The following is a 72,089-nucleotide window of genomic DNA, read 5'->3' as shown; positions in this document are numbered from 1 at the left end:
CTCTGTCTCTCTCTCAAAAATAAATAAACATTAAAAAAAAGTGTAAAAAAAAAAGTAAAAATAAAAACACATGAATTATCATCTCTGTATTTCTCAATTATTTGATGGTGTCACTGATTGCTGCAGTTACCTCAGGGATGTATTGTGTATGGTTTACTATCTTGGAAAGGGCTGAGGCAGTTCCAAAGGCTTCCATTCTGCCCTGCCCACACAAATAGCCCATACTTCAAAGGCCAGGGAACTAAGGCAGAGATTCTAACAGTTATTAAATATATCTATTCCCACTCTACATTCTGCAATCAGGGGATAACCATAGATAGAGTGGGTCTCTCTGGTCCCATTTGGACCCACGGGGTGATCTACATGGGCCAAGACTCCATTTATCTCTTGACCTTGTTAAGATTCCACTCTGCTGGTGAATCACAGGGGTATATTGGATCTCTGGAGAATAGGGTCACTTCAGAGCCAGTATCTACTAACTCCAGAAGATCTGGTGTTTCACCTTCCCCAGTGTCCAGCTTAACTGGCTGTCGGCATCTCTGGGAAAACCTTGAAGGATGATTTATGAATAGACATCTGTGACTGTATTGCAGGATCCTCTCCCAAAGTTCTTGCTCAATCAGAGAGTTCTGGATCTGTGAACTTATTTAGGTGTGGGAACTAGTTAAGAGACTGTGAACCCCTTACTGCAGCAATTTGAGTTAGGTGTCTGCCTAGCAAACCTGGAATTTTTCCACATGTAAATGCCAAGTGGCATCCTTTGTAGACTTTATTTCTGGAGATTTCGTGATCAGTTAGATGATCTTACAGAGTCCTGTGAGTCTAAACCTTGTGATAACAACTTGGTCCTTATGGCTGATTGCAATTGTGCCCACCTTGTTCTTGCTGGTGAGGACTACCACCTGTGCTCTCTGTTCGCCGATCTCATCATTTCCACTGAAACCAGGGGGTGTAGTTCTCTTGCTGCATCTCCCCTGTTGGTAGAGGACAGCCATCACAGAGCTTTTCCAAGATGTTGGTTATCACTCTTCCTCACAAATAAATATCTTCCCTTCTCATGTATAAATATCTTAATTTCTTAATGTCTTAGTGGAGGGAGTATCCTCAGTTCCTTCTAGAGGGTAAGATTAAGTTAGGGGTGGCTGAGTAGGTGGGTTAAAATAGATCTGGTCCAACATTTCCATCTCATTGAAATTTTGGATTCCTTCTTCTATAGCAAGCCAGAGAATTTGGGGGATTTTAACCTTATCGACTGCTTGTCACTGTTGAGTCTAGGCTTCAATTAACCACTCCAGTAGGGTGTTAACACCATTCCTGGGTGCTGAAGCCAATTCATTTAATTCTAATTCCTGCACAAGTGTACCCATGTCAATAAATCGGTCCAATCAAGCTTTATGTTTCAGTTTCTCTGGTATCACACTCTTCAAATCACTTGCATGTGTGCTTTTCAGAATCCTGAGATAGACATTTCACTCCTTTGGCTTGGCTCTATTAGTATTGAACTCCCATCATGAACTTGGAGGCAAGAAAATGTTAATGGGCTGGATCCCATTAACCTTGGAGAATAAGCATCCATTAAAAATTTTTTTTTAAATATTTTATTTATTTTTGAGAGAGAGAGGGAGAGAGAGAATGAGTGGGGGAGGGGTAGAAAGAGAGGGAGACAGAATCCGAGGCAGGCCTCAGGCCCTGTGCTGTCAGCCAGAGCTCGACATGGGGCTCCATCTCATGAATCATGAGATCATGACCTGGGCCAAAGTCATACACTCAACTGACTGAGCCACCCAGGTGCCCCTATAAGCACCCATTTTTAAAGCACGTGTTCCAGATACAGTCACTGAAAACTTTTTCTCTCTTAGAAGGTTGCATCCTGCAAATGGAAAGTGGGGGAGGCATTGGCTTTACTGTTAAGGAAGGTTCAGAAAGATCTGGGGTTCAAAGCTTTCAGCCTCATTTCTGACTGCTCAAACCACCCCTTCCCATATCTCAGGTCCTCACTTCTTTACCACCAGCCAATACCCCTGTGTTGGTGAAGAGATATGGTGGAGCTGATCATTTAGTAAGTTTTATAACTTACACCTCCTAAAATTAGGCCTGCTCTTGGTCCTCAGCCACATCTTCTATATGACTGTAAGATAAAGGACTCCTCAAATTCTGCCGTAGAATCTTCCCGATTTTCCACTGGTGTTTTGAGTTGGACAGTCACAAACTCCAATTTCTTGTTTTCTGTATATATGTTCTCCAGGGCCACCAGGATCCAGCTGGCCCTCCAGTCTTTATAACCCCCCTCCTCCAAATTTGATAAGCACTTATTATTGTCATAGCAGTGATATGTCCTAGAATTAGTTTTTTCTCAGTAACTTGCCTGTAGTACCTCCCATGCCTTGTGATAATTTGAGTAATTGTGTTGTCAACCATGCCAGGGATTACTTGAATCCCATTTTGTCTTAAAAGAAAAGTTATCTGTGAACTTTTCAGATCACAGAATTCCATTCTAAAGTCTTTTTCCTAGGTCCACTCCAGGCACCAATTACTACATCAGTTGGGGTCCTGTCAGAAAACAAATGGTATGCTCAAAGTAGTTATTTTGAAGAGGATTTGATAAGGGACTGTTTATAAAAGTGTAGGTGAGGTTTAAGGAAACCATAGAGGATAAAGTGGTACTGTGGATTAGTAATTGTGGGGAGCCAATACCACTCTGGTCTGAGGAGGCAAGGGGCAGAAGTGGTTACTGGGACTGGAGAAAGAAGCTCTGTGGAGAAAGCTTCCAGATAGAGGCTTTGACGTTTGGGAGGAGGAGGCAGGCAAGTCAAAGCAAACTGGAAGGGAGGGAAATGAGGGGGAAGGGAGAGAATAAATCCCTCAAGTTCTTTCCTTCTCGCCTCAGATCTCTCCTCGGTGTCTTCCATTGGCCAGATGCAACTGGAAGCCAGCGAGCAAAGGACCCCATTGATGTAGCGTCTTCAGTAAACCTCCTTCTGGTAAACAATGCTGGGAGAAAGGTTGACAGTACATATAAGAAGGCAAATAGCAGGCATTCAGCATAGGCATTAACTGTAACATAGTCTAAATACTGGCCTGCCTAGCAGGAATCAGCCTAGTTTCTCTCAGATCTGTGATACGTACATGCTATTCTGTATTATCTGGTTTAATGAATGTGTATAAACTTTACGAAGAATTTTCTATTTAAGTTGATGTATGTCTCTTGAAGAAAGCCCTATTAGAAAGTAGGGGTCCCATTTCTTAAGAGTTCCATAAAGCCTCATTTATTCCTCTTAATATAGAAATAATTTCCAATGTAAAAATAATCTTTTACTCTTCGAAATATTAAAAAAATCACAATGAAGGGGCGCCTGGGTGGCTCAGTCGGTTGAGCGTCCGACTTCAGCTCAGGTCACGATCTCGCAGTCCGTGAGTTCGAGCCCCGCGTCAGGCTCTGGGCTGATGGCTCAGAGCCTGGAGCCTGTTTCCGATTCTGTGTCTCCCTCTCTCTCTGCCCCTCCCCCATTTATGCTCTGTCTCTCTCTGTCTCAAAAATAAATAAACGTCAAAAAAATTTTTTTTTAAAAAATCACAATGAAAAGGAATTTTACTTCAATTTTATAACCCAGGGGCTTCTTAGCATTCAATAACAAAAATTCAACTGAACAAATTTTAAAGATCTAATTGGATTTTCTTAATTGATTCATGAATTGGGCAGTATTCCATCTGGCAAGTAGAAGAGAGCTCCAAAGGGCTACAGAGAAGGAAAGATTTTTAAAGGTAGAGAGGAAGTAATCAGTAATCAGGCGATGGGGATAGAGAGAAGGGACAAGTTTTAAAGATATTAAAATGCTTTGATCGTTAGGCCTTTAGGACTGGACTGAGGGAAGCGAGCTGGAATGGTGCCCAGCTTCTCCCTTGGGAGAGCAGTTGTATGGTGGTAGTTTAACCAAGAGAGGGATTGCTGCAGGTGTTGGAGGACTGGGTTGAGAGATACTCAGTTCTGTGTAAACTGAGTTTAGAGGTACTTCTGAGACACTCAGGTAGTGATGTAGAGACAGGCTTTGGAACATGGTGGGGAGGACTTTGGGAATTCAGGAGTAAGTTCCAACCTGAAGATGCAGATTTGGGTTTGGGGTTGTTCCCATGACGTGGATAGAGGTGGTGATAATTCTAATTTTCTTTAGAAACGTTCTAGCAATAAGACAAACCAGAAAAATCATGCATCTCAGGAGAGGGGAGATAATGTTCTACTTCTGCTGAGGAGACAAAAGGGGTTGGAAGAGTAGACTTTGGTAGGTTCCGAGGGGCATGGTCAACTGGCTCACAGTTTTTGTCTTGGGCTGGCTCAGATGGCTGGTTCCTGAATAAATGAAGTCTCAGGGGGCACTGAGCTGCCCCCCACCGGGTTCAGTGTGACTCATTCTCTGTGACAGCTGGGTATTGAGGAAGTGCTGGCCACCTGCCTCCCTCAAGGGCTGTAATTAGCTCAGGCTTTTCTGCCTTTTGTCATGTTAAATGGTGCCTGCCTCTGCTTAACTTTCAGGAGGTTTGCACTTAATCCGTGAGAGAAAAGAGTGACTCACTCCCCCTTTCCAGGCTGCTCTTAGAGAACTCAAGCTTTCTTCAGTAGACCCCAAGGGAACCTCTCCAGGATCAGTAGGAAATTTATCTTTATTCCTTTCAAACTAGTTCCCATTTCCTGGTGAGAAGCAGCCCTCTGCCTGCTTAATGCTTGATTTGGAGGGGTCCTGTATGGATTTCTCCTGTTAGCTAGGGCTCTTCCTTCCCCGTGTAGTATACAGGTCTCTCAGATCTTGGTAAGTAGCTGAGTTTCACATCTTTCAAACTCACCGATTGTTTGATAGCCTGTTTATATCCATCCACCCTCCAAATGCTCCCACGGTAATGGCCATGGAGGAATGGAATGAGAAGAGAATCTGTCTGCAGAACAAACGTCCATTTCAGTGACCACTCAAGGTCACCAGAAGGTTCGATTCCCAAGGGCTTTGGGACTTCTCTTTCCATGGATGTACACTTTGGTCTCTGAGTTGATTTACTAGAAAAGCCTTCACCAGATGTGATGCTGAAAGGCCATCTGCTCTAAGGTTTAACATGCTCTATGCCTTCCGGGAACAGAATTTGTGATCTGTAACAATACTCTGTTTGAGGTCACCTTCAGCTACCCTCGTTGTCGTTACAGAGCAGCAGAACAGTGAAAACAATAACTTTGTCCCTTAGGAGGTGATCTAAAATAGTTCTAAAGGACATTTACAGTTAAAAAGTTTTAACCTGGACAGCTTTCCTAAGGAGCTTTTTAAGATGCCATGGAAAGAAATGAGTGGGGAATCCAGAACTTTCCTTTTTTTAGCTTCTTGGACCAAGAAGATGGGGATCTACCCTTCAGGCCTTTCATTGTTTCCCTGTAGCTCAGAAGGGCTGGCATTTCTGCTAGTGGAGTGTTGCTATGATAGAACTTTCCAGAGGAAGCTCCTGTTGTATCTTTACATGCAAGAAGTAGAATTTCCTATGTTTTCTTACACCCAAAATTCCTCAATATTTTCTCTGAAATGACTGCCAGCACCAGCAGATGTGATAGAAGTGGATTTTCCTTTGTGGTCAGAGGCTCTGGTTCATGATTCATCCCTATGTTTTTGGATATTAAAAGCAGACTTGAGTTTAATAAAATATCTTAAATAACCATGGAAATTTACCAAAGATGTAAATTAGGGGTGTGATTATATCTTAAATTATAGGTCTCTGTTTAAAAAAAAAAAGTTTCTCTTGTGAGACTGTTGCAGGATTTTTTATCTCAATACCTGGGATTCGCTGTCTCGCTGCTTCGAAGAATGAAGAGGTGGACACAGAATGCGCAGCAGGCAAAAGTTTATTAGAGTACCAGATCAGAAAGTAAGAACAGTATGAAAACTCTCTTTACAGAGAAGGGACATTCGAAAGTAAATAGGCAAGAGTCCTTGTTTTATAAGGTTCTGGTCAGCACCCTCTTCTGTTCCCCCTTGTTCCCTCTCAGGTTCTCCCCTTATTGGCCGGATAATTCTAGGTGCTGGGTTGTCCATTCCTGATTGGTTCGACTCCCCTGTTTGAGGAGTCAGACTGGTCATACTATCTTATATATAATGTAAGTTTTAGGGTTTACTTGTTTTAGTTAGGTATTTTGATTTCCAAATTCCTGAGGGGAATGTGAGGGCAAGTAGGCAGTGTCTGTTACATTCTTAAGAGGGACCTTACCCCTGAGGGTCAAATGCTCCTCCCAGCATTGTTTCAAAATATGTGTTTTTTTTCCACCCAGGACCTCAGATCCTAACCTTTCCCTCTCTGCCTATTTTATCCTATTTTTCCCTATTATAAGACCCCCTAATAGGGCTTAATTATTTGAAATTTGATTTGCACACATTCAGATATATCTAACATACAAAGAGTTACTTTAGTTTTGATACATATCTTGTTAAAAGATCAAGTATGTACTTTTAAGCCAAAAAAAACAAAAACAAAAAAAAAGAAAGAAAAAAGAGAAAGAAAGAAAGAAAGGAAGAAAGAAAGAAAGAAAGAAAGAGAGAGAAAAGTGGTCCAACTATTTGTTGATTCTAAGGGCATCGATTATCCAAATATTAACTTCATTGTTTTATGCCCAATCCTTTGATATCTAAGACGCATTTTATGCTAACCAACTTGTTAGCTAACAAGTTCTAAATGAAATTACTTTTCCAATAAAAGTTAAAACTATGGTGTTTTTTTTGGTAAGCAGTCTTAAAGATCCAACTTACCGTGTCGGGTTGACTTAACAGGAGGCAGCTGAAGCAAAGCACTAGGTGTATTCGCCGTGCTCTGCACTGGGTGAGGGCGAATGCCTGGCAGGGTCCCACCAATATCTGTGTGTCAGTCACACACATGGAAAGAACTGAGTTACAGGAAGGCACCTGGCAGAACAAAGATCGTGGTTGCCTTTCCCATCTCATGACAGTCACTTCTCTGTAACTAAATGGAGAATAAGGAAAGTGTTGAGTTTGTGGCTTGATCTGCTGTTTGGTAAGAGTTGGTGGAAGATTGCTCTGTGTGTTTTGGCTCTCTCCACATGGTTGTGTGATTTGATATGCAGGTTTGTTGCTCTCAGGAGCTATCAGAGTATATTCCACATTTTTCCTTTTCCTGCCTCACAGGGCAAGCTTTCATGTGAAGACTTCCTTCTAGCAGGTGTCCTTTAGATATGACTTCATCTCCCCATGGAGGGAGGCTTTATATTTGTCTTGGAGTTCCCATTCGAGTCCTAGAAAAACTCTGAAAGGAGTCTAAAGCTAATGGAAATCTCTTCTCTTGAGAAGTTTTGGTTATAAGAAGTCATCTAGGACAATAAGTGGAAGAGACATTGATTACATCGAAAAAATATAGTCTGATTAAAAAAATTTGTTTTGACATTTTATTTATTTTTGAGACAGAGAGAGACAGAGTATGAGTGGGGGAGGGGCAGAGAGAGAGAGAGGGAGACACAGAATACAAAGCAGGCTCCAGGCTCTGAGCTGTCAGCACAGACCCCCGTGCAGGTTTTGAACTCGTGAACCCTGAGATCATGACCTGGGCCAAAGTCAGACGCTTAACAGACTGAGCCACTCAGACACCCCTATAGTCTGATTTATTGATGAAGAAGAGAGAACTTGGACTTGAGTATTCGGCGAGGTTAAAAAAAAAAGCACTCAGTGTAGCCAGTATTGTAAAAAGAAATAGAATAAATAATATTTGATAAATTGGGCAATAAATTGGGCATGTTTATCAGGAGCTAAAATGTTGATTGGCACTGTGTAACTACATAGATGAAATTGTTGGTGGGATTTAAATATTTTGCAGCTGTGTGTATGTGTGACTGAGTGTGCAGGCACACGTGTCTGTGTGTGCATGGTGAATACGGTGGGTAGAATTGAGCATATAGGTTAAAAAAAAAAGCCATTGGGTTTTCTCCCTTAGAAACTGTGGATGTGATGAAGAACTGATTTATTTTTCACTTTTCAGTGGTGGTGCACACATTTTCTTCAAACATGATCCAGTTTCTACTTGCTATTCTTATAGAGAATTAAGGTTTAATTCCTAATCTTAGGTGGTGGGTAAGTGGGTCATCAACCCTGCTGTTTAATGGAGTCAGACTCACCAGCAGCCCCTTGACAGGTTTTCTCCCTTACAGCCCCTTTGATGTCCTGAACTGACAGTGTGCTGTGTGTGTTCAGGACTCACATTTTGCAATGTAGTGACACCTGATCATTTATTGAAGGTGAGAGTATTCTCATGAAGGTAGTGGTGTTTGAAAGTCTAAGGAAGCCGAGATCAGTCCTAGGAGCCCTCTGGAATTAGTGCCGCTCATTTATGGTGTGAATAGAATCCAGCTGCATGAAGGCACCGACTGTGGGCTGCAAAGTGAAGGGTGGTGATGGGACCAAAGACAACAGTCAGATCCAGCAATGCGCAGGAACCTAAGAGAGAAAAGCAGAGTTTTGAAAGAAATTGTTGACCTACTGAAAGCAAAAAGGAAAAGCCTCCACAAATGGTAGCTTCCTGGGACATGTGGGAGGTGAAACAATGAGCACAGCTCCCTGCTTTCTGCAGGGTCAAGGCTGTCCCTTGGCAGACTGGTGGTGGGGATGACGATGGACCAGGTCTGGGGCCACCTGCCTGTACGAGCCTCCTGCCTCTTTGGAGAACTTTGAATCCTTGGGGGTCTCAGGCTGCTTGTGGGGTGCCCAGGGTTCTGTTGATATGTACCAATATTGGGACAAGATTCATGCTCCAATATTTCCTCCTTCAAACGCAAAATTTACTAATCTAAAGACATCTCTGCTTTGAAAGTCTGCAAACTGCTCTAGGATGGGGCAACCAGTAAGTTAATTCTTCTAATATGTTAATTACCTCATCATTTACAGTCTTTCCACAAACACACTATCTCAGCACAGTCAAAAGGCATGCTTCATCTTATAAAGACTTGAGAATAACTTTTCTAGCAACATGGAGCTGGAGGAGATGTTGGAGATAGGTCAAATCCAATCCTCCCATTTTATAATCAAGGCAAGAGAGACTCTTGAATTGAAACCACCCTATAGAGTCATACAACCATTTACTGTCTGGGCAGAAACCAAATCCTGGCCTCTTGACTCTGCATCATATGTGGTGAGAATCAGAGCCACAATAGCATACAAGCAAGGGATTTTTGTGGTTTTTGTTAGCGTATGGGTACTTTCCAAATCACCGAGCCCCTGCTACGTGTAGGACGCTATGCTTGGAGCTGCTAATAAAAGAGGGGTAAGATCTTGGTCCCAATTTAGAGGAGAGACAGAATATACTTAAGAAATCATTCCCAATCCTAGGGAATAGATCTATTTTGATGTGTGGAGCAAAGAATTACCTCCTGAAAAACTGGGTCTCATACAACTCATATTTCCCTTAATTTTCGTTACCTCTGCATTTTACAAGTCAAATGTTATAAATTCAAGGGTCCACAAAGTGTGCTTGTTGCCTCTTTTTTTTTTCTCCCTGAGGGTGATAATAAACTAATTTAAATAATTCTAAACCCTGACACTCAGAAGAAAATTGAAGGGCCTGTACCTGGAATACAGGTATCTCTAAGATTCAGGTTGTCCCAAAACTTAAGGAGGAATAGAATTGGTAAAATCGGGTTTTAGGCTTGACTGCAGAATAGGAACACTTGAGAAGTAAAAGGAAAATGAAGAAAATGCCAATTGAGCTGGAGGGAGAAAAGAATTTCCTTGGGAGAAAGACTGAAATCTTAGAGATCAGGCAAGACAGATCTGAAATATGTGGGCTCTGTATTCCTTTTGGGACTGGACTTGGGAAGGGGGGATCTTATGATGATTAATAGATTGTTGAGTTGTTTGAGGAGCATGCCAGCTAAGTATGAAGAACACAAGGCTCAAATGGAAAGTGGACATTAAAAGTCTTTAAAATATGTGGAATGGACGCCGAGGGTGGGGAAAGAGAATTTCAGGTCATATCCTGAAATTGCATGTAGGGACCACCTTGCAAATTTCCCTATTTTGCTACATTGGAGGAGGTCGTTTGGAGGATGTGACCGTTGCTTGACCTTTGGGCTGGACCCAAGCAGCCAGAGGCTCCTCCCACCTCCTGGGCCCTTGGAAAGTACATTCTGCCCGCCACTCCCACCCACAGCTGTTTGCAAACAGCCCTCAGAGAGTAATGTGTTATTGAAATCACCTGGGCTCTACACGTGACTGAACCCAGTTAAGGCCTCTATGTAAACTCCTAAGAAGGCAGTAGGGGGTTGGGTGGAGATTTAGTCAGCTTGTGGCTGCCCAAGTGATCCTCACAGGTAAGTTCTCCCGTTTGTCACCTGCCACTTACCAATCTGGCATGTTCGGGCTCTTTCCTCAGTTTCTCCCTGCCTTCTGACGGAGGTGGGGGCGGGGGCAGTTTCACGTTTCGCCAGGGAAGCTCCTCAAGTTTTGAATCCACATGTTTGAAGACAGGAGTGTCTCCCACGTCCTTGCGGGGGGGCTACGGTGTGCACAGGTGAATTAGATTTCCGAGAAAGAGGACGTGGAATATCACGATTACTTTTGTGATGGCATATTTCTCCTGATGTGATTCTGGGTTGTTGTAAATACTGGGTTTTGAGAAGATGGTTCAGTTAGGAGTAACTATGGTAGGGGCTGGTCATTTGTGTTTTCTACATTTTTTTTGGTGCCTGGGGCTCTAAGGCTTGGCGTCGTTATTTTTTCCTGTTTACCCTGACTTTTTGGGCGAGTAGTTGAAGGGAGAGATCTGGGTTTTGTGAATTCAGCTTGGGAGGTGAGGAGGGAGCCCATTCTGTGAAAGTTAGGCTGTGGCTATGAAAGCAGGAGCCTGACTCTACCCCGGCCTGGCGGTGAGATTCTCTAAGACTAAGCGGAACAAGTTTGGGGATTAATTTTTTTCAGCTGCACTCTACAGGAGGCTTTTATTTCCAGAGTCCACTTTCTCTCTGGATATTTACTATTTGAAGGAGTTCTTATTGTCTAAATTTGGTGCCTGTTTATATTGCTGCTGAAGGATTTGGGGATCTAAGCATGTCCTCTGTGCACCTTGACCACTGTCTTGGGAAGCTGTGTTAGTGCGGCGGGGCATAATTTGAGATGAGAAATAGGTAGGGAATGAATTTTGGTTCAGGGTGCAGTTTGGCCTTGAAGTTAATGTAATATATGTTCAGTGTTGGCCATCTCGGAGCCTTTAGGTACGAAAATCTTGTCCGCATGGGCCCAAAGAAGATACATAAAGAGCAGTAATAGGTGTAGGCAGAGAGGTCTCGTGAAAGTGGAAGCAAAACTGTCCTGGGGCACCTGGGTGGCTCAGTTAAGCGTCAAACTTCGGCTCAGGTCCTGATCTCGCGGTTTGTGGGTTCATGCCCTGCGTCAGAGCCTGGAGCCTGCCTCAGATTCTGTGTCTCCCTCTCTGCCGCCACCCCCCCAATTCTCTCTCTCTCTCTCTCAAAAAAAAAAACAAAAAACATAAAACTGCCCTGATATCCTGTGGGTTTTCTTCCTTGAGAGAGCCAGGTATCTAATTCGTGTGGACTTGGCTGTTCAGTGATGAGGTTTTTGCGGGGATTGTGGGGTTCGTGGCATCCAGAGCCGACAGCAGAGAAAGAATTCTTGAAGACGTCTTCGGTGCAAAATGGCGATTTTATTAAAGCATGGGGACAGGACCCTTGGGCAGAAAGACCTGCCCTGGGACTATGGGGAGAGACTGGTTATATACTATGGACTTGGGGGAGGTAAGTTCCAAGGGAAGTTTCCAGGGGGATTTCCATATGCTAAAGAAGACTCCCAGGCTACTGGAGGCCTAGCTGTTGTCAAGCTAAGGTTGTTTTTCCCTCTAACAGAGCATTAGCATTAAGACAGCAGCGAGTTCCTGGAGAAACTTTTGCTCTGCCAGCCTCAAGTAGCTGTCAATGGGCTGCAGGTTATAAGGAAATTCAATTTTATCTGCCCTTTCCTTCTGCCTTTTTTTCCCCCACATCACCAGCTCTGAGGGAAGAGGTTAAAGGGTGTGTGTGTGTGTGTGTGACAGAGTGAGAGACAGAGTGAGAGACAGAGTGAGAGACAGAGTGAGAGACAGAGTGAGAGACAGAGTGAGAGACAGAGTGAGAGACAGAATATGGTGCTGCTAAGGAGGTGTTGGTGGTGAAGGGAAGGCTTCTTATTTTTGGATGTTGTGAAGGGAATTTCTCCCCCATGATTTCTGCTTTCAGGGAGGGGCTAATCTGTCTGCCTCTCTGTCAGGAGAGGGTTAAGTGTGTCAGAGGTCACTGTTCCTGCATGGCATGGTTTCTTGTCCCTTCTTAGAACACCTTCCCTTCAGGCACTGTGTTTCTCAGCTTCACAATTTTGGTTTCTCTGCTCTGGGTTTCACCTGATTCTTTTTAACTTCTTATTAAGTCAGTAGGTAATCTAGTCAGGTCAGGCCTCCTCTAGGGCCATCAAGGATTGTTCAGAGGTGATTATTAAAACTGGTAATTTGCGGGGCACCTGGGTGGGTCAGTTGGTTAAGCGTCTGACTTTGGCTCAGGTCACGATATCACAGTTTATGAGTTTGAGCCCTGCATCGGGCTCTGTGCTTGGAGCCTGGATCCCACTTCAGATTCTGTGTCTCCCTCTTTCTTCCCTTCCCCTGTTTGTGCATGCTCTCCCTCTCTAACAAACATTAACAAAATATGCCAAAAGAAAGGGCATATTCTCTGATCTTTGCCCAAGAAAGCCCCCACTGTTATGTTTTTAATTAAAATTTAAATTTTTTCTGTAGTAAAATTAATCTTTTCCTTAGGCCTTCTAGATTTTGTATTCTGTTAAGTGTTTTCCACCTTGACATATCTACAAGTGTTGGTGTGTGCATATGTATTGTATGTATATATACCTATATAGATATCCTACATATATTCTCTACATTCATTTTATTCTTCGGTCTACCTTATATTGTTGTCAGGAATATTCTGTTTGCTTCCTCAAATTTGCCTAGCTACATTGTCTCATGCACCAAAAAACTGCAAAAAATAAGAATTTGTAGAGTTGATTGGGCAGCAGTATGGAGAATGGATTGGAGGGATGCAGAAGGGACATGAATGGGGATTAAAAAATCAGGGCTGTAGTGATGTAGCAGCAACAGAAGAAAGGGGAGCTTGGAGGTATGTTCACGTGGTAACCTGGCCTGACTTAGTGACCGTTGGGTGTGAGCATGTGGGACAAGCAGCAGCAATGGTGGGTGGAGGTTGGCAAAACTGGAAGGCTTTGGATGGGCACCTATATGCTGAGACTTTGGGGGGTGGGACACTGGGAGTGAGGGAGGACACTGACCTTTGTACAATTCTACCCACAAGATCCACTATCCATCTGTTTCTATCCCCGTCTCAACAAGAAAGTCCAAGGAAAACCCACTTTAGTTTCAAGTAACTATTGTCTTGGAGGTAGAAGTTGTAATTAGCAGTGATTGAAGCTGGAGAAAAGCAAGTGGTCTAGTCTCTAATCACCCAAAGTACAGCATGCGGTGTGTCTCTGCAATTTCTGTGTTAGCCACTGGGTGGCGAGCTCGGTTCACAGAAACCCACATCAGCGCAACAGAAGTTTCTTGTTCTTTACCGTTGTTAACAAAAGACACTGTTGTAGCAGCCAGCATTGGCTGCTATAGAAATGAGAGGATAGAAACTTACAAAAAATTCTTTTTATTGAATAATCAATTTGAGCATTTACTGCTTTATGTGTGCCTTACAAAAGCTTATTGCTTTTTTTTTTTTTTATTCTCTGTTCCTCCAGGACACTTGATTTGAGAAAGCAATCAATAAAGATTAGTTTAGACAACCAGCTGCCACAATGACATAGTGATAAAATTCTGTTCCTTAATGAGACAAGATGCTTTTTATTCCAAGACCATACATATCTAATGTACCTCTTGGTCCTTGCTGTGGAACGTATTGTTTCTCCCCTATCCCCGTCAATGTAACTATATTTGGTGGTAGAGCTTTTAGGAAGTAATTAAGGTCATAAGGGTAGGGTCCCAATCCTATACTACTCTTGGTCTTAAGATAATTGAATGTTTCAGGATTTTTATAATCAGTAATATTAGGGAGTTGAAGTTTTAAGATAGAAGAATAGTATATTTTTCTCATTTTTTCCCCCAACAGTCTTAAACAAAACAACCCCCCCAAAACTTTTATATATATTTTACATATGTTTAATTTTCATTTAAGAAATGATTGGGTTCTCACTTGCATTAGAGAAAATTTGACAATCTATGGCAAAATTGGAGCCTTTCCCAATTTTCTCCTATGTTTGCTAAAATCACTTAACTGGGGAGAAGACCATTGAATCTGCAGTTTAGAATGAGACCCAAGAGTACATATTTCTGGAAAGTTAAAGTATTGCCTTAAATCCATCCCAAGGTGTCAAAGATGGTTTCTTTTATATGCACATCTTTCAGGAAAGCAGAGTCTAAGTGGTAGTAATAAAGAAAAGGCAAAAGGTGAGGAAAAGTGTAGAGGACGAAAGGGAGAAAATAAGACAAACTTTGCCCTTTGGAACTAACAAGGTTCAGACCTGATCGGTAGACTCTGGATTTTGTGTTAGCTCACTTACAAAAGGCATACCCTCAAACCGGGACCATCCACGTTTTAACCTTAGATCAGAATTTGAGGTCAAGTTCTACACTTAAGCTTTTGGACAAGGTGCTTGCTGATCCTTCTTCCTGATCTGTAAGACTAGCTAATGTCTACTCATGGAGTTGCCCGGAACCCTAAGTGCAAGGATGCCTACAAAGCCTCTAGGCTTGTGTGGTTGAGTTTGTGCTTGGGATTAGTTGGTGGGGGTTTGACATCCTAGGAGTGTAGCCTTTGGGAGGCAGACAGTCTGGCCTAAATCCAGCTTGGCTGCTGACGAGCTAGTCTGTTTGAACGATCTGCATTATAAATTTCTTCATTTGCAAGCTGAACATCATAATACTTGCTGTTGTGAGGATAAGACCTGCTCTTTGTGGTGAGGGCTGCTTAGTAGGGGTGCAAGCAGCAGCAGCTGAGAACTGTCCCCCATTATGCTTGGACCCTGTACTTGGGGGAAGAAACCCTGGATAGATGGTGCAGAAGCTCTCTTCTGCTCAGGCCTCTGCACTTGCTTTCATACTGTCCTCCTCTGACTTAGACCTGATCACGCATTCTTGTGTTCCTCTGTCTATATCTAATGCAACATCTCTCAATTTTTCAAGACCCAGGAGTCCTTTTGATAATTTTTTTTTTTTTCAAGGCAACCTTCTTATTTTCAGACTTTGATTTACTTCCCCTCTGTCCAATCCCTACTCCCATCGAGGCATTACCTTTCAGGGGAAAATTTCCCATCTGGGAGGCTTACCATTGCCCAATGCAGAACTTCCTAGTCCTGGGCCAGGGCACTTGGGGCCTCTGGTGGCCTGTAGGGGTGGCAAGAAAATGATTCCCCCCCCCCCCCCCCCCCCCCCCCCCCCCCCGAGCTGGGTAGGGAACAATCCATCCCCTTTATTTCCAGGTGAAGTCTCTTATTAATCCTACCAGTTCCCTTTCAAACATCCATTCTCTAGGGGCCCTTTGCCAACCATTGCCCTTGAGGTTGGCAGAATTCCAAGGTGACCTCCAGTGACCCGTACTCTTGTATAATCTACTCCTCGAGTGTGGGCAAACCTGTGACTATGATAAGGTATTGCTCCTGCAACCGCATTACATGGTACTTTTATACGGCAATGGGGTAGGGATTTTGCAAATGTAATTAAAGTCCCTAATTAGTTGATTTTTGAGTTAATCAAAAGGGAGATTATCTTGGGTGGGCCTGGCCTGATAAGGTAGCCTTTAAAAGTGACCAGTAGCAGGCATTCTCCTGCCAGCTTTGGAGAAGCCAACAACTGTGCTGTGAACTGCTGAAGCAGTGAAGAAATAGCCAGGATGGTGCAAGAAAATCTGGAGAGAGGAATGTGCAGCATTTTCAGGAGGAAGCAGCCAACTACTTCAGAGAAGTGAGTTGAGACCAGGGCTGAGAAACCCACATTTTATTACCTGGCAAGCAGGTGGTCAGGGTGTATTTGGTGGAACGACGTGGATAAAATCAGGTTGTGGGGATGTGAATAGTGAATGCAAGACCATGAGTAGATAGAGCAAGTGCAGGTGCATCTTCCAAGTAGCTCTGCTAGGAAAGGAGGAAGGGGGGCAGTAGTAGTGGGGGCCCTAGGATGACCACAACATGGTTTTCATAATGGGACATGCTGAGAAATGTCGATGCTACTGGGAAGGACAAAACCGTGAGAAAGAGGAGAGAAGGGCACTTCATGGCATGATGCTCCCAAGGAGGTAATCCCGAACAAAGACGGAGACATTTTCTGTGGGTAGGAGTGGGCTAGCTCTTCCCCTGTGCTTGGAAGGAAAGCTGTATTAGGTTTAGCGGCAGATGAGTTTGAAAGGGGGAGTGATTGGTTGGGTAGGATAGGAAGAAGCATTTTTACTGATGATCTCTACTTTTCCTGTGAAGTAGGAAGCAAAGTCCTCCACTCATGAGATGGTGACTGTTTGGTTTGTGGAGACCAGGGAATTAAAAATAAAAATCTTTAAAATTTCATTATAGGGGCGCCTGGGTGGCTCAGTCAGTTAAGCATACGATTTTGGCTCAGGTCATGATCTCATAGTCTGTAGGTTCGATCCCTGCCTTGGGCTCTGTGCTGATAGCTCAGAGCCTAGAGCCTGCTTCAGATTTCCCTTGCTCTCTGCCCATCTCTTCCCGCCCCCCCCCCCCCTCAAAAACAAACATAAAAAATTTTTTTTAAAAAATTTCATTATAACACATACAGAAAAGTGCATAAGTCATAACTATACTGACCAATAACTTATTAGAGTGTGAATTCAATGATGTAACCACCACCCATTTAATTTTTTTTTTTTTCAATGTTTTTTATTTTATTTTTGGGACAGAGACAGAGCATGAACAGGGGAGGGGCAGAGAGAGAGGGAGACACAGAATCGGAAACAGGCTCCAGGCTCCGAGCCATCAGCCCAGAGCCTGATGCGGGGCTCGAACTCACGGACCGCGAGATCGTGACCTGGCTGAAGTCGGACGCTTAACCGACTGCGCCACCCAGGCGCCCCACCACCACCCATTTAAAGACCTAGAGTATTACAGCAGCCCAGAAGCCCTTCCCGTGCCCCTACTAAGCAACAAATGCTTCCTTAAAGGAACTACCAATTGACATCTAACACCATAGATGAATTTTGCCTTTTTTTTTTTTTTTTTGGCATTTTATCTGACTGGAATTATATGGTATCTGTTGTTTGACACCTGATTTCTTGTACTCAACATTGTGTTTGTAAGATTCATCCATGTTGTTGGATACTGAAGTAATTAATTTGCATTGCCATCTAGTATTCCGTTTACAAATATATCACAATTTGTCTTTTCTAATGTTGATAGACATTTGGATTGTTTTCACTACCACAAATACAGACTACATACCTTTTTGGTGTACATTTAATGCTTTTGTGTTTTAATAGAAATATAGGGGTGGAATTATTGTATATTGTACATGTGTTCAGCTTCCAAAAATACTGCCTGGGGGGAGGTGCATGAGTGGTTCAGTCTGTTGAGCATCTGACTCTTGGTTTTGGCTCAAGTTATGATCTCACTAATTGTGAGTTTGAGCCCCACATTGGGCTCTGCACTGACCGTGTGGAGCCTGCTTGGGATTCCCTCTTTCCCCACTCTCTCTGTCCCCATCCTGCTTGTTTGCTTTCTCTCCCTCAAAATAAATAAAATTAAAAAAAAAAAACAACTGCCTGGTAAGGAAAGATCTAGCAGCATTCCTGCAATCATTTTTCTCCCTTTAGTGGGGATGCCTGGGAAAGAAAGAAAAGAAAAAAAAAAAAGACCCAGGTAAATGCTCTTGTAAACATGCTAATGAAAGACTTGCAGATACACTGATGGTATTTACTCGTGTGAGAATTCTTATCTAGGGAATGCTTTTTAGCAGTATGTCATTGAATAGTTTAGATTGCTTTTTGCAAATAAACCTGGTATATGTGTCCTTAATGGGATAGGATTTCCAAGAAAATAGTACCTAAGCTATTGAATCATCAGAATATAAAATACTGATGTTTCACAACTGAAATAGCTCCCGTTTATTTGTGATGGCCTTCTGCGCTGCTCTCAGCCTCCTAACATGACAAGGAAGAATGTGGACAGTGGTGTTGGTGATCACCAATCTGTTCTTGCTTTGCTTGTGTCTCACAATTACCCTTCTCCTTGGCAATTATCTGTTGTTACAGAGGAAGCTCTCTGATTCTTCTAAATATGATTGGACTGTCAGATTCTTTGTGTTTTCTCACTACCAAACAATATTCTACGTGATTGCTCCAATTTATCCTTCCAGTAGCATGCAGGACTGTTCTAATTGCTTCCATTCTTGGTAACACTTGGCAATGCCAGTCTTTTTATTTTAGACAATCTGGAGTGTGTGTAGGTCCTTTGACTTTGTTTATTCTTTCTCAAAGTTGCCTCCACTAATTCTTTGATTTCCATCTAAATTATAAAAGCAGCTTATCAATTTCCATGACAAATCTGCCTAAATTTTGATCGAGATAGTATTAAATCTATACACAAATGTGGAAGAAAGGCCCCTGTTTCCACTACTTAGTGTTGTAAGTTGAATTGTGTTCCTCCAAAAGTTAGGTTGAAGTCCTAACCCCAATACTTATGAATATGATCTTATTTAGAAATGAATCTTTGCAGATGTAATAAACTTACAATGAGGTCAGATTTGATCAGGGTGGGCCCCAAATTCATTGACTGATACCCTTTAAGGATCCCATAATCTTCAGATTTCTTTCTTATCAGATATATATTCAATAACTATAAATTCCTTTCGAAGTACAGATTTAGCCATGTTACATATTTTTTCAATATGTTTATACCTTCATTTTCATTTGCTGATTTCCTATGTCTTTGACTCATGGGTGATTTTGAAATACATTGTTTAATTTTAAAAATAAGGATAGTTTCTAGTTGTATTTCTGTAGTTGAGTCCTCGTTGAATTTCATTGTGATCAGAGAACATATTCTAAGTGGTTCTTTGGAATTTATTGAGACTTGCTCTGTGGTCCGACATGTGGTTTATTTTGGTAAATATTCTATATATACTTGGAATGAATGTGTCTTTGTGGTTCCTAGGGTTGGTGTTCTATATAAGTAGATCACTTTGTTTTTTAAGTTTTTTTTTTTTTTCTGTTTAATGGATTTTTTTTTTTTTTTTGGTCTGCTTATTCTATCAACTATTCAGAAAGGTATGTTAAACTTCCAGTATCACTGTGAGTTTGTGTGAAATTTTCTTTTTTATTTTATTTATTTATTTTATTTCCTATTTATTTTATTTTATTTTATTTTTATTTTATAGAGTGTGTATGAGCAGGGGAGAGGGGCAGAAGGGGGGGGAGAGAGAGAGAGAGAGAGACAGACAGACAGAGAGAGAAGGAACTTTAAGCAGGCTCTACACTCAGCACGGAGCCCTATGTGGGGCCTGATCCTATAACCCTGGTATCATGACCTGAGCTGAAATCAAGAGTCAGAGGCTGAACCAACACCAAGGCATCCCTATCTGTCCTTCTGATTTTGTCAACAGTTATTTCATTTTTAGGTTATATTGGTAGATGTATACACGTTTAAAATTGTTCTAACTTTGTGCCAAAATGGTACTTCTATCATTATGAAATGTCCTTCCTCATCTTACAATAATGCTTCTTGCCAAAAAGTTTACTTACTTTTGGTAAAGTTGGTATAATATGTATGGAGACTTCTCAGATTGTTTTTCATTTTGGCAACATGCATTTAAGTTACCTGTATGTTTTTTTTCATGGCTTGATAGCTAATTTCTTCCTAGCACTGAATATTCCATTGTCTGGGTGTGCCACATTTTATCTGCTTACCTACTGGAAAACATTTTGTTGCTTCTAAGTGTTGGCAACTATGAATAAAGCTGCTGTAAACGTACATGTGCATGTTTTTATGTGCATATAATTCTTCAATTCCTTGGAGTAAATATCAAGGAGCACAATTGCTGGGTTGTATGGTAAGAGTATATTTGATTTTGTAAGAAACCACCAAACTGTCTTCTAAAGTGGCTGTACAATTTTGCATTCCCACCTGTTGCTCCTCGCCCTTGCCAGCACTTGATGTCATTGTTCCAGATTTTGGCCACTGTAATGAGTGTGTAGTCCTACCTCATTGTTTTAATTTGCATTTCTCTGATGATCTACGTAGAGTATCTTTTCATATGCTCATTTGCCATCTGTGTGTGTGTGTGTGTGTGTGTGTGTGTGTGTATAAATTTTTTTTTTTTTTTTTTGCTGAGGTGCTGTTAAGCTCTTTGGGCCATTTTTTTTTTTTTTTTCAACGTTTTTTATTTATTTTTGGGACAGAGAGAGACAGAGCATGAACGGGGGAGGGGCAGAGAGAGAGGGAGACACAGAATCGGAAACAGTCTTTGGGCCATTTTTAATTGAAGTTGTTTTTATTGAGTTTTAAAAATTCTTTGTATATTCTAATGTTCATTTTTGAGAGAGACCGAGCAGGGGAGCAGGGGAGGGGCAGAGAGGAAGACACAATCCGAAGCAGGCTCTGGGATCCCACCCGTCAGCACAGAGCCCGACGCAGGGCTTGAACCCACAAACCATAAGATCATGACCTGAGCTGAAGTCGGATGCTTAACTTACTGAGCCCTCACGGGCCCCTATCAGAAGTATCTTTTATAGATATTTTCTTCTGGTCTATGGTCTGTCTTCTCATTTCCTTGCTGGTGTCTTGCATGGAGCATAAGTTTTTAATTTTAATGAAGTCCAGCTCATCAGTTATTTTTCATGGATCATGGGTTTGGTGTTGTATCTAAGTCCTTATTCCCATATCTGAGATCATCTAGGTTTTCTCCTATTTTGTCTTCTAGGAGTTTTATAGTTTTGCATTTAACATGTAGACATAGGATCCATTTTGAGTGAATTTTTGTGAAAAGTATATAAAGTCTATGCATAGATTTATTTATTTGTATGTGGATATTTAGTTGTTCCAGCACCATTTGTTGAAAAGACTTTCTTGGGGCTGAATGATGAGCAGGGTCAAGTATGCACGTACGGGCTGTGGGTACTGAGACTGGCGTGGGTGGGACCTGCATCCCAGTGAGTGGGTTGGGTGGTGTTTCCTGTTCTCTTCCCTGCGCAGCTGTAGCTGGGGCCTTGACTGACCCAGCCTGACCGTGGCTTCAGCTTTGGAAGAGTTACAGGAAGGTCTAGAAGAGGTGAAAGTGCTGCTGGAAAAGGCCCCTAGAAAAAAAGTACGTGATGCCCTTATGGCTGAAAAATCCAAGATTGGGACAAAAATCAAGAACAAGATCCAGCAGAAATGAGAGAAAAGCAGAACTTCTTGACCATGAAAAGCCAGATGCTGTGATTGCCCCTATTACAATGGGCTACACAGTGAAAATCAGTAATTACCGATGGGATCAGTCAGATAAGTTTGTGAAAATCTACATTACCTTAACTGGAGTTCATCAAATCCCCACTGAGAATGTGTAGGTGCATTTCACAGAGAGGTCATCTGATCTCTTGGTAAAGAAATTAAATGGGAAGAGCTTTACTCCATGATTGTGAACAATCTCTTGAAACCCATCTCTGGAAGGCAGTTCAAAAAAAAGTTAAAAAAAGCTGAAAACATGTGGTGGGACTACCTGACTCAGGTTGAAAAAGAATGTAAAGAAAAAGAAAAGGCCTCCTATGACACTGAAACAGATCCTAGTGAGGGATTGATGAATGTTCTAAAGAAACTTACAAAGATGGAGATGATGATATGAAGTGAACCATTACTAAAGCCTGGGTGGAATCAAGAGAGAAACAAGCCAAAGGAGACACAGAATTTTGAGACTTGAAAGTCATTTTGGGGACTGTGATGTGGAAATACTGACTTTTCCAGTGAGGAACTATTAGCTGCAGAGATAAATTTGACAGATAACTACTTACATAGCCTTCTTCTAAGTAAAGGCAATGAATTCTTCCATTTCCTACTGGAGGATTTATTTAAATATGCTTATTAAACACTTCCCCCAAAGGTGATTTCCTTAGTAATCTGAGCATTTTTTTCAAAAAAGGATACTGTGTTCTTGTGTGAAATGTAAAAAAGCAAGTCTTGCCTAATGATAATGCCACATTGTGTGTATTTTTTTTTTCATCTAAGAGGTAGAAAACAAAAGTTCTTGTTTGCCTGTAAGTTCCTGACATCACCACCCACCAATGTAAGAATAAGTAAAAATAAAGCCCGGATTTTTGCATTAAAAAAACACAAAACTTTTTTCCCCCCCCACTGTATTGCCTTTGCTACTTTGTAAAAATATCAGTTAAATATATTTCTGTGGGCCTATATCAGGGCTCTCTATTCTGTTATTTTTTAAAGTTATTTTGTTAATACCACACTTACTTGGTTACTGTAGCTTTATAGTAAATTTTGACATTGGGTAATGAAGGTCCTTCAGCTTTGTTCTTTTTCATTATTGTTTTGACTCTTCTGGATCTTTTATCTCTCCATAAACTTTAAAATCAGCCTGTCCACAAAATGCTGAGATTTTGTTTGGGATGATGTTGCATCTATAGACAAAGTTGGGAAGAACTGATGATACTGAGTCTTCATATCCACTGGATATTTTCTTTTGAATTATCTTCTTGACCTTAATTCTATCTTAAGTTGACTAATTCTGTGTTTTTCAGTTTCTAAATTTCTATTTGATTTTTTTAAATCCTCTTCAGCTGTGAAATTTTCCATTTTGCTTTTTTATATTGAATGCATCAGCCAGGGCTATTTTAAATTTTATGTCTGATAAGTTCAGTGTCTGGATTTCCTATGAGTCTGTTTTGTTGTCTTAATTTTCACCTAAATTTCACCACCCTTAATTTTCAGGTAATTCTTATCTTTTTGATGCCTTTTAATTTTAGATTAAATGTTATATATAGTATATAAAAAATTATAATGAGCAGTTGGGGCTCTGGACTGTGTTCTCTTTCTCCAGTGATGATTTACTTTTGCTCCTGGAGGACAGTGAGACCAGGGACTGATTACCTCAACTTAGATACTGAGATATGTCAAAGCTAAGCATCAGTCTTTGTGAGGACAGGCTTCTATTGACTCTCTCAGAAGAGGGAGGGATCTTCACTTACCCTCAAGAGTAAATGGCCTGAATGTGCTCATTTCTGAATCATTTACCTTTGACTTAATACTATTCGTGGGGCACTTGGGTGGCTCAGTTGGGTAAGCGCCCAACTCTTAGTTTCAGCTTGGGTCATGATCTCATGGTTGGTGGGTTCAAGCCCTGCACTGGGCTTCATGATGGTGTTGCAGAGTCTGCTTGGGATTCTCTCTCTCCCTCTCTGCCCCTCCCCTACTCTATCTCCATCTCAAAAATGAGTAAATATACTACTCAAAAAGTGGTTTAGGTCTAGTTGACCTTAACCAATTAACTGTGGCAAAGGTAAGGGGACCACTGTCCCCAATTGTGAAATCACAATTGGATTTCATCCCTGGAAGTGGGCTGACTCCACTTTTCCAACTATTGCATGGTAGAAAGGATCAGGGAGAGAACTACAGTTTGTTACACATGCTGAACCGTAAAGACCATTAAACCAAGAGGTGGGAAATCTGAGTTCTAGGCTTGACTTTACCAGTGATTTTAATACATAGGCTTAGATGAGGTATATGGTCTTTAAACTTGAAAGTTTCAGTAAAGTGAAGGAGTAGGATTCTGTTCCATACAGATATGCCTCTATTTTTAGTGTGGGCCAAATGGGATCTCATTTCACTTCAGAGGAATAGCCTACTTGTTATTTGAACTTCTGTATAAGATTTCACTTGATTAAAGAGCTTCTCAGCTAAAGAAATGTTGAAAAACTATCTTTAGTTTTATTCTTTTATAGATGAAAGTTAATAGTCCAAGTGTATTTTTTTACCTGTTAAGTTTTTAAAACAAACTTTAATTACAGCCCTATTTAATCTCCTTATAAAAAAAAAAAGACAATGACCACAAATTACATTTTAAAGGGAAACCTATAAAACCAGAAACTTTATGATGATACAATGTAATATGTCCAGGTTTGCCAGGAACATGACATTATAAATGTGTACTCTTATGAAATGAGTGATTAAAATCTTTACATCCTACAATTATAAAACATTAGCACTTAGTTGATTTGAAGGGGTGTGGTAGGTAGAATTCTAATATGGCTCCCAAGATTGCTGGACCCTGTTGTACATACAACTTCTCTCAACTGTTGAATCAAGCACTAATGTTGGTGGTGCTTACAGAGATTTTCCAAATGTAACTAAGGTAGGTCACAAATTAAATGACCTTAAAATGGATAGTTTATTAGGTGGAGCTGATGTAATCACATTGTCCATTTAGTGAGCTTAAGAAAATTTTTTTTAATGCTTATTCACTTTTTGAGACAATGCGAGAGAGTGCAAGTGGTGGAGGAGCAGACAGACACAGAATCTGAAGCGGGCTCCAAGCTCTGAGTTATCCAAGCTCCAAGCACAGAGCCCCATGCGGGGCTTGAACTCACAAACTGTGAGATCATGACCTGAGTTGAAATCAGATGCCTAACGACTGAGTCATTCAGGCACCCCATTTTAGTGAGCTTTTAAAATCTGAGCCTATAGGTTAGAGACTGAGGAAGTCAAAGATTTGAAGCATGAGGGAGATTCATTGTGCAATAACTTCTTTATTGCTAACTTGAAGGTATGAGGGACTACATGGCAAGGAATGCAGGTGGATTGTAGGAGGTGAGAATAGCTTCTGGCTGACAGCCAGCAAGGAAACCAGGACTTCAGTCTTACAACCACAAGAAACTGAATTCTGTCACAACCATGTGGGCTTGAAAGATGTATCAGCCTGGTAGGGCTGCCATAACAGGATGCCACAGACTGGGTGTCTTAAATGACAGAAAAGTATTTCCTTATGGTTCTGGAAATGATGATGTTGGCAGGGTTAGTTTCTGGTGAGGTCTCTCTTCCTGGCCTGCAGATGGCTGCCTTCTCATTGTTTCTTCATGTGGGCATTTGGGATAGTGAGGGGTGGAGGGCAGAGAGCAACTGAGAGGTTCCTGTTGCCTCTTCCTCTTAGAAGAACACCAGCCCTATCAGATGAGGACTGTACCCTATGATAGCATTTAAGCTTAATTACCTCCCTAAAGTTTCATTCTTCAAATACAGTCACACCAGGGGTGAGAACTTCAATGTAGGAATTCTTTGGGGACAAAGTTGAGTCTATAACAGAGGAAGACTCTGACCTCTAGGTTAGAAAAAAAACAGTCCAGGCTGACATCTTGGTCTCAGCCTGGTGTGACACTATGAGCTTTGCTAGGCCTGGACTTCTAGCTTCCAGAAATGGTGAGATAGTAAACCTGTGTTTAAAGTCACTGAGTTTGTGGAGGGGCCCCTGGGTGGCTCAGTCGGTTTAAGGGTCCGACTTCAGCTCAGGTTATGATCTCGTGGTCCGTGAGTTTGAGCCCCGCGTCGGGCTCTGTGCTGACTGCTCAGAGCCTGGAGCCTGTTTCAGATTCTGTGTCTTCCTCTCTCTCTGACCCTCCCCCGTTCATGCTCTGTCTCAAAAATAAATGTTAAAAAAAAAAAATAAAGTCACTGTGTTTGTGGTAATTTGTTATAAAGCAATAGAAAACTGGGGCACCCAGGTGGCTTAGGCAGTTAAGCATCCGACTTTTGCTTTAGGCTCAGGTCATGATCTCGGAGTGTGGTGAGTTTGAGCCCCACACTAGGCCCTGTGTTGACAGCAAGGAGCCTGCTTGGGATTCTCTCTCTCTCCCTCTCTCTCTCTCTCTGTCCCTCTCCCACTTGTGCCATCTCTGTCTCTCTGAAAATAAATAAATCTAGGGGCACCTAGAAATTCTAGGCTAATCTCATTTTATTTATGAAGAAAACTGTACCTAAAGAAGTGCAGAGTAAAGCAATTGTGGAAGTTTACTCTGCCAGTTAGAGCTGGTGGGAGACCGGCACTTCCCAGGAAGCTCAGTTTAGACCTCTTTCCACTCTAGTGTTTACTTCTTGACCTCCTGCTGATATAGCCAGTGAGGTTTTATTCTAAAAAAATAACACTTTTGCCTCAAACTTCCCTTGTTGTGTCTCCCAGAACTATGTACAGGTCACTAATCAGGATTTTTTTTTTTTTTAAACATTTATTTATTTTTGAGACACAGAGAGACAGAGCATGAATGGGGGAGGGTCAGAGAGAGGGAGACACAGAATCTGAAACAGGCTCCAGGCTCTGAGCTTTTCAGCACAGAGCCTGATGCGGGGCTCGAACCCACGGACCGTGAGATCATGACCTGAGCCGAAGTCGGCCGCTTAACCGACTGAGCCACCCAGGTGCCCTACTAATCAGGATTTCTGTTCGGTGTCTTTGGTAATCCCTTTTATCACTTCACTCCCGACTTCTAGAAAGGTCTTCCTTCTGGTTCACTTATGTTCAGGGTTTATGTAAATATGGTGTGAAGACCATCTCTATTTGATTCACCTCTGGTGCTTGCTAAAGATGCCAAATCCTGACCCTGTTCCCGAGAGATTTGGCTTCAGTAGGTGTCGTGGATGCACAAACACAGTTACATCCTTTGTGCTGCAGCGTGTGCCCTTCCCTACTTGTTGGCTCTTCAGAGGAGAGTGAAAACATCTGTTCATCATTCTATGCATAATAAGCCATAGCATAATTTTGATTACCTCATTCCCACAAGATGCCAGTGAGATGGATTTATCTTATCATTGGAGAGTGTCCAATGTTAGGAACCTTCTTACCTCAGCATTCAGCTTGTTCTTCCCAGGCTGTCACCATCCCCTCTTTCCCTTTGTTCTGCTTGCTGTCACCAGACCCATTACTGCCAAAAAAAGGACGATTATTCAGAACCCTCTAGCTGATCCCCCGTGATTAAAGGTCTTCGGGGTTTTCATATAGATGGTTTGCTTTTGGAGTGCTGGTCATATCAGATTTGTGTTATAGACTGTAATCAAGGTTTAGACTTGATGTCTTTCTTGGGTGCTGGGGGGAAAAGACAGTACAATATTTTGTTAGAAATGAAAGTTACTACTATCCCCTGTCCCCCACCCCCAACCTTAAGGTGGTTGCTTCTGAGTCCCTGGTGTGAATGATAGGAAACTTCTGCTTTCCTTATTTGGTTCTCCGGTCATCTAGGTGTGATTGCTCTTAATACTTATATTCCCTTTTGTCAGGGTGCTTGCTGTCTATTTGAGCAGATGGTCACACAAAGTTCATTGGTCCATTCTACATATTCTGCAAGAGATTTATGATTCTTGGGGATCCGAATGCCATAATATGCTTTGGAGTAAATGAGCAGGAGGATTATTCTATGGGATATTCTTTAGGTAAAGATACACACATTTAAAATGGCCAAGTCCTTAGAAAATAGCTTTTAATATTGAATGGTAGGGTAGGATTATGATCTGGGTGAAACTTAAAAATATCTAATCTGGAAGCCAGCCTTTATGGGGCATAGAATAATTCATTTCTGTTTACAGCTGCATCCAAAAGTGGATAGTCTGGATTGGCTGATAAGTTACAAGGTCTTCTTTTCACTGTGGGCATAGTTGTCCCAGACTGTCTGTTCACATGGTTGACCTTTGGAGATAAAGGGTCAAGAAGAATTCAGTGGATTAAGGTATTTGCAAATTCTAGTGATGTTCTGAAACTCCAGGAAATAAAAAATATACTGCAGGCTCTCAGTTGCTCAGTGGTGCAAACTTACTGCAACCCGAACCTCTGCCAACTTAAATCTGTTATGCCACAGGCCATCAAAAGTGCCTTTACCAGGAGACTGGCCGGGTTCGCTGGGGTTCCAGCCATGGAGTGGAACAAAGGGGAGAAAGAAGTCTATTCCTGAGAATGTACTCTTGTTTGACCAGTGTTTCTAGATCTTTTTTCCAAGAGAAGTAAACGGTCTGATTTTTGTGAGATTTATTGGTTTTGACTGTTTGCAACTAATCTGATTTTTAGAAATGCTGGGTACCCATCAAAATACATCTGTGAGCTGGCTTTGCACTTTTAGGCCTCCAATGTGCAATCCAATTTCTCTAGTTCTTCATAAAAGTAAAGAAAGTATCTGGAGAAGGTGTCCTGCCTTGAGAGAGATTCAGTGACAACTTAGAAACTATGTCTCATCACCTGAGTTTATTTTTATTAGCTCTATGGAAATGGCTTCAGCTGGTTTGAGCTAGAGTGTCATTAAGTCAGTTAAAAAACAAAATCCTCTACTCCTCCACTCTCCCCAAACTATAGGCCTTTTATTAATCATTTCTCAAATGTATGTTACTGTGGTGGATGCTGTGATGTACCAACCATATTCCTGTTCTGGACTGAAGCACTCATGCCCCTAGCTGCCAGGAGTGCTGGCTTGTCACAGCTCACAGCTGCATCTCTTTGGGGGTTTCAGGCTGAAGGTAGATGCTTCACCAAAAGTGACACCTTCTCCTGCAGGTGGGGGACAGGGGCAGCAGACTGAATTCAGTGGCTGGTCAATGTAGGGGTACAAAGGCCTGGACAACTTGCTGCAACTTGGGATAAGTCTGAAAGTCCAACCCAGGTCTAGAGCTCCTCACAGGATTGGCAAGGCCTCTGGTGAGAAGTTTTGTATGTCGGAACTGATGATAGGAGATGCTGTTACAGAACTGTCCTTGACAGGGGCTAGGTGGGCCCTGCTTAACCATCTGAAACAAGATTGAGGGCCATTATTGTAAGGAGCAGTGGGGTTGGAGTGGTAGTGAGGTGGGCCTGAACTTAAGAGAGCTATGGAGATGGTTTCTAGCACACAGTGTTACTGGGGTCCAAGTAGATGACGATTAACAAGAGCATTACAGACTTGATACTATTAAGAGAAATTAGGGATGGATGATCAAGAGGCTGATCCCAATTAACCAAATAAAATGTCACTATCCTTACCCAATTTTTGGACTGAGTCAAGTCTCAGACACAGAAGCCATTGCCTGAAGAAGGTGATTCCCCTGAGGGAAAATGTTGAAGTGCTATGACAAGTGTAAACGTTAAGGAATTTCTCCATTCTCTTTCAAAGGGATGATGGCTATTTACTCAGGTAACCCAATACTGGGGAAACCCCAGAAAAACCCTAGGAAATATTTCAAACTAATTAAAAACGAAAATACAACACATTGGAAGATGCAGCTGATGTCATGTATAGAGGGAATGTTTTAGCTTTAAATGTTTACATTTGAAAATTAGAAAGGTTTTATTGGAATGGACATACTTGGAAGTTGGTAGCACTCTCCTGTTGTTTCTTGGCCTGTGGTTAAGAGCTGTCATGTGGGGGAAGCCTGAAAAGCTGTCCTACGTCTTGGCCAAGAGAGTAAATAAAAACACAATATTACAACCTAGAGTTGTTTCTGATATTAATGCCTTTCTCCAAACTTAAAAAAGGCAGAAATGGTCTTCATCAAATCCTCATTTAGTTCACCAGTCTTTTTTTTTAATTAAATTTTTTTAAACATTTATTGATTTTTGAGACCGCATGAACGGGGGAGGGGCAGAGAGAGAGGGAGACACAGAATCAGAAGCAGTCTCCAGGCTCTGAGCCATCAGCCCAGAGCCCGACGCGGGGCTTGAACTCACGGACCGCGAGATTGTGACCTGAGCTGAAGTCGGACGCTCAACTGACAGAGCCACCCAGGCGCCCCTAGTTCACCAGTCTTGACAATGAAATGGTTTCTGGCAGATGATCATGGACTACTGCAGATACAATCAAGTATTAGCATCAGTTGTGGTGGCTTTGCCAGACATACTTCTTGCTAGAGCAGATTAACACAGCCTCAGAACTATGTATGCAGCCATCAATATGGTGAATGTCTTTTCATCCTTATCAAGAAAAGGATCAGAATCAGTTTTCATTCATGTGGACTAGATAACAGTATATATTTGTGATCTTGCCACAGGACTGTGCTAACTCTCCTTCCATCTGTTATAATACAGTATGAAGGGACTTAGACTATCTGGACACCATGCAGAACTTCACATCGGTTCCTTATGTTAATAAGTTTATTAGGCAGAATGGGAAATGGGTAGCAAGTACATGGGAAGGCACATGAGTTCCAGGGGTGGAGATAAACACTATTTGTTGACACTGGGGAATGAAGTCAATATGCAAAGAGAAGCGTAGAAAAGCAGAACCAAAAGGAAGAATAAAGTGGAGGAAGAGGAGGGCTGTGGAGGAAAGAAACAGGAGTATGCCTTGTCTACTCTTGGACTTTCTAATCGTGTGAGTCAGTGAGTCCGTTTGGTCTAGAGCTGGATTGAGTTGAAGTTTTCTCACCTGCAACCATTGATGCTCATGACAGTCTGAAGAAACTCATTGTTGTAGAATTAAAATGAAGACACATTCTGGTATTTTTTTCTTTAGGGCATATGTGTCTTAGAGACTTTACAGCATTTTCAAATGATGTGGACCCATATCCCTTTCTCTCCATTTCACCCTGTTACTGAGAAGAGAAAATGAAGCAATCTCCTTTATACAGATCTCATGCTTTCTCATGCTTTCATTTTTATAGACTAGGAGAAATCTCAGTAGAAAACTGGCTCTGATACCTAATTGTTAGAATAATTGCTCTGAAACAATTTTTGCTAACAGTTTAGTAATTATTACCCTATATATAAAAATTATGGCCTAAGCAATTGAGCAAATCAACTTATTTAATTACATAGGAGTATGCACAGTTTATTTTAGAGGGTTCATCAGCAAGACCTTTTTTTTTTTTTTTTTAATTTCTTTGGTGGCAGGAGTAGAATTTAGTGATTCATCACACGTAAAACCCAGTGTTCATCTCAAAAGTGCACTCTTAATACCCATCACCCATTTAGCCCATGCCCCCACCCACCTCCCCTCCACCAACAGTCTGTTCTCTGTAGTTGAGTCTCTTATGGTTTACCTCCTTCTGTTTTTTATCTTATTTTTCCTTCCCTTCCCCTGTGTTCATCTATGTTGTGTTTAAGTTACACATATGAATAGAAATCATATGGTATTTGTCTTTCTTTAATTGACTTACTTCACTTAGCACTGATACTAGTTTCATCCATGTTGCAAATGGCAAGATTTCATTCTTTTTGATCACTGAGTAATATTCCATTGTGTGTGTGTATTATATATAATATATATACATTACATACCATTTTTTCTGTATCCATTCATCAGTTGAGACATGTGGGCTTTTTCCATACTTTGGCTATTGTTTACAGTACTGCTGTAAACATTGGGGTGCATGTTCCCTTTTGAATCAGCATTTTTGTATCCTTTGGATAAATACCTAGGAGTGCAATTGTTGGTCGTAGGGTAGGTCTATTTTTAATTTTTTGAGGAACCTCCTTACTGTTTTCCAGAGTAGCTGCACCAGTTTGCTTTCCCACCAACGGTGCAAAAGGGTTCTCTTTTCTCTGCATCCTTGCCAACATCTGTTGTTTCCTGAGTTGCTAATTTTAGCCATTGACAGATGTGAGGTGGTCTCTCACTGTGGTTTTGATTTGTATTTCCCTGATGATGAGTGATATTGAGCATCTTTTCATGTGTCTGTTCGCCATCTGAATGTTGTCTTTGGAAAAGTGTGTATTAATGTCTTCTGCCCATATCTTCACTGGATCATTTGTTTTTTTAGGTGTTGAGTTTGATAAGTTCTTTAGAGATTTTGGATACTAACCCTTTATCTGATATGTTGTTAGCAAATATCTTCTCCCATTCCATCCATTGCCTTGTAGTTTTGTTGATTGTTTCCTTTGCAGTACAGAAGCCTTTTATCTTGATGAGGTTCCAGTAGTTCATCTTTGCTTTTGTTTCCCTTGCTTCTGGAGACACATCTAGTAAGAAGTTCCTGTGGCTGAGGTCAAAGAGGTTGCTGCCTGTTTTCTCCTGTAGGATTTTGGTGGTTTCCTGTCTCACAATTAGGTCTTTCATCCATTTTGAGTTTCCTTTTCTGTATGGGGTAAGAAAGTGGTCCAATTTCATTCTTCTGTTTGCTGCTCTCCAGTTTTTCCAACGCCATTTTCTGAAGAGACTGTCTTTATTCCATTGGATATTCTTTCCTCCTTTTGTCAAAGATTAGTTGGCCATACATTTGTGGGTCCATTTCTGGGTTCTCTATTCTGTTCCATTGGTCTATGTGTCTGTTTTTGTGCCACTTTGCTGTCTTGATGATTAAAACTTTGTAATACAGCTTGAATTCTGGAATTGTGATACTTCCAGCTTTGGTTTTCTTTTTCAACGTTACTTTGGCTCTTAAGGGTCTTTTATGGTTCCATACAAATTTTAGGATTGTTCTAGCCCTGTGAAGAATGCTGGTGTTATTTTGATTAGGGATGGCATTTAATGTGTAGATTACTTTGGGTAGTATACACATTTTAATGATATTCTTCCAATCCATGAGATATTTTTCCATTCTTAAAGTTAGATGCATTATGAATACTTTATAGAAATTTTTCTCTTTTGTTGAAAAGAGCACTTGGTAATACTTGCTTTAAACGTTTTCTGGGTTAATATTATTGTGGCTAATCTCTAAGGCAATAACCAGTTAGCAGTAACAGTGAGAAAAAGATTCTGTTCACAATAGTAATAAAAGGGAGAAAAAGTCTATGAATAACAATAAAATGAAATGTGGGAATCTCTATGGAGTAAATTATAAAACTCAACTGAGATATAATAGAATTGTGACAATGTAGATATAAAATGTTCTTGAAGGGAAGCAGGATTTATGTGAAAATGTCAATTCTTTCCAAATTTCAGTTTTAATGTAATAAAAATTCTGACAGGATATTTTTTCCTTGAAAATTGCCAAAATATCTTTTTAACATCATGTGAAAGAACATACATATGAGAAGAACAGCACTAAAAAATGCTGAAAAAAAAAAATATAATGAGGCAGAAGCAACCTTCCCTGGATTCTACTGAAAATGTTAGCATCTCTTATAAAACTATAGCAGTTAGATCTGCATGGTACTGGTAGATAAATGAATCAATAGATAATTTAGAAAAATAACTTGATGCAAATAAGATTTAATGCCTGAAAAGGAGGCAAAACAAATCAATAATAAAGGGTAGGATTATTAATTACATCTAAAATTAGAAAATGTTTTCAAGTTTTCTGTTACTAAATGATCATCTATTTTCTGATGGATTAAAACACTAAATGTCAACAAAACATGAAAATGATAGAAATATAGATGAATGTTATCTGATCCAGGGATGGGAAAGGATTTGTTAGCCTAGAGGCAATGAAAGAGAAGACTAATAGACTTGACTTCTCACATAAAAATGATCTTAAAAAGCCCAAATTTTCTCTACTTAAAAATATAAAACAAAACAATACACAGTAAAAGGCATGCAACACATCGGGAAAGCATTTTTAACAAAAAAACCTAAGGTAATATTATATTTGGCATACAGAGATCTATATTAAGACCAAAACTTAGAAAAGGAGGAAAAGAAACTTTTCTAAGAAACATTAAAAAAAAAAACCAAAAACCCTTTAGGGCGCCTGGGTGGGTCAGTCGGTTAAGCATCCGACTTCAGCTCAGGTTACGATCTCACTGTCCGTGAGTTCGAGCCCCGCATGGGGTTCTGGGCTGATGGCTCAGAGCCTGGAGCCTGCTTCTTGATTCTGTGTCTCCCTCTCTCTGCCCTTCCCCCATTCATGCTCTGTCTCAAAAATAAATAAACCTTAAAAAAAAATATTAAAAAAACCCTTTAATTTCAAAAAGAATGAAATTAATACAAAAAGAATGAGGTACTGTTTTATGTGTACACAGTCAACTCTTGAACAACATGGGTTTGAGCTGTGAGGGTCCACTTACATGTGGATTTTTTTTTGGATAAATACAGCACAGTACTGTCAATGTATTTTTCTCATGATTTCCTTACCATTTTCTCTTCTTTTACTTTATTGTAAAACTATAGTATATAATATATACACAAAATAGGTGTTAATCAGTTGTTATCAGTATTATGGTCAACAGTAGGCTGTTAGTCATTACTTTTTTTTTTTTTTTTAATGTTTTCTTACAGTGGGAGAGGGAGAGGGAAAGCTGGGGAGGGGCAGAGGGAGAGGGAGAGGGAAAGCTGGGGGAGGGGCAGAGGGAGAGGGAGAAGGAGAGGGAAAGCTGGGGAGGGGCAGAGGGAGAGGGAAAAGGAGAGGGAAAGCTGGGGAGGGGCAGAGGGAGAGGGAGAAGGAGAGGGAAAGCTGGGGAGGGGCAGAGGGAGAGGGAGAAGGAGAGGGAAAGCTGGGGAGGGGCAGAGGGAGAGGGAGAAGGAGAGGGAAAGCTGGGGAGGGGCAGAGGGAGAGGGAGAAGGAGAGGGAAAGCTGGGGAGGGGCAGAGGGAGAGGGAGACACAGAATCCCGAAGCAGGCTCTAGGCTCTGAGCTTTCAGCACAGAGCCCAACGTGGGGCTCGAACTCACAAACCGTGAGATCATGACATAAGCTGAAGTTGAACGCTTACCCGACTGAGCCACCCAGGTGCCAGTGTCATTAACATTATTATTATTATTATTATTATTATTATTTATTTATTTTTTTTTACAGAATAAAAAGTTATGCATAGATTTTCGACTGCATGGAGGGTTGGTACCCCTAACTCTGGCATTGTTCAACTCTAGTTATCAAACAGCAAATGTCTAATGCTTGAGCACACTTGCTCTGAGTATAAATTTGTAATTAACTTCCTATATTAGATTATATATATGGAAAGCCCCCAAACTAATATTGTGTAACTTGGCACCTCAAGTTCTCAGAATCTTTCCTAAGGAAATGATCCAAAGTGCAGAAGAATTATGTGCATCCAGTGAAACAATTTTAAGATCCAATGAATGGGAAATAACTAAGGTAAATTGTTTTGCGTCCATATCGTGAGATGATTGGCCATTTAAATTATGCTTATAAAGAAGTTTTATTGCTTGTGTTACAATGAAATGTGAATAAATTAATATGCATATTTAAATACATTAGATAATTTCAGTGATACAATCATGGAAATGCATCAGAACTTTAGCTCTGGCAATCTTTTGATAGTTGGATTAGGAATGAATTACAAAAATTCTTCTTTCTGTATAGACCATGGGTACTTGATTGAAAAATAAGCTTTAAAAAAATTTTTTTTTTTTAAGCTATAAACTCATCAGGTATCTATAGCATGGGAATATCTGGAGCTTTCTGTTTGGAGGTCTGGGGTTCTATGACTCCATTGTAGATTTAAGGGGCTTTTTATCTTAAACCCCAAAATAGCAGCAATAAAAACCAATTTCTGGAGGCATGGTTTAAATGGAGAGGGCTTTAAGAATTGAAGTGGGGTGTGGAGGTGAGAAGAGATGGCCTGAGCTGAGGAAGTGGATGGGATAGAAGGAAGAGTGGTAAGTGCAAGTGGGTGCACCTGCCTTGTGCTGCCTCTCAGCACTTGGGAGATCAAGGATCCCAGGGAAAGAAGGCTGGCCTGAAAGCGAAGTTGATATATACGAGTCCATACAGTAAGGAAGGTATAACTCTTGAGCTAAATTTTATGCTTGGTGAACAGAAAGTGGACTCGGAAATATTTTTAGGCTAGGGTTATCCCCAAGTTGATGGGAATGATGCTCACTAGTAATGACACTCCTCTCTTTTCTTATAATCACTACAAATCCTTGCATGGGCTTTAGAATGGGCCATGCTGAGGTAGGGTATACTCCTCCGGGGAGAAGACTGGTGGGCAATAGGGCAGTAGGGTGGGTATTTAACTTCATTGATGTGTGGAAAAGATGTGTCCCTTAAGTTGGGAGGAAAGGTCTCATTGCAGATATACATTTCATTACTTAAAAATCACTTATTTCTGGGACACAAAATTATAAAAAACAGCAGATAGCTTGTGAAAAGCAATAGATTCAACATATGTACATAATGGGATAATTCAAATAATAATATATGAAGGTGTGGAATAGAAACAAAATATCCCTTCCCATTTCACGCACCGTCTCTCTAAAGGTTACCACTTAGCCTTTTCTCCATCCTATCAGAAAAAATTTTATGCATATACTAGTATGTTTATGCATTTATTCAATAAGTATTCATTGAATGATTTCTCTGTACCAGGCATCACTTTAGTTTTATTGAGTATAGTTGACGTGCAATGTTACGTTAGTTGCTGGTGTAAGACTTAGTAATTTGACAAGTTTATATATCCTATGTTCACCACAAGTATAGTTACTGTCTGTCTCATTACGTTGCTATTAAAATACCATTGACTGTTTTCCTTATGCTCTACTTTTTATTCTCGTGACTTATTCCATAACTGGGAAGACCGTATCTCCCTTTCCCCTTCACCCATTTTGCCCAAACTCTCAACTCCTTCCCCTCTGGCAACCATCAGTCTGTTCTCTGTAGTTCTGATTCTGCCTTTTTTTTTTTTTTTTTAATGTTTGTTTATTTTTGAGAGAGAGAGACAGAGTGTGTGAGTGGGGGGAAGGGGAGAGAGACAGGGAGACACAGAATCCAAAGCAGGTTCCAGGCTCTGAGCCGTCAGCACAGAGCCCGACATGGGGCTCGAACTCCTGGACTGTGATATCTTGAGATGAAGTCAGATGCTTAACCGACTCAGCCACCCAGGTGCCCCTGCCTTTTGTTTGTTTATTCATTTTTTATATTCCATTTGTGAGTAGAATCCTATGGTATTTGTTTTTCTCAGTCTGACTTATTTCACTTAGCATAATGTTCCCTAGGTCCATCAAAGTTGTTTCAAGTGGCACAATCATCCTTTTTTATAGCTGTGTAATATTCCGTTGTTTATAAACCACAATTTCTTTACCCATTTGCCTATTTTTTTTTAAGTTTATTTATTTTGAGAGAGAGAGAGAGAGTGAGAGTGTGTGCATAAGCAGGGGAGGGCAGAGAGGAGAGAGAGAATCCAAAGAAATCTGTGCTCACAGTATGGAGCCTGATATGGGTCTGGACCTCCTAAATTGTGAGATTGTGACCTGAGCCTTAATCATGTCTAATGTTTATAACTGACTGAGCCACCCAGGTGTCCTATCCATTTGTCTATTGATGAACATTTAAATTACTTCTGTGTTTTGGTTACTGTATATAATGCTGCTGCAATAAACATAAGGGTGAATGCACCTTTTTGAGTTAGTGTTTTAGTTTTCCCTGGGTAAATAACAAATAGTGGAATTATTGCATCTTATGGTATTTTTATTTTTAATTTTTTGAGGAACCTCCATACTGTTTTCCACAGTGGTTGTACCAATTAAACTCCCACCAACAGTGTACGGAAGTCTGTTTTCTTCATCTCCTTGTTAACACTTGTTTCTCTTCTTCTTGATTTTAGCCATTCTAACAGGTGTAGGGTGATATCTCATTGTGGTTTTGATTTGCATTTCCCTGATGATTAGTGATGTTGAGCATCTTTTAATGTGTCTCTTATCCATCTGTATGTCTTTGGAAAAATGTCTACTTAGGTCTTCTGCCTGTTTTAAAATTGGATTGTTTGTTTTTTTGGTGTTGAGTTATATGCTTTTTTTAAAAAAAAAGGTTTATTTATTTTTAAGAGAGAGTGCATGAGTTGGGGAGGTGCAGAGAGAGAGGGAGACAGAGGATCTGAAACGGACTCAGTGCTGACAGCAGAGGGCCCAATGTGGGGCTCAAACTCACCAACTTTGAGATCATGACCTGAGCCAAAGTCGGATGCTTAACTGACTAAGCCACTGAGGTGCCCTTGTATGATTTCTTCATATATTTTGGATATTAAACCCTTATTGGGTATATCATTTTCAAATATCTTCCATTCATCAGGTTGTCTTTTATTTTTTTGGGTGGGTTACTTTGCTGTGCAAAAGCAGTTTATTTTGATGTAGTCCCAATAGTTTATTTTTGCTTTTGTTTCCCTTGCCTTAGGAGTTGTATCTAGAAATATGTTGCTATGGCTGATGTAAGAGAAAATAGTGCCTATGTTATCTTTGAGGATTTTTAGGTTTCAGGTCTCACGTTTAGGTCTTTAATCCATTTTCAGTATGTGTGTGTATGGTGTTAGAAGGTAGTCCAGTTTCATTTTTTCAGATGGATCCATCCAGTTTTCCCAGCACAATTTATTGAAAAGACCATCTTTTCCCCATTGTATATTCTTGCCTCCTTTGTCCTAGATTGACCATATAAATATGTGTTTATTTCTGAGGTCTTTATCCTGTTCTACTGAACTATGTGCCTATTTTTGTACCAGTACCATACTGTTCTGCTTCCTACAGCTTTGTAGTATATCTTGAAATCTGCAATTGTGATACCTCCATCTTTATTCTTTCTCAGGATTGTTTTGGCTATTCAGGGTCTTCTGTGGTTCCATACAAGTTTTAGTACTATTTATTCTAGTTTTGCAAAACATGCTGCTGCTATTTTGATAGGGATTGCATTGAATCTATAGGTAGCTTTGAGTAATATGGACATTTGATCATATTCTTCCAATGCATGAACACAGACTATCTTTCCATTGGTGTCCTCTTCAATTTCTTTCATCAGTATTTTTTTTTGAACTTTATTTCAAGAGAGAAAGAGAGCATGAGTCGGGGAGAGGAAGGGAGAGAGGAAGACACAGAATCCGACGCTGTCTCCAGGCTCTGAGCTGTCAGCACAGACCCCACCACAGCCCGACGTGGGGCTTGAACTCACTAGCCATGAGATCATGACCTGAGCTGAAGTCAGACGCCCAACCGACTGAGCCACCCATGTGCCCCTTTCATCAGTATTTTAAAGTTTTCAGGATAAAAGTCTTTGACCTCTTTGTTTTTTCCTAGATATTTTTGTCTTTGTGGTACAATTGTAAATGGTGTTTTTAAAATTTCTGAGATTTCCTTGTTAGTGTATAGAAATGTTAGTTCTGGATATAATTTTTGTGTCCTGCCACTTTACTGAATTTTTAAAATTAAGCCTAGTAGTTTTTTTGTGGAATCTTGATGATTGTTCATACATACTATCGTGTCCTCTTTGAATAGTTACCATTTAACTCTTTTTTTTTTTTTTTTTTTTTTTTTTTTACCACCATGGATACTTATTTTTTTCTTGTCTGATTGCTGTGGCTAGCACTTCTAGTTCCATGTTGAATAAAAAGTGGTGAGAATGGACATCCTTGTCTTGTTCCTGATATTAGAGGGAAATCTTTCAGTTTTTCCCATTGAAGGTGATGCTAGCTATGGATTTTTCATATATGGCCTTTATTATCTTGAGGTACTTTTCCTCTAAACCTATTTTGTTGAATTTTTTTTTTTTTAAATCACGAATGGGTGTTCAATCTTGTCAGGTACTTACAAGTTTAAGGTATATGATGTGTTTTGATATTTGTATATATTGTGAAATACCACAAGTTTGGTTAACAGCCATTACCTCATATAGTTACAAGTATTCTTTTGTTTGTGATGAGAACTTTTAAGATTGACTTTCTTACCAACTTTCAAATACATAATACAGTATTATAAACCATAGTCATCATATTGTACATTACACCTCCATAAATTATTCATCTTGTAACTGGAAGTTTGTACTGTTTGACCACTCTCACCCAGTTCCCCCAACTCTCTGGACTTCTGGAAACCATCAATCTCATTTCTGTTTCTATGAGTTTGATTTTTTTTTTTTTTTTAGATTCCGCGTGTAAGTGAGATTGTATGGTATACATCTTTCTCTGTCTGACTTATTTCACTTAACATGGATGGACCTTGAGGGCATTATGCTATCAGAAATAGCAGGGTATTTTTCCTTATGGCTGAATATTATTCGTGTGTGTGTGAGAGAGAGAGAATATATAAATTACATTTTTTTTTAATTTTTTTTTTTTAACGTTTATTTTTGAGACAGAGACCGAGCATGAACGGGGGAGGGGCAGACAGAGAGGGAGACACAGAATTGGAAGCAGGCTCCAGGCTCTGAGCCGTCAGCCCAGAGCCTGACGCGGGGCTCGAACTCACGGTCCGTGAGATCATGACCTGAGCTGAAGTCGGACACTCAACCGAGCGAGCCACCCAGGCGCCCCAAAATTACATTTTTTTTATTCATTCAACTCCGAGATATTTGGCTTGGGAAACTTGAAAGACGAGGTTGCAGTTTACTCAGATAGGAAGATAGGAAGATGATGAGAGGAACAGATTGGAGGAAGTGTGCTGAAACTGGGTGCTTCGGTTTGGGTCAATTTGAGAGACACCTATTGGGCAATCAAGTTGAAATGTGGAATAGACGGTTATATATACACATCTTGAAGCCAGAACTTTAAAATAAATGTGAGAGTCAGCATGGATATGGTTTTATCTATAGTATACATGTGTAGTATACATTTGCCAAAAAACTTTTAGAAATTCAAATTTGATATATAATGAGATTAGTATAATGTGCCAAAGGAACAAAAAATTTTAGAATAACAGAAAAGTTTGCAGACTTCAATACTCTATTAAAGGCCTAAACCAGGAAAAGAAGTAAGAACCCCTGAAAATGGTTATCATGGAGACTTCACCATTCCAGGAATGATAAGCCGAGTGGAACTGATTGTGACCTGGAGCCCTGTAGAAAGGATGGGATGGCAGCCAAAGCAGACTTTGTCCCTAGGGCTTTGAGAAGCCACCTCCTGTAAAGGAAAGGAATCAGATATCTTCTCAGAGAACCACCACCAAATTCACAATACACTCAGCTTTCCTTTGTCTAGTCTATTCTTTTTCTGAGTCTGATGTCCAGGATGTTTCCCACAGGAAAAGGTTAATAGGAGATCAAGATGGGTGGGATGATAGAAGAATGGAGGTGGGGCGTTGGCTCCATGGGCTAGAAGGGGAACAAGCAGGAATATGGGTAGCTGAGAAAGAACTATATAGAAGAAAAGGTACCTTTGGTAGAAGGAGGTGATCAAAAGGGTAAGAACAGAGTGATGTTAAATGATGGATTGAAGAGACCTTAATTTATCTTTCTGTCCTTCCCAATTCCCACTAAATTGATAGTAAAGTAACTATAACCATACCATTTTAGAGAATGGGAGAAGAGGCAACAATGGTTTGGAGATGTCAATAAATTCTTGAAAGACTGGAAGGAAAACAGAAGATGGAAACCAAGTGCTGCTGATGGGAATTTAGACCTGTTCAGGATTTAATAGCAAGAGGTACCATGGAGGATTAGGTTGAGTCATGGGACCAAAAACAGGGTGATAAGGCTACCTGAATCTTCTATGTCCTATGGTCTGCCTCCACACTCCCTATCCCCTGCCTCACCCAAAAAGCCAGACTTAAACTCCAGAGAATTTAAAATGGAGAGGGTCTGGTTTAATGGACAGCAGGTAATTAACTGTATTTATAGTTGCTGTTATTTGTGTGTGTGTGTGTGTGTGTGTGTGTGTGTGTGTGTGTGTGTGTATATATATATACTATATAGTATACAATATATACAGTGTACACAGTAGTGATTTTTGTCTCTTTTATCATGGTCTTCCCCAAACTTTTTTTTAAGGCATTTATATTCAATTTTCTTTTTAAAAAATGCTTGTTGTTTTATTTATTTAGAGTAGCGGAGGGGTGTATATATAGAGAGAATTCTAAGCAGGCTCTTCACTGTCAGTGCAGAGCCCAATGTGGGGCTTGAACCCACAAACCTTGAGACCATGACCTGAGCCAAACACAAGAGACATTTAACTCAACAGAGCCACACAGGTGCCCCTCAATTTTCTTTTTTTTTAAATCATTTTTTAAAATTCAAGTTAGTTAACATACAGTGTAGTATTGGTTTTAGGAGTAGAACCCAGTAATTCATCACTTACATATAACACCCAGTGCTTGTCCCAACAAGTGCCCTCCTTAATGGCCATCACCCATTTAGCCCATCCTCCACCCATTTTTGTGTGTTCTTTGTATTTAAGAGTCTGTAATGGTTTGCCTCTCTCTGTTTTTTGTCTTTATTTTCCTTCCCTCCCCCTATGTTCACCTGTTGTGTTTCTTAAATTCCACATGAATGGAATCATACAGTATTAGTCTTTCTCTGCCCAACTTATTTTGCTTAGCATAATACACTAGTTCCATCCACATCCTTGCAAATGACAAGATTTCATTCTTTTGATCTCCGAGTAGTATTCCATTGTGTAGATATATACCACTTCTTAATCTGTTCATCAGTTGATGGACATTTGGGGGTATTTCCATAATTTTGCTACTGTTGATAACACTGCTGTAAACATTGGGGTGCTTGTGCCTCTTTGAATCAGCATTTTTGTATCCTTCGGATAAATACGTAGGAGGCAATTGCTGGGTCATAGGGTAGGTCTATTTTGAATTTTTTGAGGAACCTCCATACTTTTTCCAGAGTGGCTGAACCAGCTTGCATTCCCACCAGCAGTGTAAAAGTTCCTCTCTCTGCATCCTCACCAGCATCTGTTGTTTCCTGAGTTATTAATTTTAGCTATTCTGACAGGTGTGAGATTTGTATCTCCCTGATGATGAGTGATGTTGAGCGTTTTTTCATGTGTCTGTTAGCCATCTGGATGTCTTTGGAAAAGTGTCTATTCATATCTTCTGCCCATTTCTTCACTGTATTATTTGTTTTTCTGGGTGTTAATTTTGAGAAGTTCTTTATAGATTTTGGATACTAACTCTTTATCCAATGTCATTTGCAAATATCTTCTCCTATTCTGTTAGTTGCATTGTAGTTTTGCTGATTGTTTCCCTCACCGTGCAGAAGCTTTTCATCTTGATGAGGTCCCAATAGTTCATTTTTGCTTTTATTTCCTTTGCCTCCAGAGACAGGTCAGGTAAGAAGTTGCCACAGCTGAGGTCACAGGTTGCTGCTTGTTTTCTCCTCTAGGATTTTCATGGTTTCCTCACATTTAGCTCTTCATCCACTTTGAGTTTATTTTGTTTATGGTATAAGAAAGTAGTCCAGTTTCATTCTGCATGTCACTCTATTTTCCCAACACCATTTGCTGAAAAGACTGTCTTTTTTCCACTGGATGTTTTTTCTGCTTCCTCCAAGATTAGTTGGCTATACATTTGTGGGTCCCATTCTGGGTTCTCTATTCTCTTCCATTGACGTATGTCTGTTTTTGTGCCAATACCATACTGTCTTGATGATTAAAACTTTGTAATACAGCTTGAAGTCTGGAATTGTGATTCCAGCTCCAGCTTGGTTTTCTTTTTCAGCATTTCTTTGAATATTCAGGGTCTTTCCTGGTTTCATAAAAATTTTAGGATTGTTTATTCTAGCTCTGTGAAGAATGCTGGTGTTATTTTGGTAGGGATTGCATTGAATGTATAGATTGCTTTGGGTAGTATTGGCATTTTAACAATATTTATTCTTGCAATCCATGAGCATGGAATGTTTTTCCATTTTGTTGTGTCTTCTTCAATGTCTTTCATAAGCTTTCTATAGTTTTCAGCATACATCTCTTTTCTCTCCTTGGTTAGGTTTACTCCTAGGTTATCTTACGGTTTTTGGTACTACTGTAAATGGGATCAATTCCTTGATTTCTCTTTCTACTGCTTCATTATTGGTGTATAGTAATGCAACCAATTTCTGTGCATTCATTTTTATATCCTGCAACTTTGCTGAACTCATGTATTAGTTCTAGCAGTTTTTTGGTGGACTCTTTAGGGTTGGGGTTTTTTTTTTTTTAATGTAGAGTATCAGGTCATCTATGAAGAGTGGAAGTTTGACTTCTTCCTTGCCAATTTGTTTGCCTTTTATCTCTTTTTGTTGTCTGATTGCTGAGGCTAGGATTTCCAGTACTATGTTGGACAGTAGTGGTGACAGTGGACATCCCTCTCCTGTTTCTGACCTTTGGGGGAGAGCTCTTAGTTTTTTCCCATTGAGGATGACATTAGCTGCGAGCCTTTCATATATGGCTTTTATGATGTTGAGATATGTTCCTTCTACCCCTACTTTCTTAAGGGTTTTTATCAAGAAAGAGTGCTCTATTTTGTCCAATGCTTTTTCTTCGTCTATATTGACAGGATCATATGGTTCTTATCCTTTCTTTTATTAATATGGTATATCACATTGATTTTGCAAATGTTGAACCAGCCATGCAGCCCAGGAATAAATCCTACTTGATCATGGTGAATAATTCTTTTAGTGTATTGTTGAATTTGATTTGCTAGTATATTGTTGAGAATTTTTGCATCCAGGTTCATCCGGAATATTGTTCTGTAACTCTCCTTTTTAGGGGGGTCTTCATCTGGTTTTGGAATCAAGGTAATGCCTCATAGAGTAAGTTTAGAAGCTTTCCTTCCAATTCTCATTTTTGGAACAGCTTCAGAAGAATAGGTATTAACTGTGCTTTAAAGGTCTGGTAGAATTCCCCTGGGAAGCCATCTGGCCCAGGGCTCTTATTTGTTAGATTTTTGATAACTGATTCAATTTCTTTGCTGGTTATGGGTCTACTCAAAGTTTCTATTCCTGTTTGTGTTTTGGTAGTGTGTATCTAGGAATTTGTCCATTTCTTCCAGATTGTCCAGTTTGTTGACATATACTGTTTCATAGTATTGTCTAATAATTGTATTTCTGTGGTGTTGGTTGTGATCTTTCATTAATGATTTTATCTATTTGGGTCCTCTCTCTTTTTGAGAAGTCTGGCCAGGGGTTTATCAATTTTGATTATTCTTTCACAAAACCAGCTTTTAGTTTCATTTATCTGTTTTACTGTTTTTGGCTTTTGTTTTTTTGATTTGTTTATCATTTACTTCTCATTTGTTTATTTTTAGACAGCGAGTGGGGGAGGGGCAGAGAGAGAGGGAGACACAGAATCTGAAACAGGCTCAAGGCTCTGAGCTGTCAGCACAGAGCCCGAAGTGGGGCTTGAACCCACAAACCGTGAGATCATGACCTGAGCCGAAGTTGGAGACTTAACCAACTGAGCCACCCAGGTGCCCTGTACTACTCTAATCTTTATTTCCCTTTTCTGCTGGTTTTGGGCTTGATATGTGACTCCGTTTCTAGCTCCTTTAGGTTGTAAGGTTACATGTGTATATGGAACCTTTTTTGCTTCTTGAGATAGGCCTGAATCCCAGAGATAGCCTTGTATCCCAAAGGGTTTAGACTGTCTGGTTTTCATTTTGTTGGCTTTCATGTTTTCTTTCTTTTTTTATTTTTAATTTCTTCTTTAATTTCCTTGTTAACCCATTCATTTTTCAGTAATAGGTTCTTTAACCTCCATCTTTGAGGGCTTTCCAAATTTTTTCTTGTGGTTGATTTCAAGTTTCATAGTGTTGTAATCTGAAAATATGCATGCTATGATCTTGATCGTTTTATGCCTGTGGAAGGCTGATTTGTGGTCCCATATGTGATTTATTCTGGAGAATGTTCCATGTGAACTTGAAGGATCTGTATTCTGCTTTAGGATGAAATGTTCTGACTATATCTTTTAAGTCCATCTGGTCCAGTGTGTCATTCAAAGCCATTGTTTCCTTGTTGATTTTCTGTTTAGGTGATCTGTCCATTGTTGTAAGTGGAGTATTAAAGTCTCCTACTATAATGGTATTATTATCAATGAATTTGTGATTGATTTATATGCATCTTGGTTGGGGGCATAAATATTTTTAATTGTTAGATCTTCTTGATGGATAGACTCTTTAATTATGATATAATGTCCTGCTTTGTCTTTTGTTATGGTCTTTGTTTTAAAATCTAGCTTGTCTGATATAGGTATGGGCACTCTGGCTTTCTTTTGACCTCTATTAGCATGATAGATGGTTCTCCATCCCCTCACTTTCAATGAATCTCCTGTAGGCAGCAAATAGATGGATCTTGTTGTGGTTTTTGTTTTTGTTCTTTTTTAAAATCCATTCTGTTATCCTGTGTCTTTTGATTGGAACATGTAGTCCATTTACATTCAGTGTGATTTTTGAAACATGAGAATTTAGTGACATTGTGTTACCTGTAGAGTTGGAATTTCTGGTGATGTTCTCTGGTCCTTTGTAGTCTTTGCTGCTTTATACTCAAAGGGTCCCCCCCCCCCCCCCATTAAAATTTCTTGCAGGGTCTGATTAGTGGTCACAAACTCCTTTAGTTTTTGTTTGTCTGGGAAAGTCTTAATCTCTCCTGTTCTGATGACAGCCTCCCTGGATAAAGAATTCTTGGCTGCATATTTTCTATTTAGCACATTGAATATTTCCTGTCACTCCCTTCTGGCCTGCCAAGTTTCCATGGACAGGTCTGCTATTAACCTTATGTGTCTACCTTTGTAGGTTAAGGACCTTTTGTTCCTAGCTGCTTTCAGAATTCTCTTTATCTTTGTATTCTGCAAGTTTCACTATGATATGTTGTCATGTTGACCTGTTTTTGTTGATTTTGAAGGGAGTTCTTTGTGCCTCTTGGACTGGGATGATTCTTTCCTTCCCCCAGGTTAGGGAGGTTCTCAGCTATAATTTTTTCAAATAAACCTTGTGACCTTTTTTCTTGCTCTTCACCTGGGACTCCTATGATACAGATACCGTTTTGTTTCATGGAGTCACTTAGTTCTCTAAGTCTCCCCTTGTGATCTAGTAATCTACTTTCCCTCTTTTTTCCAGCTTCATTATTTCCCATAATTTAATTTTCTATTTCACCTTTTCTCTCTTCTGCTTCTTCAGTCCTTGCAGTTACTATATCTAGCTTATTTTGCATCTTAGTTACAACATTTTAAAATTCATCCTGACCAGTTCTTTGATCTCTGGTGTCTTCTATGCTTTTTGTTCAAGCTCAGGTAGTAGTATTATGACTGTTACTCTGAATTCTTGTTCAGATATATTGTTTATATCTGTTTTGGGCAAGTCCCTGGCTGTGATTTATTCCTGACCTTTCTTTTGGGGAGAATTGCTGTGTCTTGTCATTTTGGCTCAGTTTCTGTCTTTTGTATATTTTAAAAGCTTGTTATGCGTCCTGCATCTGAGAGTACTTCTGTATTAAAAAGGGGTCATCCACTGTCTAGGGCCTGGCACTTCAAGAAGTGTTTCTGGTATATGCTGTTAAACCTTCCTGTTGCATTTTAGCTGTTCTTTCCCACTGGCCAGTCTTTTGCAGAGCTCCTCCTTGCTTGCAGTAGTGAAGTGTTTGGACCTAAGTGTGCTGTGCTGTGATTTGATTGTTGAAGTAACACTGGAAAAAAGGAAAAAGGGGTGAACTCTGATCTCATAAAAAGAGGGACAGAAAGGGGACAAAAGAAAAGCAAATAGAGAATCATAAAACTATAAGACTTATTCCAAGGAAAAAGGAGAATAAAGAAAAACAAGGAAGAGAAAAAAAAAAAAGAATAAAAAAGCCTGATTCAGAAAGAAAAAAAGATAAAAGGTAAAATGAAATGACAAAAAAACAAATCAGAAACTATGAGCCTGATTCCACAAGAAAGGGGAAAAAAAGGAAAAAGTTGTCTGTTCGTGTCTGGGTGGTGCTGGCTGTGCTGGTCTGGGAAAGAGGCTGGCTGTGTAGGCTCAGAGGCAGTCTTGCCCTAGTAAATAAGCAGTTGCCAGGGATAGAGGGGCAGGGTTTGGTGTAAGTATGTCCTACCCCCTTGGGGCCCACTGTGCTGTTTTCTGGAGTCTCACTTTGCTGGTGTGGGGGGAATAATGGCATCACTCCAATCTCTCATCCCCAGGCTGGGGATCTCAACCCCAGCTGCTCAGGCAGTCCTCGCAGAATAGCAAGCGCTGTCAGTTCACCCTGTGGCACAACTATCCTGCACCGTCTCGTTGGTGCACATGGCTAGGATTTAAAATCTAAGATCTTAAAGGACCTGCCACTTGCTACATGGCTGGGATTCAAAACCCACCCTTAAAAGACCCTGCATGGTGTGGATCCACTCACCTCCTCTGGATAGAGCCTCTCCACCCCGTTGATGAAGGCCTTTAGGTGGTGCCTGCAGGGTCTTTTGTCCTTGGGGAGGCAATAAACTCTCTTCCAAAAGTACTCCAGAAAGGGGATTGTTCTCTCCTAGTGTATCCCGGAGATTGCTACACCACACTATGCTCTCCCTCCCCCTCCCCAGGAGCGTGCTTCTCTGGAGAAAGTTGGGTATTTCCAGAATCCCCAAGTTTGACCTCCACACACTGTTCATAAAAACTGGGACACCCAGTACTTACTGCTCTCCAGTTTGTTGTCCAGAGAGGTTTCCCTCTGTGCTAACTCAGTGTCCCACTATCTTAACCCCCAACCCCCCCCCCCCCCCCCCCCCCGCCCTGCTCTTTCTCCCTTTTGTTTCTCCATGGAAGGAGTTTACTTCCCTCCAGGGGTCCTTGGTTTTTTTTCTCCCCCCAACTCACATCCATGCACCTCACTCCTGCCAACCTGTCTCCCTCCAACTATGGAGAACCTTCTGCCACTCCACAGATTGATTTCTTGGGTGTTCCAAGTAATCTGACCTCAATCCAACTGTGTTTGAGGGATGTGGGAAGTCAGGATCCCCCTCCTTCTCTGCCATCTTAACTACTTCAAGCATTTATACTCAATTTTCTTTACTTTTGTCCTTTCTATACTTTGTTTTCTTAACTGAGCTTTTCATAGGAACTATTTTTATCTTAGGCTTCTTCCTTGAGAGACTCCTTCACAGAAGGGGTCTTTTGATTAGCATTTTCATGGGATAGAAATAATCCACACTCTGTGTCCACTAACTTCTCTCCAAACCTCCTTTCACATCAATTTTTCCCATCTAGTTGCTTACAGGTCCCTTACCATCTGGCCAAACCATCAGCTATTTCCCATGAATTGGGAATTTTCATACCTCAGACCATCTTCCAATCTTGACCAGTATGGTAACATGGTCCTGGAAATTCTGATTTACTTATATATTTCAGAGCTCTCTGTAAATCAGGGGAAAGTACTTTTCTTCATCAACTTAACATAGGGACCTCCTTATGAGGTCATAAGGGTGTGTTAATGGCAACATGGCAGAGCAGTGTGAGTAAGTACACTAGGAATGGAAAGCAAACTCCTACATTTTATGCCTTAACATCTATTCGAATTCAATCCCATTTATGCTTCTTACTTTTGATTATAGAATCCTACTGGGCGCTCTACTCTTTATGGTTTAGGGGATTAGCTAATACCTAACTCAGGAGGGGTCACTCTAGTCGCATATTAATTTGATGTCCCGTGGTCAAGCACTGATTCTCTCCCAAGGTCTGGTAGCTACTCAAAAGTTTTAATCAAAAGCATACTTACTTGATAAAACTCTATGGGATTTTGCTGTGATTGTTCTACTGGTACTTGTTACAATCTTCACACAGTGTCCTGGTAGACTATGCACATTTGAGAACTGTTGAATTTGCTAGGCCAAAGTTCACTTGCTCTGCAACTGGATGGCTAGAGAGCCTTCTCTTGCTCTGAGCCCACTCATTGATGACTCAGTAAGTGTAGCCCATCCAAATATGGTATATATTTTACATATAATACAAGTGGGGCACAAAAATTGATCAGTGATGCATTGGTGACATTAACATACAGCAATTTGTCTTATATATTACAGATGATAGCCTAGTATGGCTCAGACCATTGGACTCCTAGGAACTTAGCCCCTGAATTGGATTTATTTCTCATCTGCTAGCATGCATGTATCTGGGTACCTGATACTTCTCACCAGGTCCAATCAGCATGAGATCATCAGTGTACTAGACCATCGGAATGTCATGTGGGATTGTAAAGCAATTTTGGAGGATGAAATAGCACTGTGTCAGTTTTGAAAATTAGGTTAAAGGGGCTTTGATCTATCATTATGAAGAGACCACATTTGGAACAGGATCGCCAATTAAAGTCCTCACCTGTTTTAGTTTGCAATGATTCAGTGCTGTCTTCCAAGATCCAGTGGTCTTCTGGCATAGACCAGGTGGTGAGTCAAATGGCTCTCTAATATAAATCACCAATTCTGTATTTCTAAGTTATTCCTGATAACATTAAACTCATAATTTTTCATAAGGAGATATATATGGTATTACTTTTGATAGTATTTTGATAAGGATTGGGGACCAGGGGCTTCCACTTTGCCTCTTTTAGCATAATAATTCTTACTCAATGGGTCAGGAAGCTAATGTGGATGTTCTGTCAGTTACTGAGTATATCTATTCAACGATATGCCTAGAAACTAGAAAAATATCTCTGATAGGTCCAGCATTCCATTGGACTATGTGGGGACTTAAGTCATAACTGTATTTGCTACATGACTTTCATAAACTCCTACCATGATCTCAGTATTGCACTAAGTAAGTTCTCAGGGTTAGCCTTCGGTCAGAACCAGTGGATAGGAAGACTCAGCTTCATAAAGGTGTCAGTAATGACCCATATATAGGTGACCATACTGATGGTTAAAGGTTCTCCATTGCAGTGCCAGTAAATCCTGTTGGTTCAATTGTCTATCAACATGGAAAAATGGATTTTGACCCTTAGCTAACATAACGCACAAAAGCAAATTCCAGGTGAATTCATAGATCTTGACATGAAAGGTAAAACAATAATGTTCTTAGAAAAAATAGAATTTTTATAATCTGAGCAAAGGATATCTAGGACAGACTTCTGAGTGGTACACAAATACAGATACAGAAAGGGCCAAGCATAAAGGAAAAATTGATAATTGGACCATATTAAAATGAAGTGAGTGTTTAAAAGAAGGATTTAGAAATTGAAAGGGAAGGCCTCAAATGGGACTCATGTCCACAATGAGAACACCTACAAATGAATAAGAAAAAGAAAAAATAACCAACAGAAAATGTGAACTCAAAAGAGCATGTCTAAATTGGAAGAAACACATGAAATGTTGGTCAAATTCACTAGCCATTACAGAAATGCAAATTAAAATCACAATGTAATACACACATATACATGTCAGAATGACTAAATTGGAAGAGACTAAGGATCAAGTGTTGTCAAGGATGTGGGGCAATTTGAATTGTCATATACTTAAAAAAATTTTTTTTTAATGTTTATTGAGAGACACACACACAATTATTGAGAGCTAGTGTGAGTAGGGGAGGGGCAGAGAGAAGGGGAGACACAGAATCTGAAGCAGGCTACAGGCTCTGAGCTGTCAGCATACAGCTCGATGTGGGTCTCGAACTCGTAAACCATGAGATCGTGACTTGAGCCAAAGTCACTCAACCGACTGAGTCACCCAGGTCCCCCACTTGTACTTCTGATAGGACTGTAAATTGGTATGACTACTTTGGAAATTGTTTGATAAGTATCTACTAACATTGAATATAAACATACTTTATGGTCCAGTAGTTGCCATGTAACCTCCAAAATGCATGTATGTTTTCGTCAAAAGACATGAAAGTATTAGTAATAAAAATAAATAAAAATAATGAAAACTGGTGAGCAGATAACATCGCAGTGAATTCTTAGAGTGGAACACTAACTCCCATTGATCCATCCATGTCCTCATTTCATCCCGTTACATTTTCATCATGTTTTTTAAAAAAATGTTTATTTTTGTGTGAGAGAGAGAGCATGCATGGCAGAGAGAGGGAGAGAGAATCCCAAGCAGGCTCTGTGCTGTCAGTGCAGAGCTCTACATGGGGCTCAAACCCACAAACTGTGAGATCATTACCTGAGCCAAAATCAAGAGTTGGATGCTCAACTGACTGAACCACCCAGGCACCCCCATTTTCATCACACTTCAAATTTCTCATTTTGACCTGTTCTCTCCATATAGCAATACTCTCTTAGAGTGGAAATTAAAAAACACAACAAACCAAAAAAAGAACAACAACTGAGAATGCTAAATAGTTGCCTAAAGTTTCCTGCTGGATTCGATATAGAACTTCCAGATATTTGCTCATCTGATCTTTCAGAAGGATAGTTTCTTTCTCTGCTTTGCTATATTCCTTCTCATGGTCTTCATGCTAGTTGTTGTTAACTGTCAAATGTGCTGACTTTTTTCATATTTCACTTTATGTTGACAGATACAGATGGCACTTGCCCCCAGTCTGTGCATGTGACTTATGGTTAAATTCCCCTGAAGGATCTAATAGATAATCATGTATATGTTCTCCTTTACCATGAAGGTATCCAAAACCCACTGCTCTGGTGTTTGATACTTTGCACCATGCACCATACATGATATGCTGCAAGTCCCAGAGTATACAAGTACCACCACCAAATTTCTTGTCTTTGTACCCATTCTTTCCTGCTCTCTCCCTTGACACGAGCATGGAGTGTAGCTAGAAGAACTTTGAAAAACTTATGTTCACGACTATCACTCTATAGCATGTATTCATAAGCTTTCTACTTTGTGGCTTTAGAATGATCATTTTTTAGCCTTTTTTCTCTTCTATCATGAGTTGTAGCAGGTAGTTTTCCTTGGGGCACCATTTTTATAATCACTTTACGAATGTTGCTTCATCTAGAAGGTGAACAGCGAACTATAAAGCTATTTTGAGATGTGGGAGCTTGGCTGTCAGCTGTGCTCACTCATTATTTAAATGACTCATTTCAGTTCACCTATTTTACAAAGCGTGCAATACAAATTTGTGCTTCAGTAAACTTTTAAGTTTTAGAATTTCAAGAGTTTACTTGTTTGGATGTTGAAATATTAATTAGATTTTTCCTTAGTGATCTATCACTCAAATTTACAGTGGTACTTAGTGGAATTCTAAGATCATTCATGAATAAAATGGACAGGTACTTTGAAGTATAGGAGACCAAATGAAAACTAGATCCTTGGTAGAAAATTATAACCATAATTTCTCTCAGGATCTGGTTTACTTACATTCCATGCAATTTCTTTGATTCACCTTTGTTAAGTGCTATGTCTTTAAAGCTGTTTTCCATCTCTGCTTAGACGAAGGATCAGCATGTTTGCTGTTCTTCACTTTTAGAGCTTGATCTCAGGCCTCAGAGGAGACTTGGTCTACATGATCTCCTATTCTGACATACTTTGTAAGGGAAAATATGGCCGGACTTAGGAGTAGCTATGAAATAAAGTATGTCTTCATTGCCCTCAAATGTGTTTTATGGTGCCAGGCGCTGTTTCTTTCCCTTCCCATCTTTTTCAGTAAGTACAACTTATCATGAGATAACTCTACCAGGAGTACTGAGCCGTTTTGATGGTTGAGTATTAAGGGAAGAGCACAGTGATCATCTACTAATGGAACTGATGTTAAAGGGGTTGATTCTAGCTTGCTAGGTTGCAGTTTATGAAATAAAATGGTTAACATGATCAGAGCACTTTTTAATTTATAGATACATTATTAAAAGAAACTTCTGAAAAATGGTAAGTACATTAAGATTTTCAGGGGCCCCTGGGTGGCTTAGTTGGTTAAGTGTCTGACTTGAGCTCAGGTCATAATCTCATGGCTTGTGAGTTCAAGCCCTGCGTCAGGCTCTGTGCTGACAGCTTAGAGCCAGGAGTCTGCTTTAGATTCTGTGTCTCCCTCTCTATCTGCCCCTCCCCTGCTTGAGCTCTGTCTCATAAATATTAAAAAAATTACCAATTCACCATGCCTTAAGCCAGATGTTGGCAAACTTTTTCTATGAAAATCCAGATAATATACATTTTAGTCTTTTTTTTTTTTAAATTTTTTTAATGTTTATTTATTTTTGAGACAGAGACAGAGCATGAATGGGGGAGGGTTAGAGAGAGGGAGACACAGAATCTGAAACAGGCTCCAGGCTCTGAGCTGTCAGCACAGAGCCTGACGCGGGGTTTGAACTCACGGACCGCGAGATCATGACCTGAGCCGAAGTCGGCCACTTAACCGACTGAGCCACCCAGGCACCCCTACATTTTAGTCTTTACGTGTCATATAGTCTCTGCCAAAACTACTCTGCAGAGGTAGCATGAAAGCAACCGTAGACCGTATGTAAACAAATGGATGTGACAGAGTTCCAATAAAACTTTATTTACAAAAATAAGTGGCAGTGGAATTGGCAAACACGTTGTAGTTTGCCAACCCTTCCTTTAAGCCCAAGGTTACCTATTTTCTTGGGTTCTAGTTTTATTTCTCCCAAGTTGTTCTAGTTTCCCTAAAGAGAAATAGTATAAGAAAACACAGTAAGTATTCCATAGCATAGGGATGTAATGAAACACAACATTGTGAAACTTTAGGCCTTTTAAAAAGTTATTCTGGTATTGAGTCTAAATCTTAACTTTTGAATGAAAGTTATTTCTATGACTACATTTCAAGTCCCTGTATATGACTTCTGGAACTGAAGACAGTACATTCTCAAGGGAGGACAGATGCCCCCAAATTGTACTCACCATCTGGTCAAACACAGTGGGAACCAATTGTCTTTGAGGGCAAGGTGTGAACACCTGTTCTTTTCACAGATTGAGGATTTACTGTTTCAGGTCTACGAAGGTGTATTTGCCTACAGCTATGCAGTTAAGCCTATTTTTATAGCTTGAGCAAATACATCCTCCAGTTGGGCTATGGTCGGTTGATTTATGACTCAAGAATGCTAAATTCCCATGTTGGAATCTGACCAAAAGTTACATTGTTCTGTACACTGCCTGCTGCTTCCTACACAGATAATTACCAGAGGCTAATTTACAGATGCCAGTGGGAACGGAAATAGAGTGAATGGCTGCCCACAGAGCTAGGAATTGGATTTTATCAGGAGTCATGGAGAAGCACGTTTGTTCTCCGAGAAAAAAATAAGTCCAGAAAAGTGACTAGTTAAGAAACAAGATAGCAAACTGAGTTATCCAAAGGGCAGTGCAGTATTTAAGCATTGCTTTGGAGTTAGACAACCTGAATTTAAATCCTTACTGTTCCATTTCATAGGTGAAATCTTGGCTGAGTTACTTAAATTCATTACATCTCAATTCCTCACTTGCAACATCAATGTAATAGTAGAATCTGTTTCAAAGGTGTGAGGATTAAATAAAATAAATACATATAGAACATTTAGGTCACTATCTGAAGCATGGTAAATTATCAATAAATGTTATCAACGATATTCTAATGTCTCCCATCTAGTGTTTATTCTGTCTAATATGAATAAACATTTTTATCTTATTTACTCATGGAGATTTCAAGAGTAATTGAATGCTTGCCTTTTTAGAACAGAAAACTGAGATCCATGAATTAAGTGAATTGCCCAAAATTAGAGATTGATGGAACCAGAATTAAAATCCACCCACTGATCCTCTTGATAATATAGAATTTTGCAAATTTGAGCTTCTCCAGAGGGTGCACTGATCATTTTTGCCTCAGTTTAGTTCATATGCTAATCCACCAATCTTAGCATCAAAATCAAATGTATAAATGGAGTAACCTTTGGCAAATTATATCCCTCTCAGTTTTTCTTTTATAAAATGAGCAGGATGGTATATAGAGACAATCCCTATGATTTTTTCCAATTCTGGAATTCTAAATCTAAAGGTCTTATAGAGAAACTCATCACTTAGGTGAACAGCTAGAGTCATGGAAATAGGTAGCTATGGTTAACCAAAGGCATCATCTTCATGAGGGCACTGATAATGAGAATTCAAGATGGACTCAGGATAGCAACTATCACCAAGACTGAGGTTTCTTACACCTGCAAAATGTCCTTGCTATTGTATTTGATGGCCAGCACAGACTACCCTGGAATTTGCATCATGCTGTCCTAAGGGATGGATGAGGAATTTTAGAACTTTAGAACTTTATATATATAATGAATGGACTATGTAGATAGTAAAGTATGTAAATAAGTGCTTTTAAAAAAGTGAATAATTATGGGGCGCCTGGGTGGCTCAGTCGGTTAAGCGTCCGACTTTGGCCCAGGTCATGATCTCACGTCCGTGAGTTCAAGCCCCGCGTCGGGCTCTGTGCTGACAGTGCAGAGCCTGGAGCCTGTTTCAGATTCTGTGTCTCCCTCTCTCTGACCCTCCCGCATTCATGCTCTGTCTCTCTCTGTCTCAAAAATAAATAAACATTTAAAAAAAATTAAAAATAAATAAGCAGATTTATTTTTATCTTAGTTTAAGAACCTATGTGATATAACTTCTAACAATGAAAATGATGTGACTTAGAATTCACTTTACACACAAAGTCCACTTATTTTGCTAGTTACATCTCTCTGTGTTCAGGGAATTTAAACAGCACTACCTCCTGTTTTAGGAGGAATTTAGTGATGGAGCTGTGAGGCCAACCCAGTTTCCTAAATTCCAATGTGATTCTCAAATCACTACATTAAGATAATCTTTTTAAAAATAGCATGGGGAGGGGTGCCTGGGTGGCTCAGTCTGTTAAGCACCTGACTTCAGTTCAGGTCATGATCTCACGGTTTGTGGGTTCAAGCCCCTCATTGGGCTCTGTGCTGACAGTTCAGAACCTGGAGCCCCCTTAGGATTGTGTCTCCCTCTCTCTCTCTCTGCTCATGCCCTGCTCACACACACTCTCTCTCACTCTCTCTCTCAAAAATAAATCAACAATAAAAAGTTTTTAAAATAGCATGGGGAAAACAACACAAATATTTAGCAAGACTCTTACAGAGCTGTTTAGAATTGTTAGAGCTGGATATTCATGAATTTAAATAACTGTATAATCTAATATGTAAGTAATGTTGCTGCTACTTATAAGAGTCACCTGGGTGGCTGAGGTCTGACTTTGGCTCAGATGATGATCTCGTGGTTTATGAGTTTGAGCCCCACCTCAAGCTGTGTGCTGACTGCTCAGAGCCTGGCGCCTGCTTTGGATTCTGTGTCTCCTTCTCTCTCTGCCCCTCCCCCACTTGTACTCTTTCTCTCAAAAATGAATAAACATTGAATTTCATAATCAAAGTTTGGGATAAACATATTCCTTGATACACTTCAACAGATTTTTGAGAGATTTATATTTTCTGAGTAATTATCTCAAAAGAAGGGCAATTATAACATGACATACATTATTCTATAAAATAAGGTGCATAAGTAACCTGAATTAGGCAGTTGATACCCAAGTTATGATTGTCTATATTGGAGCTTGTCACATTTAGGAAATCAGACTTGCATTTGATTTTGTTCTTTGCCCTTTTATTGTGTGACCTTCAGTAGAGTACTTGACCCATCTAAGCCTCAGTTTCCCTATTGTGAAATACAGGTGGTAACTGTGCCTCTTTCATAGATGGTGTTGAAAGAATTGGGGCGCCTGGGTGGCTCAGTCAGTTAAGCGGCCGACTTCGGCTCAGGTCATGATCTCGCGGTCCGTGAGTTCGAGCCCCGCGTCAGGTTCTGTGCTGACAGCGTAGAGCCTGAAGCCTGTTTCAGATTCTGCGTCTCCCTCTCTCTCTGACCCTCCCCCGTTCATGCTCTGTCTCTGTCTCAAAAATAAATAAACGTTAAAAAAAAAATTAAAAAAAAAAAAAGAATTGACATAATTACGTGGAATCTGTTAAGTGCACTGTTTGCCAAGTGTTTTGTGTCTTTAATGGCTGCTTAGCTTTTGGAGAAAGCTCTAGAGCTCCCTGTTTCCAGCTGCCTTTGTGTAGGGAGGGGAGGGGGCTCTGTAGCCTATTTCTGCCCGCTCTGTTTGTGACAGCCAGAAGCCAGGGAGCAGTGAGCAGGGGATTGTCATAAGTATGCAGGTATAGTGAGTCCTTAAATTCACTAATCAAAATTTTTCAAGTTTGTACCTTGAAATGAGATGCTGTTGATTTGCTTTTCATTAGGTGTAGAATTTACTTCTTGCCTTTGGTGGATATTTTCAACCATCTCCATTTACCCATCTCTTTTTAATTACTCTGAATCTCTGACTAATCTCAGTAGAGATATGTATTAGAAAATTAAATCTGATGGAAATGATTTACCTTTTTGGAATTCAAGCTATAGAGAATTCCTTATAGATTTTTAACCTTCTGGAAGAAAAACTAATATGAACCACTAATTAGAAGCTCAATGTATTTTTGTCTATTTATATAAAGAAAGATAACCGTTGTTGAAACTTTTCTACTTTGGAAATTTGGATTCAATAATTATGTATTCAATTAATTTACCTACTATGACAGGGATAAATTACTGTTTTAATTTTTATAGAGAACTTGAGATAAACTTGTAGTCCTTGGGAATTCATTTAAATGTGTCATGTCATTATACTGCGGTGAAACTCCATTTTGATAGTAGATGAGAACATCTCTCATTCATCCTCAGAATTGGCAAAAATGTACGTAAGACAAATATAAGGTGATAAAAAGAAAATTATTTCAAGTTATTTGAAATAGATATGAAAACTGTTTATAGTTAATATATACAACACAAGTGAGTTAATATGTATGGGAAGTTAGAACAACGTCTGACGTATAATATGTGCTTAATATATTCTAGGTGATATTTTTATGTTAAAGCAGAATATAATTAAAAATAGAATAAGTAAAGGGGTTTTTTAAAATGTGGGTAACATACTTTTATTTTGACTGTTTTTTTAAGTTTATTTGTTTAGTTTGGAAGAGAGCAAAAGCAGGAGAGGGGCAGAGAGTGAAGGAGAGAGAAAGAATCCCAAGCCGGCTCTGCACTGTCCTCCCAGAGGCTGATGTGGGTCTTGAATTCCCAAACTGTGAGGTCGTGACCTGAGCTGAAGTCAAGAGTTGGATGCTTAACCTACTGAGCCACCCAGAGGGGCCCCTCAGCTTGTTCTTTGATAACACTTAGCAACAGGTGCTATTAGAATAAAAAAAATTTAGGGTCCTAATTTACTGAGTGCAAGTGCTGGTATACTTACAGGGTTTGATATTTTTTTTCATTTGATTAAGGAAATGAGCATGTATCTTCTATCTTTCAGAGAATTAATAAGCCATGGGGACCTCAAAGGACAGCAAGTACATTCTGCTTGCCAAGATAATAGGTTATTTATTAAGTGTAATTGTAGTTGACAGACTTATTGAATCCATACATCAGGAATGTTTTCCATGTTTAAGAATTTTGACTTTCTATCTAGTACATGGTTAATATAAAATAGTTTCTTTTCCTGACACAACGTTATGCTTGGCATTAATATGCAGGGAAGCAACAAACCTTGTAGTAGTGATTCTTAACATTTAGATAATGCTTCAGAGTCTACAAAGTGCCATCAGCCCTGTTACCCATTTTCATGAGACAGGCTGTATGATTTCTGTTTTAGCTGTGATTCAGAGAAGTTGCTCACCCTGGATCACTCCAGAGGCAAAACCCTGAGATGATGGCTCTTTCTACCTCATTCATTACAACATAATGGCAGTCACTGTGCCTTTGTTTGGATGCGTGACTGCCACACCTAAAAATAAGTAACAGCTTCAAATAGTCTCATCTCATTCTGTGATTTTTACCTAATGTATATATGTATTTTTTCTGTACTTACCAGTTGAAACCACAGGGCAAATACTTCTGAGGATGGAAGAATGAAAGCTTAGTGGAATAAAGAGCAGTGCCCACTACCTCCCCCTCCCCCCTTTAAAGAACGTGATTGCTCTCCTGTACCTATATACATTGGCATCCATGTAGATTTCATTTTTTAAACTTCTCACTCACACAGGCAAGTCAGGAGAGCTGTTCTTGGCCTCTTAGCAGTGAATTAGGCCCTTAGTTCATTTACTCTAAGAGTCTGATGCTAGAATTGTCACCTGTGTTGAGGACTGTCATTCAATCGGTTGGTACACTGAAAAGCTTGCTCTCCCCTTCTTCCGCTAGCTATGGTTGCACTCTCAATTTTGCAGAAAATCAAGCCAAAGTACAGGAAGTTTGGTAGAATTGTTGAAGATGAGTGGCAGAGTCCAGAAAAACTTAGTGATCTTATTACTTTGCTCTAATATAAGCCACAGCTCAGGAAAGCAGAGTCTGAGTCAAGAAGTTCTAGAAATTCTTTATTTTGCATAGCTTCCTCGACCCTTTTCACAATAGGTGAGTCCTTCTAGAGGCTCGATGTTTTTTCCTTATTTCTTTGACACTACTTTCTAACTCCTTATACTATATTAAAGTCTTTTTTTCATATTTGCCATTGACTTGATTTAAAAAAAAAATCAATTGTTTGGTAGAATTTACCCCATTTTGGTTTCTTCTTCTCTTTGTGGTGTCTTTTTTTTTTTTTTTTTTTTGTGCTAAAACCAGGATCTTTGTGGTATCATTTAACTTTATCTGTTGTCCTTTGTATTTTCTTTTTTAATTGGGTGGGGGGGGGGAGGGGATCTTAGATGGGCTCCATGCTCAGAATGGAGCTTGATCCCACCACCCTGGGATCATGACCTGAGCTGAAATCAAGAGTCGGACCCTCAACTGAGCCACCCAGGCACCCCGTCCCTTGTGTTTTCTAATAGGAGTTAGTTTAGAGGATTGATAAGATTCAAGTTTAGCTTTTTGGGCAAGAATACTACATAGGTGGTTCTGTGTGCTTCCAATTGCATTGTATCAGTAGCCACATGATGTCTGGCTATTCATGTTTGAACCTTTAAATATTCAGCCTGAGTCAGCAAGTAACTAGCTGACACTTTGGACTTCACCATTTGCTACCCACATGCCAGCTGAAGTGAGGCATGAGCCATGGTAACCAGAGATTTCAAGTGAAATCTCCACTGCCAAATGTGCTTTCAAAAAGGATTTGAGGAGCCTTAAATGAAAGAGGAACCAGATAATTAGGATGGCAAAATATTATAGAGGATGGAGAGAGGGAAAAAAAAGGATGATTGGAAGTCACAGTGGGTCATGAAGATTGAAAAGCAGATGGAAGCTGAGGAGTCAGCTTATGACAAGGAAGCTACTTGTGTCTTCAGCAAATGAGCATGCCTCTAAATCTCCTGTTGAGATGATCCCAGGGGCTTATCTGCTTCCTCAGCTGTTGGTTTTAATTCCACAAACCTTTACTGAAAGCCTAGATATTCAGAGAATCTACTAGGTTTCATGGGCCACTTATGAAGATGAACAAGGCAGTTTCTATCCCTTAAGATGCCCATAATTTACTGACATGACACATACAAAGTTGCTTTAATCTAGATTGGATGGTGTCAAGTGGTAAGAGATGTGCCTATGTCAAGGCTGTGGGAGGTAAGTGGAAGGAATTATTAATTTCTGACAGGGTAAGGAATTCCTCAGAGGATATGGCATTTGAATTGGATTTGAAGAAGATAAATGGGTTTCACTGGGTAGAAGAGAAAGGGAATTACAGTCTGCAGAAATCACTTGAACAAGATCCAGAAGTATTTAAAACAAATTTTTTTAATGTTTATTTATTTTTGAGACAGAGACAGAGCATGAACGGGGGAGGGGCAGAGAGAGAGGGAGACACAGAATCGGAAGCAGGCTCCAGGTTCTGAGCCATCAGCCCAGAGCCTGATGCAGGGCTCAAACTCACGGACCGCGAGATCGTGACCTGAGCTTGAAGTCGGACGCTTAACCGACTGAGCCACCCAGGCGCCCCTGCAGAAGTATTTTAAAGTGTACAGTGTTTTCAAGGAATAGCAGGAGTTTCACTTTTAAGAAACACACATTGCATGTCAGGTCAGGCATAATCTCATTTTATTGTGCTTTGTGGATGGTTGTTTTTACAAATTGAAGGTTTGTGGCAGCCCTGTGTTGAGCAAGTCTATTGGTGCCATTCTTCCAACAGCATTTTCTCACTTGGCGTCTCTGGATCACATTTTGGTAATTATCACAGTATTTCAAACTCTTTCATTATTAGGGTGATCTGTGCTCAGTGATTTTTTTTTTAATTTTTTGTAACATTTATTTATTTTTGAGAGACAGAAATAGAGTATGAGTGGGAGCGGGGCAGAGGGAGGGGGAGACACAGAATCCAAAGCAGGCTCCAGACTCTGAGTTGTCAGCACAGAACCTGATGTGGAGCTTGAACTCGTGAAATCATGACCTCAGCTGAAGTCGGATGCTTAACTGACTGAGCTACCCAGGGGCCCCTGTGCTAAGTGATTTTTGATGTCACTATTGTAATTGTTTTGGGGCACCATGAACCATGCCCATATAAGATGGCGAACTTAATTGGTAAGTATTGTGTGTGTTCCCATTGCTCCATTGTTCCCCCATCTGTCTCCTCTTTGGGCCTCCCTGTTCCCTGAGACACTATAATACTGTAATTAGGCCAATTAATAACCCTACAATGGCTTTTAAAGGAAAAGTCACATGTCTCTCATTTAAACTTTAAAAAAAACAAACTATTTAAAATTTTTTTCTTTATAGCTCTACACCCAACATGGGGCTTGAACTCAGAATTCTGAGACCAAGAGTAACACACTTTGCCAACTGAGCCAGCTAGGTGCCCCACATCTCTCACTTTAAATCAAAAGCTAGAAATTATTAAGCTTAGAGGGGAAGGCAAGTGAAAAGCCTAGATAGGCTGAAAGCTAGGCCTCTTGCACCAGGCCAACCTATGACTGAATGAAAAGCTTTCTTTTCCTTTCTCATTTCATCTCTTCTCTCTCTTCTTTCCTTCCTTTCTCTTTTTTTTTTAGTTTAAATTTTAGTTAACATGCAGTGCAATGTTGGTTTCAGGAGTAGAATTCAGTGATTCATCACTTAGCATATAACACCCAGTGCTTATCACAACAAGTGCCCTCCTTAATACCCACCACCCATGTACTCCCCCCCCCCCCCACCTCCAGTTCTCTGTCCTTAAGAGTCTCTTGTGGTTTGTTGCCCTTTCTCCTCTTCCCCCATCTTCCCATATGTTCATCTATTTTGTTTCTTAAATTCCACATGAGTGAAATTATAAGGTGTTTGTCTTTCTCTGACTGATTTTTGCCTGGCATAATACATTCCAGCTCCATCCACATTGTTGCAAATGGCAAGATTCATTCTTTTGTATGGCTGAGTAATATTCCATTGTATATATGTTGTAAACCACATCTTTTGTTGTTTTTGAGAGAGAGAATGTGCAAGCATGAGTGAGGGAGGCACAGAGGGGGAGAGGGAGAGAGAGAATTCCAAGCAGGCTCCATGCCCAGTGCACACCCCAACTTGGGGGTTGATCCCATGACCGTGAGATCATGACCTGAGCCGAAATCAAAAGTCGGACACTTAACCCACTGAACCACCCAGTCACCCCGTTGATTTTCATTTTAGAAAGAGCACTCTGATCACTGAGATTGGACTCAATGGAAGTGAGAGTGGAAGTGGTGAGGCCAGGGAGGAAGTTCTTATAAGTGATGATTGGTGCTGTGGGTCAGGGAGGTGGTGATGGAAGAGGTAAAAAGTGGTTAAAATCTAGATGTGTTTTGAAGGTAGAGCTAGTTGGACTTGTTAATGGAGTAGGTGTGGTAGTGATGGGGTGAATGAGATGTCTGAGGCCAAAGCACATGAATAAAGGTGATACCATTTGTTGCGAGGATGGAAACTAATGGCAGATGGGAGAAGTCTGGTGGTAGGAGGCTCAGGTATGTGGCAGGGATTTGAAAATTTAGGACTGGAATGCAGGAGAACAGTCAAGTCTAGAGAGCTGGGTTTCCCAGTAATCTCCCAAGTGATCAGAATATTTGAGGATTGTCTTCTAAAAAAGAATTGAAAGATTAGCCATGGGGGATGAAAAGTACCCAGGTGCAATATACATAAAAGCCTTGGCAGAAAAAAAGACAAAGGGCATTTCCCACTCTGCAGTCACTCCTATTCCTACAACAGGAGTGTTGCCTGCAGGAATTAGGCAAAAGAATCCTGGTGCTGCTTGTTCAGTGCTTTCTGAAAGACTGAATGAGGAAACCACAGCAAGTAGGGAGATGGAGCCAGCACTGAGGGAGATTCCAGTTCGACTGAAATAGAGATGGGAAGGAGTTTCTGGCCAGTTACAGGATTCAATGCATGCGGTGATGTCCCAGAAAACACTTGCAGGTTGTACCTAGAAGCACATGCCCCTAAGAGCCTTTTTGTTGTGGGAAAGGAATAAAGAATTGTTATAAACCAGGTAATTGGGTTTTGCAGATCAGGTGTCTAAGTGGAGTCTCTTCATGTAATATGTGCTATTGTTAATATTTTGGATCAACTAAACTTTTTATAATTTCTAAGAAAAATACTCTGGTTTTTCATGTCTCCCATGCACACACACATGTGCCACCTATGAAACTGATTTCCTGAGGGAATTCATAATAAATTGCAGGAATTACAATGGTATACACCATAAGGGATATCTGAAGTCTAAGGCTGGATGATAGTATATAGAGAAAAGGGCTGAAAATAAAAATATCAGTGATGGCCACAATTATAAGTTGATAGAGCACAAACTAGAGACCGGATATGAGTAAGAGCAAATATTGTAGGAATTGTACCAGTAAAGTTTGACATTAAAATTAGAGTCCTGGGGCCACCTGGGTGGCTCAGTCAGCTGAGTGACTCTTGATTTTGGCTCAGGTCATGATCCCAGGGTTGCAGGATCAGGTCCCATGTTGGGCTCTGTGCAGATTCTCTCTCTCCCTCTCTCTCTGCCCCCTCTTCCATTTGCACTCTCTCTGAAATTAAAAAAAAATATAGTCCTGGAGTTAGCTGAAATTACTGTGGTGATCATTTTGCCATACAGAAAAATACTGAACCATTATGTTGCATACCTGAAGCTTAAGTAATACCATATGTCAATTACAGTGCAATAAAAAATAAAAATTGAGTAAAATAAGACAAGTACTTAATGAGCTTTATTCCCCTTTCTTCTTTACATTTCATTGTTTCTCCTTCCCTCAAATGCCTTAAATAATGAATAGAATATAAAAATAAGGAAAAAAATAAAATTCTAATCCTCAACTTTTTGTTCTTAACAAACTTCTTTATTTTGATGTGTCTTAGGCACCTTGAATTCAAAATCAGAATGAAAATATGAACAATTTCATCAATACCCCCAATCCTATTCCTCATCTTAGATGGCGCCAGGCAGTTGCTTGTGGCACAAACCCAGTGGTCAACCTTATTTCCTTTCCTAGCTCCCACATTCTGTCACCAGTGCAGGTGCTTTTCCCTCCAAATACTTCTCCTCAGCCTACTCTCTTCTTCTCCATCCCTGCTGTCACCCCTCCAGTCCAAGCCATCCACTTAAGCTAATGCATCAGGTGCCTAACTGGTTCAGGGCATCATTCTCAAAAACCAGGGACCATTTGGCAATGTCTGAAGACAGTTGTGATTGTCACTGGAATTTGGTAGGTAGAGACCTGGGATACTGGTAATCATTTTACAATGTACAGGGCAGCCCTGCAACAAAGAATTATCCGGCTCAAATTGTCAGCGATGCCACTGTTGAGAAAGCATGGGAAAGAGACCTCCACTCTTACCATCTGCCTTTTCTCCTGATAAAATTTCTCCAAAGCAGTATGTGTAATCTCAAAAATAAATATATATGCTTATTGTTATATTAAAATGAGACCTTTCTGTCCATCACTGAAACCCAAAATGGACAACCATTTTATACCCAAATGACAAATCCTATTAAAAAAGCCCGATATTCCAGTTAATTAATGATTGTTTCAGTAGTTAACATTAGGAAAACATTGGCTATCTTATATTAGTAAGAAATTTTCTCTGCATTAATTTTTCTATAGTGTGGCTGTGTACCTGCCCTTGTTAATTTCTTTTATAGCCATGATGTTTTCTACATTTAAGAATATGCTCACTATCAGGTACCTGGGTAGCTCAGTCGGTTAAGCATCTGACTTCAGCTCAGGTCATGATCTCACAGTTTTTGGGTTCGAGCCCTGCATTGGGTTCTGTGCTGACAGCTCAGAGTTGGGAGCTTGCTTCAGATTCTGTCTCTTTCTCTCTCTCTCTGTCTCTCTTGATTTCTCAAAAATAAACATTAAAAAAAATGCTCACTACTAGAACCTGCATATATGATATTCTGTGTATAGTAATTAACCTTAATGTAAAAATCCCAGCAAAACAGTAAATGCCGAGGAAATAAAAACAGTAGAAACAATATCACACTCACTATACAAATTGACATGATGGAGGGAACAATAAATGAAATTACCACTGTTACAGAATACTGCTGAAACTAGCTATACACAAATACTCCAAAAGGAGTGTTGAAAATAACACGGCAAGTTGTATCATTGTAAAGTTCACGGCATGATGGCTCTCCTCTTTTGATGAGATGTATGTGCTCCAGCTCCCAGTAGATGGGGAAAAATGACTCTTCATCTGAGGTAGGATTTCAGATGGAAGTCCAAATATAGTTTCTTGTAACTGAATTGGACATAGTAGGGTATGATCATATTAAATTTATGTTGATTTTATATTAAACAATATAACAGTGAACCTAATTATGCCATGTCTGCTTAACATCCTTCAGTGGTTTTCTTTATCCTTTGTATCAAGCTTAAGTTCTTGAATGCAGCTTAGAAAGCTATGCAAGGTCTGATCTCAACACATGCCCTTTCCTCCCTCTTTAGAATTTGACCTTTTTGAACTTCTTTCAGATCCTTTTACGTGTAATGCTCCTTCATCCTTTAATCTCTGCTACTTTGCATGTGCTGTTTGTTCTGTCTGGAACATTCTTCTCCATCCCACCCCTCTACTTCCCTGGCATGCTTCTCTAATTCCCTTACCCCACTTACTTTCAGAGTTAGAGTGGGAACTGTTGTGTTGCAAGTGTTGAAAATTATAAATATTTAAGTGAGTCTCATTGAAGTTTCCAAGAAAATACAACCTCCCTCCCCCCCAAATTGACAAAAACCAAACAGAACTATTAGAAGCAAGGTAATTAGTATTTTATCAGTATTTGTGTGTGCTGTGTGCCATTACTACTGATTTTTGACCAGGATGCAGTATTCCTCCTCTGTTATCCACTGACCTCCATAGGACAACTGTACTATGCTGGTGTACACCTGAATTGAGGCCCCACAAACTATCGTTAATAGAAAATGAAAAGGAATCAATAAGAAAGCAGAGGAGTGCACCACTGGGAAGGTAGAATCCAGAATAGACTTTAAGCCCTTGAGCATTCCCTGTGATATTCTTGATCATTCTCTAATATTTCCATAAAATTACCTAGATATTATCACTTTCTTTGTAGGATACTACATCCCATAGTTTGAGTCTAGTTATGCTATTATCATCTCCAAGGTGTATCATTTTAAAAACCAGCTTTGCCAAGGTTGAATATAATTTTCATCCTGAGGATAATGCTTTGACCTTCTCTTTATAAGAGAAAATGTAAAAATCATCTTAATGCTTAGTGATGGGGAGACTGTGTGCCGACTCTCCCTGTGATATCAGGAAGTCCATTTTGGCTCAGTTTGAATTCTGGTTTCCAACAGGGCTGTGCCCTTGCTCTGTAAGTCCTCGGAAGTTTTAGCTGATACTATTAGGGAGTAAAATATGATAATTTATCAAACTGTCAATGAATGCTTTCCTTAAATATAATAGGAGCTTTATGACCAAATGGCAACACTGTTTGAATTTTATTTTATTTGAACAGCAGGTCCATATTTATGCATGGAATATTATACTGTATATATAAATTATGGTGTCTAAGTAGATACAGAAGCATTCTAGAGGTTAACAATTTAGAAAGTAAATCCTTTCTGTGTTGTCAGAGAGGAGCATCTCAAGATTCTTAAAATTCTTAAGAATGTAGACATTTGAAAGTGAAAAAGAAGCAGTATTAGAGATTGTGTATATTACTCAATGTGGAAGGTAATTTTAACTGGAAAATGACTGTTGTACCCTCATCCTTAAGGACGTTCACCAACAATCCTTCCCACCTTCCAAGAACATTCCAGGCACTTTTTAAAAAATTTTATTTATTTTTGATTTATTTGATGTAATTTATTGTCAAATTAACTTACATACAACAACCAGTGCTCATCCCAACATCTAGGCACTTACTTCAGAAATAGATAGATGATTTGATTCAGCCAATGGAAAGAGAGTAGAACTGATGAGGGTCTTTTCTAGGCAGAAGCCTGTTAGAACCATAGTCAGATTTTCCAAGTGCCTTTATCCATTCTCCATCTACTGGTGATATTCCAGATGATGGAGGCTCCATCAATCTACATCCCTTAGTGAGGATGAGATATGTAGGATTAAAACTCTATCATATTGAGCCATAGGACTGTGGGTAGGTCTTTTTTTTGGTCACAGTAGTGTAAAATAGCCTATTCTGACTAATAAAGTAGGCTATTGTTACCTTACTTAGGTTGAAAAAAAAATCAGAATATCAGACTACATTTGATTTTTTTGGAATTGTCACCACTTTTTTATGAGGCCATGGGGAGAGTGTATGAGGGAGCAGGCAATCAAACATTACAGAACTATCATTTTATATATGCCAGCTATAACTAAGTTGAATAAAAAGAGTTAAGAATTTTGTTTGCAATTCTACTAGATAACTATATTAATCCAACTTTATTGCTTAACATAATCATACATTTATTATTTGCCTATAGCTATAGATATGATCTCTTTCCATGTGTTTGACACCTACATCTTGAAACTTCCAGGCTATTTGGATGGATGGATATCTATCTATCTATCTATCTTCAAACTCCTAAAATATGTTAGCTCCTTCGAGATAGACTACAGAATGACTATGGTAGAAATTATAAAAGACTAGTTACAAATTACCAAATTCTCTTGAATCTCAAAATATGTTGCTTAAGGATTTTTTATATTCTGATTTATATTATTAATTGAAAAAATTATACTTGGTTACTTAGCTAGATGGTCAGTGTTTTTGAGGGCAAAGACTTGTCTTAAATAGATACTTAAGGGATTCTGGCCTGTAGAATGTACTCCAAAATGTTCTGAATATTTGAATGCATAGAACTAAATGACTTGGCAAGTGATAAGTCATGCCATGTGAATGGTGACCCAGAAAACTGTATTGAAATGACAATGTTGATAAACTGACTTCTCTTTCTGGAATACAGGTATAGCATGAATCTACATTTAGGGAGATGGCTAGTTATTGGGAGCTTATTTGGACTAAGCTCTCATTTTGATTGTGGAGAATACATTTCTGTTTAAAACTGTGATTAGAAATGGTAGATTTGTTAATTAAAGGACCTCACATTCCACTAAGGGGAATATTGCTTTTTGTAGGATATATATAGGGTACACCATACAAGCTTGATTAATTGTAGAGTGTCGTCTTGGAATTTGAATCTCGGTTGGTGTGTTAAAATACTATTTTTGGCAGAAAATGATGTTCATAGTACCCTTTACTGATATAAATTTATATTAGGTAAAAGTAAAAAGAAATTACTGTGTGTCTGTGCTGTTAGGAAAGGACAGGAATTAATCTGAGGTAGGAAATTAGGAGAAAGACAGATTCAAAGGGCTAAGCCTGCATTTGCCCTAATTATCTATTTATTCTTGGTGGTCTAGAATGCTCCTTTAATAGTTGTATTTGTGGAAAACAAAAGATAAAGTATAGGACTAGATTATGACATCTGATTGGAGATCTTCTCCCTCTCCCCCTATGTGCTGTAACACACACACACAATAGAGCTGAGTTTCTAGAATTGACAGTTTTAGTGATAAAGCAGAAAAACAAAACTCATCCCACAGAGGGAGATAGTGGATATACATGTCTGTCTGAGCTTTGGATCTAAGCAAGTGAGAAAATGAAAAAAAATCTCATTGGAGCTCAGGACTAGAATTCATACTATTTGCATGGTTCCCAAAACTCTAAAGTGGAAATCTAGTTTAAAGTTGGTCCTGTGTTACTAGTATTTTATGTCCTTGTTAGTAGTAAATACAGTCAGTTAAGCATCTGACTTTTGATATTGGCTCAGGTCATGATCTCCTAGTTGATGAGATCAAGCCTTGCATGGGGCTCTGCACTGACAGTGTGGAGCCTGCTTGGAATTCTCTCTGCCCTCCCCCACTGCACCTTCTCTCAAAAGAAATACACTTTCAAAAAAAAAAAAAAAAACCCAGTAAATACAAATCCTACATAAAACAATATAACATTACCTGAGACCTCAAAGAATTTCATAGAAAGGATTCCATGAAACATATACTCATGATAAAAAAATTTACCAAATAGGAAAAAAGCCCCTTTATCAGTTGAAACAGAAAACCATTGAACCAGTCCTGAAATGACTATGGATCTTAGAATTATAAAATACTGTGTTTAATGTTTACAGTAATAAGGATTGTATGGACATATAATATGAGGAACAATACCATCAAACTTTCCAAGTAGATGGAAAAAAGTAAAACTTAAAAAACATGGAAAATGTAATAATTGAAATTAGAAATTAATTTGGCTAGACTATATAGCAGATTAGACATAAAGAATTAAACTTGAAAGAAAACTGAAGAAATTCTATTGATTCAGTTCTAAGAAACAGGTGGAAAATATGACTTAATTAAGAGAAATGAAGTATAGAATGGGAAGGTCAACATGGAATATAATTAGTTATAGAAGAAGAGAATAGAGCGGATAGGTGGCTGGATAATATAAAAAGATACTGGTATAGAATTTTCTGGAATCTAAGAACGAGTTAGATCCTTATATTCACAGAGCCATAAATATTTAAGCAGGATAAATACAAAAAAATTCACATCTGGTTACATCATAGTAAATCTGAAGTAAAATATCAAAGTCAAGGATAAGGTAAAAAAAAAAAAAAAGGCTAGGAAGAAATAGAAGTTATTTCCAAAGGAGAACAACAAGTAGACTGACACAATAGAATTATAACTTGAAAGTACTGAGGGAACAGTTAACCTAGATTCTGTGCCTACCAAAAATATCTTTCAAGAAAGAGAAATAAAGACAACAGACTTTTAGTAGAGGAACTTCTGAAAAATACATTTCAGAAAGAAGAAAGATGATATGGAAGAAAGTTCAGAGATGTAAAGAATGGGGTGTGAATCACACAAGTCTTTTTTATTTCTTTATATTCCTGTGGCTCTACCTCCTTCCCAGACCCTCAGTCATGTGCTCTGCTTCAACAACTACCACTTCCTATGGGTCTCTCTCTGGCTTGTGCATTTCCACTGCTTGGGGACAGCTAATGACTTAGCCTCCTTGTCTGCTGTTGGGCCACCAAGCTAACCAACTGTGTACCCCGTGTCTTTAACTATTTTGCCACTTTCAGACTTGAGTGCGATTCCACATGGTAAAGTGTGGGATTTCCACCCCTAAGGTGCCACTGGGGGACCAAATGAGAATATTGGAATTGTAGGAAGAATTAATTTCCTATATGTTAAAACTTAACTACTTTAAACAGGAGGTATAAGGCAGGCAAGTATTTAAATTTTCTCTCCTCCTTTTCTTTCATGTACTGCTCCAAGGGATGGTTCCTTTTTATAGCCTGGAAGGTTGTACAAAATCATAAAAATTATCAAAATAAGTTAGAAAACATAATTAGAAAAATTAGAGTTTATGGGGTTTAAAAATGGAAATCAGATTAAATCTTAGACAACAGCCAAAATTGTGGTGATTGAAAAACAAACTTATGAGATTCTGGTCTTGTTTAATATTGGTTAACATTGGACATTATAAATTTAATCAGGAATATTAAAATTTCCAGAGTAACCAATAAACAGATATGGTGGAATAATTTTAAAGAAGTAGAGAAAAAAAAGGGGAAACAAGCAATATTAAAACGCCTAGTCTAAAATCCACAGCTAATATCGTCCTCACTGGGGAAAATTTTCACCTACAGTCAGAAACAAGACAGGGATGTCCACTCTCACCACTGTTATTTCACATAATCCTGAAAGTTCTAGCCACAGCAATCAGACAGCAATAAGAAATAGAAATCCTCCAAATCAGCAAGGAAGAAGAAAAACTTTCACTATTTGCAGATGACATGATAATCTGTATAGAAAACCCAAAAGACTCCACTAAAAAATTGCTAGAACTGATCCACAAATTCAGTAAAGCTATAGGATATAAAAATCAACGTATAGAAATCTGTTGCATTTTTTAAATTTTCTCAAACAATTTTAATATTTCTGGGTGATAACTCCATCACATAACATTTGTGTTCAAATTATTCTTTAATGACAGTGAAGACAAAGGTGAATGTTAGAACATTTTCTAGGCAAATAATCATAAATTCTGAATAATGAAGATTTTATTATACTTTCCTACCCTCTAGGGAAAATGCAAGTGATATGCAAAATGTTTCTTCCAGTGAACAGGAGTTAATTCTATATTTTAAAATTATTATTTTGGGGCTCCTGGGTGGCTTGGTCGGTTAAGCATCCGACTTCGGCTCAGGTCAT

At 39.7% G+C, this 72,089-nt stretch overlaps 1 long non-coding RNA gene and 1 pseudogene across 2 annotated transcripts; one reads left to right on the top strand and one right to left on the bottom strand.

The window, feature by feature from the left end:
- The first annotated feature begins 21,270 nt into the window (after window positions 1–21,270).
- On the top strand, window positions 21,271–21,944 carry LOC132693189 (calcyclin-binding protein pseudogene; annotated as a pseudogene).
- A 7,662-nt stretch (window positions 21,945–29,606) lies between these two features.
- On the bottom strand, window positions 29,607–48,864 carry LOC132693190 (uncharacterized). 2 transcript variants are annotated; one of them, XR_014137557.1, is made up of 4 exons: window positions 48,792–48,864; window positions 47,879–47,947; window positions 30,407–30,572; window positions 29,607–29,952 (listed from the first exon to the last, which is right to left on the bottom strand). It is a non-coding gene; the product is annotated as an uncharacterized LOC132693190 (long non-coding RNA). The 2 variants fall into 2 exon arrangements; XR_009616639.2 differs by having other exon boundaries at window positions 29,607–29,826.
- Window positions 48,865–72,089: the final 23,225 nt, after the last annotated feature.

This window comes from Panthera onca, chromosome B1, assembly GCF_046562875.1.
Source record: "Panthera onca isolate mPanOnc1 chromosome B1, mPanOnc1 haplotype 2, whole genome shotgun sequence".
NCBI lineage: Eukaryota > Metazoa > Chordata > Mammalia > Carnivora > Felidae > Panthera > Panthera onca.
The sequence above is the reverse complement of the archived record's forward strand: the minus strand, read 5'-3'. Positions and strand labels throughout refer to the sequence as shown.